Below are 72,089 nucleotides of genomic sequence, written 5' to 3'. Positions count from 1 at the left end.
AGGATTGAATCTAATAGTCAAAACTTACCATAAAATAATTATATAATCCCCTTTCTCACCTTTTAATTAAAATACACGTAAATGAATATTTTATGGGAGAAAAGGAGATCAGGGAAGTAATGGAGGGAGTTATTATAGGTGGTGAAAGCAACAGGGGCTTTGACTCACCAGAAGGGCATGTTGATCCCTGAGGTGAGGGAGACAGAGTTCCAGAAAATGGGAGAGTACAGAATGTGTTGGCAAGCTAGACAGTAGCAAGCCAGGCAGTAACAATTTTGGGCTACGAGGACGGTGCCATTTCTGCCACAACTGCCTGACTCTGTTGTGGCACTCGAGCGGCCATCGACAATGCTTAAACAAGCAGCATGGCTGTGTTCCAGTAAAACTTACAAAAATAGGTGGCAGGCTGGATTTCACCTGCTAGTGTCATTCGCTGAGTCCCGGTCTAGGCTTAAAAAAGTAATGGAGAAAATGTTAATAATTCAGAATAAACCAAAAAGTTCATTGTATCTATAATCTTTGCAGTAAGAATAGCACACAAAATTGAGAAAATATTCTCTTAGTGTCAGAAAATATTCTTTTATTTAGCAAAAGGGTTGCTCACGTCATTGACAAATGAGTGAAGTGCCACAGTCCATCTATACTGGTGCCGTTTCTCTCCCACATGCTTTCTGCTTCCACAACGCTGAGATCTCTGATTACCATGCAGAGATTGGTGAGATGAGTTGTTTTCTAAAATTGAATTTTCAAAATATTCTCCAGGGTAACTCTTTTTCTTACTGTACAGACCATGTCTCAGGTTCTGTTGTTGAAGAGGTAAAATTTCATTTCTGGTGGGCCAGCTCACTATCTCTAGGTTTGTTTTATTTTTTTATTTGACAAATAAAAATTATATATATTTCCTGTATACAAAATGTTTTGAAATATACTCTAGGTGTTTCTTAAATATATAAGAAGTGGTGAGAGTATTCTGGGGACAGAATTTCTCATAGGAAGAGTCATCTTTTATTTCAATAAATCACTTTAAGGAGCTACTTGGGTGTGAAAAGATGGAGCTCAGAGGTTGGTCTGGAAGGGAGAATAGATAAAAGACTGACAGAATTGGGCCAGGCGCGGTGGCTCACGCCTGTAATCCCAGCACTTTAGGAGGCCGAGGTGGGCGGATCACGAGGTCAGGAGATCGAGATCATCTTGGCTAACACGGTGAAACCTCGTCTCTCCTGAAAATACAAAAAATTAGCCAGGCATGGTGGCGGGCGCCTGTAGTCCCAGGTAATCCTGAGGCTGAGGCAGGAGAATGGCGTGAACCGGGGAGGCGGAGCTTGCAGTGAGCCAAGATCCTGCCACTGTACTCCAGCCTGGGCAACAGAGCAAGACTCCGGCTCAAAAAAAAAAAAAAAAAAAAAAGACAGAATTGCTTTGAATGAGAAAATGAGACGATGTGACTACTATCCAGCAACTGCTCTTCTAGACACTGGATATAAAGTGGGGAGCTTAGAAGGGGCTCTTGCTTTTAAGCAGCTTCTATTTAGTTTAACTGGAATGAGAATGAAGAACAGCTGCAGGTACAGAGACCTGCAGAGGGAGGAGAGAACTCAGCAGAGGAAGGATATGATAGCAAGAGATGAATAAGATAAATTTAAATTCTACAAGGGTCATGTGGAGGTAGAGGTAGGGGAAAGGGATATGAAGGATAGCACATTTCCTCACTTGTATGGCATAGGTGCTTGGGCTAATTTAAACAAAAAAGGGTGATTTCAGAACATTAGAAAACATAGAGCCAGCTGACCTTGGGTTACATATATCAGCCCCAGATAGCCACTATTTTTTTTTTTTTTTGGAGTCCTTCTCTTTATTCCCCTTTCTCCCCCACCAAATGGCATAGTATCAAAAGATCTGTAAGATCTTGATTTAATTAATGTTGGTAAGATGCCACTAGTGATGATTACGTTACATGTGCATATGACTGAAATGAGACACTCCTGCCTGGGACCACGCTTATCTGATTTAGTGCCACTTTTACACGAATGCTTTAGAAATGAGATAGGACAGTGGTACAGCCTTCTACAACATCATCCTCCGCCTCCCATTTTGCAGTTGGGCCAACATATAAGCTTGCTTCCTGGAGGCTCGAACTTTAGTTCTTCACGTTGTAAGCAACACTGTGCAGTGAAATTTCTTCCTGAAGGAAATGTTTACACCTGCCTACTTAAAATCTGCACAATGTGTGAAACAATGGAGCAGCGTGTCAGCTGTGTTTTGGGATTATCTATAGCTAACTCCCAGAAAACTGTGTTAATTCTTTACTGCCTAAAGTGCCCCACTAAATGTTTTTATTTCTTCATCTTAAAGAAAAATAGAATGCTACTGTGTGGAATCTAAAGTTCAGAACAACATATACATATAGTAGAAACTGTAGGCTGAAAAATAACACAAAAAAGAAATAATTGGTCAAACATTTTCCTTGGCTTCAATGGATAAACAGTAGCATAAAAGCAAATTATTAGGAAGTCTAATTTCAACTTAAATGGTGACCTTAGTAACTGCCTACCAGATATGGCTTTGTTTCCAGGTTGAATTTATGTTTTGAATTTCTCTAGCTTCATGTAAGTACTAATCATAAACAAATAAAATTCAATTTTAATTATTTGAATAGCACATCTCTTTTCTTAACTCTTTGCACACAGTTAGGAGGTTTCATACCACAAGTGACTTCTGGAAATAATAGGGGCAGAAATAGTAATTATTTTTATGATGTGCATTTTTTTCTCCAAGAATGCACTTCAGTAAAATAGTCACTAGATGTCACTGTTGCAACACACAGATGGAAGCAACTACATTTGTGTCAGAGAGGGGAACTGAGTGGATGTTGAGTATGACAGCTTCAGCAACACATCTGTTTAAAAAGTAAATTCAAATAAAAGTGACTTCTTAATGCAATCCAATTAAAGTTCTTCTTCTATAGCTCAAGTAATTTAAAATCGGGTAGGTGTGTTTTGGGAGTTCTTATTTAGGTAATTATTAGTATATTTTTATTCATCTATCTTCCTAAGAATTTAGGTTACAAAACTACTGTCTTTTGGTTTCTATTATATCTATTGAAAAACTTTTTTTTTTTAAACATGGGATTTCACTATGTTGCTGAGGCTAGAGTTGGACTCCTGGGCATAAGCAATTCTTCTGCTTCAGCTTCCTTAGTAGCTGGACTATAGGCCCATGCCACCGCACCTGGCTCATATCTATTTTTAGGACTTAAAAAAAGGTATATTTTGCCATGCTTTCCTGTTTCTGTGCCTTTATGGCATCGCTAAAACTGCTAAAGATCACACAGGAATTGCCCACCCCACCATTCCCCCGTGTTTGTGTATTTTGTAAGTCTTGGATTTTTCAGAATTTACTCTCAGCGTAAATTGGTCTAACCTAAAGAATGGTAGGGTCCCTTGGGAGCAGGAACAATCATTTATCTTTTTTCAGCCATCTGCAGTCTAGAGGGTGGGCAGCAGTAAACCATTAAGGGGAGATTTCTGTGAAGGTTTATGTGGCCAAGGAAGAAATGTGGCACTTTCATTCTTATTTGCAACCTCCCTGCACACTCTCAGTTGTTCTTTAAGCAGCACTGATTCCCTGTCATGATAGGAGTACCTTGCACTCTCCTGAGGGCCTGATGTAGTCATTGACTCCTTGTTTCTCTAACTTGCACATTCACAAGCAATGTTTCAGGGTGTATTCTATAGTCGTTAGCACCTTGGCACTGTAATAGGACAGGCCTGGGCTCTCTCCAGATTATGCCACTTGGTGTGAACTTAGTATCTCTGGCCATTGCTTTTCCCTTTTATAAAAAGGTATTATCATTTCCATCTGGCAGGGTTTTTTTTTTTTTTTTTTTTTTTTGGTGAAGATTAAATGAGGTAAGATATACAAAGTGCTCAGTACAATATTTTTTAACTTAAAAACAATATAAAAAGAATATTGCTAATATTACGTAAACCTGCAAAGACTGATGTTTGTTTCAACAGTTTTGAGACAGAATTTAAGAGTGATCGTGAGATAGTTTCTTTCCCTTTAGCAAGTGAATCCGGAGTAATTGTAAAGAATTTTTGTGGTAAATATTTAAAATAATCCCCTGCAATTATTAAGAAGCCTGCCTTTTAATATTCATTCTAGATTTGGTGTTCAAAAGGTTTACAGTCCATGACCTGTGGGCTTTTATGATCTACTATAGAGGAAGCATTTTGACAAATATAAAGAAAATGCATTCAGTTGTCAATTCTAGAAACAAATGTACACAAAGTATAGGATTACCTAGCAGCATCTGGAATATACTGGGCCTCAGTAAATGCTAATGGATGTAATTAAATTAATATATTTTGAAGTAAAGAAATAGTGTATATTATTATGAATTATTGACCAGATACTCATTGTCAATCCATATCTCTTCAGGGTAAACTCCCTGTATTATTTCCGTGAAATCTGTTTTTCTGTTGCTGGGTTGGGGAGTCGTGAAGTACAGAATTGGATAGCATAGGTAACCTCTTCTGCATCATATTGGATGGCCATGCTATTCTGAGTACATGATTTTTAGGAGCTGGTATTAACATAGCTTGTCAACAAAATGCTGATGTTGATCAGATTTAATATTGAATATAAAACTAAAATATCATCCCATTCTTGTTAAAATAATGGATATTTACAAATATAGAATCATAAATGAATTGTTGTTAATGCATCTGTTCTTCAGTCATTGAGATGAAATATGAAAAGTTTTCTTTTTCTCAAGCCACTGCTTTTAAATGTATTCTGTCCAATTTCTCTTCTTATCCTTAAATAACATCTCAGGCAAATCTCATAACAACTAGTTCATTTATAGTTATTAGAACTCATTCCAGTACAATTTAAAATTTCCAAAATTCCACATTGGTGGTTCTCAAACTTTAGTGTGTATCAAAATCACCTGAGATTGGGGTACTTTTTAAAAATACAAATTATTGGGTGCTAGCCACAGAGTTTTTTATTCAGGTCTGTGGAAAGACCTGAGAATATGTTTCTAATAAGTTCCTAGGTGATGCTGTTGCTGCTTTCTGGAATCAACATTTAAGAAACACTGCTGCAACTAAAAAAGAGCTCGTATAGCCAAGACAATCCTAAGCAAAAATAACAAAGCTGGAGGCATCATGCTACCCAACTTCAAATGATACTACAAGGCTACAGTAACCAAAACAGCATGGTACTGATACAAAAACAGGCACATAGACAAATGGAACAAAATAGAGGACTCAGAAATAAGACTGCACAACTACAACCATCTGATCTTTCACAAATCTGACAAAAATAAACAACGGGGAAGGAGTCCTTATTTAATAAATGGTGCTGGGAGAAGTGGCAACTGGCTAGCCACATGGAGAAAATTGAAAGTGGACTCCTTCCTTACACTTTATACAAAAACTAACTCAAGATAGATTAGACTTAAATGTAAAACCCAAAACTATAAAAACCCTAGAAGACAATCTAGGCTATGCTATTCAGAATATAGGCACAGGCAAAGGTTTCTTGATGAAATCACCAAAAGCAAGTGCAACAAAAGGAAAAATTGACAAATGGGATCTAATTAAAGAGCTTCTGTACAGCAAAAGAAACTATTATCAGCGTGAACAGGCAACCTACAGAATGGGAGAAGATTTTTGCAATCTATCCACCTGACAAAAGTCTATTATCCATAATCTACAAGGAACTTAAAAAAATTTACAAGAAAAAACAACCCCGCTAAAAAGTGGACAAAGGACATGAACAGACGCTACTCAAAAGAAGACGTACATGCAGCCAACAAACATATGAAAAAAAGCTCAACATCACTGATCATTAGAGCAATGCAAATCAAAACCACAATCAGATACCATCTCACTCCAGTCAGAATGATGATTATCAAAAAGTCAAGAAGCCAATGCTGACGAGGTTGCAGAGAAATAGGAAAGCTTTTACATTGTTGATGGGAATGTAAATTAGTGCAACCATTGTGGAAGATGGTGTGGCGATTTCTCAAAGATCTAGAACCAGAAATACCATTTGACCCAGCAATCTCATTACTGGGTATATAACCAAAAGAATATAAATCATTCTATTTTAAAGATACATGCACATGTGTATTCATTACAGCACTATTCACAAGAGCAAAGATATAGAATTAACCCAAATGCCCATTAATGATAGAGTGGATAAAGAAAATGTGTACGTATACATCACGGAATACTATGCAGCCATTAAAAGGAACAAGATCATGTCCTTTGTGGGACATGGATGGAGCTGGAAGTCATTGTGCTCAGCAAACTAATGCAGGAACACAAAACCAAACACTGCATATTCTCACTTATAAGTGGAAGCTGAACAATGAGAACACAGGGAGGGCAATAACACACACTGGGGCCTCTCAGGGCTGTGGTGGGGGTAAGGACAGCATTAGGAAAAAAAGCTAATGCATGCTGGGCTTAATACCTAGGTGATGGGTTGTTAGGTACAGCAAACCACCATGGCACATGTTTGCCTTTGTAACCTGCACGTTCTGCACATGTACCTGGAACTTAAAATAAAAATAAAAATTAAAAAATAAACAAAACAAACAACAAAAAAAAGAAGCAGTGCTGCGTACATTCTATCCTGTCTTTTCTAGGCTCTAGTGCTGTAGCACTCAGTTGTGTTAGAGTGGAGAGGAAGGAGAGGGAAAGGGAAATGTCTCTTTACTTCACTGGCTATTGTCGTGGTCCTCTCTTGGATGGCTGCTTCTCTCTGGCATCGTAACTATCAGCTGTTGATGTCTTCTGACCCTACAGTATCCACATGCTGACTCTCTTGGGATGTCACACATGTGTATTCTTTAAAGGGCTCTGAGGAGTGTGTGTCTTCCCACTACACAATTTCCTAATGGGTTAGATTCTGCTCTGGTTGAGTCCCTTCCATGTTTACCTTTGTTCTCACCATTGGTAGTCCACCCCATTCTCTTGTTGGTGTGTCCTCCTCTAAGCCAGTCTGCACATGGCTGCCAGGGTAGTTTTTTAAGACCCTAAATTGTATCGTATTCTGCTTAGCCTCTCTCACTCTTATTTCCCCTCCTTAGTCCTTGCTTAACACCTTTCAGACGAGATCAGGCACGTTCAGGGTGGTATGGCCATAGACACACCTTTCAATAACTTCATAAAATATTACGTCCTTAACATGGCCCCAAGGGTCCTGGATGATTTGACCTTTGTCACTGTTAACATTTATTGTACTGCCTTCTGGACTTTTTCATACTATTCGTTTATATTCAATATTAACAATAGTATATTATTGTTATATGTATACATTTGCTTACACAAAAATTTTGTGTATATTTTTATACACAAACATAAATGCTTATATGCACATATACACACAAACATACACACATTTACACAATTTTGCTTTTATAAACACAGGCTTGTTCTATACATATTTTTCTGAATCTTTCTTTTTCTTCTAACAGTTTTATTTAGGAGAGCTTTCCCTGTTGGAACACATAATAGTGATTTTCAAACTTTTATGGATAAGAACAAGTGGAGGCTCTAATGAGAAATTTATGTCCAATGAATTCAGTAGGTCTGGGATGAGGCTCAGGGTATCTACTTGTTTAACAAAATGCTAGTCAGCCTTAAAAAAGGAGCATCTGCAATGTGCCACATCATGGATGGACCTGGAGGGCATTATGCTAAGTTAAATAAACCAGACACAGAAAGACAAATATACCGTGATCTCACTTATATGCAGAATGTAAAAATAAAAGATCATATATATAGGGGAGAATAAAACAGTAGTTACCAGGGTTGGGGTGGAGTAGGGGGAGAAAATGGGGAAATGTAGGTCAAAGGATATAAAGTAGCAAATATGCAGGATAAACAATGCACAACATGAGGACTATAGTTAATTAAAGTGTACTGTATTCAGGATTTTTGCTAAATGAGTAGATTACAGATGCTCTTTTGATGAGGGGATGAGTAACTATGTGAGACAATGGATGTTAACATTTATTCCACTGTAGTAACCATTTTACTATTGTAAACAAAAAGGCATCTGAGACAGGTCTCAATCAATTTGGAAAATTTATTTTGCCAAGGTTAAGGATGTACCTGTGACACAGTCTCAAGAGGTCCTGATGACATATGTCCAAGGTGGTTGGGGGACAGCTTGGTTTTATACATTTTAGGGAGTCATGAGACATCAATTAATATATGTAATATGTATGCTGGTTCAGTCTGGAAAGGCAGGACAATTTGAAGCAGGGAGGGGGCTTCCAAGTTATAGGTAGATAAGAGACAAATGGTTGCATTCTTTTAAGTAGTTTCTGATTATCTCTTCGCTGAATGCACAATTTATGGGAATAGTCACTTTTGCCTTAGTCTGGCTTAGTGACACAATAGGGCAAAGGAAGCAATCAGATTTGCGTTTGTCTCACGTGATCAGAGGGATGACTTTGAGTTTGTCCTTAACCTTGGCAAAATAAACATTCTAAATTGGTTGGGACCTGCCTCAGATGCCTTTTGGTTTACACTTTATATATAGTTTGTAACATTATGTTATATACCTTAAATATACACAATAAAATTTATTTATTTTGAAAAACCCAATGATTTTGGTGTAGATGATCACTGGATCATAGAGAAATACTAATAGAAATTTTTCTCATTCTTTCTATGACTGTGCTTCAGTAGCATAAATGTTACATGATTTATCCATTTTTTTAATTCAACTTTTATTTTAAGTTCAGGGATATATGTGTAGGATGTGAATGTTTGTTACATAAGTAAATCTATGCCATGCACATATGCGCCCATCATCCCATCACCTACATATTAAGCACAATATCCATTAGCTATTCTTCCTGATGCTCTCCTCCTCCAATTCCCCAACAGGCCCCAGTGTGTGTTGTACACCACTGTGTGTCCATGTGTTCTCATCATTCAACTCCCACATAGAAGTGAGAACATGCAGTGTTTGTTTTTCTGTTCCTGCATTAGTTTACTGAGGATAATGACATCTAGCTCCATCCATGTCCCTGCAAATGACAAGATCTCATTCCTTTTTATGACTGCATAGTATTCCATGGTGTATATATACCACATTTTCTTTCTTTTTTTTTTAATATACCACATTTTCTTTGTCCAGTCTATCATTGATGGGCATTTAGGTTGATTCTATGCCTTTGCTATTATGAATAGTGCTGCAATGAACATATGTGTGCATGTATCTTTATAATAGAATGATTTATTATATACCCAGTAATGGGATTGCTGAATTAAATAGTATTTCTGGTTCTAGAATTTCCACACCGTCTTCCATAATGATTGAACTAATTTACATTCCCACCAACAGTGTAAAAGCGTTCCCATTTCTCTGCAACCTCACCAGCATCTGTTGTTTCTTGGCTTTTTGATAATCACCATTCTGACTGGCATGAGATGGCATCTGATTGAAGTTTTGATTTGCATTTCTGTAGTGATCTATGATGTTGTGCTTTTTTTCATATGTTTGTGGGCTGCATGCGTGTCTTCTTTTGAGAAGTGTCTGTTCATGTCCTTTGCTGATTTTTAATGGGATTGTTTTTTTCTTGTACATCTGTTTAAGTTCCTTGTGGACTCTGGATATTAGACCTTTGTCAGATGATAGATTGTGAAATTTTTCTCCCATTCTGTGGGTTGTCTGTTTACTTTGATAATAGTTTCTTTTGCTGTGCAGAAGCTCTTTAGTTTAATTAGATCCCATTTGTCAATTTTTGCTTTTGTTGCAATTGCTTTTGGTGATTTCATCATGAAACCTTTGCCCATGTCTATGTTCTGAATGGTATTGCTGAGATTTTCTTCTAGGGTTTTTATAGTTTTGGGTTTTACATTTAAGTCTTTAATCTATCTTGAGTTAATTTTTGTATAAGGTGTAAGGAAGGAGTTCAGTTTCAATTTTCTGCATATGGATAGCCAGCACTCCCACCATCATTTATTAATAGGGAATCCTTTCCTCATTCCTTGCTTTTGTCAAGTTTGTTGAAGATCAGATGGTTGTAGGTGTAGGGTCTTATTTCTGAGTTCTCTTCCATTCCATTGATCTACGTGTCTGTCCTGGTGCCAGTACCATGAGGCTTTGGTTGCTATAGTCTTGTAATTTAGTTTGAAGTTGGTTAGCGTGATCCCTCCAGCTTTGTTCTTTCTACTTAGGACTGTCTTGGTTACTTGGGCTCATTTTTGCTTTCATATGAATTTTAATATGGTTTTTTCTTATTTGGTAAGAATGTCAATGATAGTTTAATGGGAATAGCATTGAATCTTTAAATTACTTTGGCTGTATGGCCATTTTCACAATATTGATTCTTCCTATCCATGAGCATGGAATATTTCTCCATTTGTTTGTGTCCTCTGATTTTCTTTGAGCAGTGATTTGTAGTTCTCCTTGAAGAGGTCCTTCCCTTCCCTTCTAGATGTATTTCTAGGCATTTTATTCTTTTTGTAGCCACTGTGAATGGAAGTTTATTCATGATTTGGCTTTCTGCTTGCCTGTTGTTGGTGTACAGGAATGCTAGTGATTTTTGCACATTGGGTTTATATTCTGAGGCTTTGCTGAAGTTGCTTATCAACTTAAGGAGCTTTTGGGCTAATACAATGGGGTTTTCTAGGTATAGGATTACGTCATCTACAAACAAAGTTAATTTGACTTCTTCTCTTCTTGTTTGAATAGGTTTAATTTTTTTTCTCTTGCCTGATTTCCCGGCCAGAACTTGCAATACAGTGTTGAATAGGAGTGGTAAGAATGGGCATCCTTGTCTTGTGCCAGTTTTCAAGGGGAATGCTTCCAGCTTTTGCCCATTCAGTATGATATTGACTGTGGGTTTGTCATATATGGCTTTTATTTTTTCGAGGTATGTTCCCTCAGTACCTAGTTTATTGAGAGTTTTTAACATGAAGGGGTGTTGAATTTTATTGAAGGCCTTTTCTGCATCATTGAGATAATCATATGTTTCCTGTCTTTCGTTCTGTTTATATCATAAGTCACATTTATTGATTTGCATATGTTGAACCAATCTTGAATACTGGGGATGAAACCACCTTGATCATGGTGGAAGAGCTTCTGATTTGCTGCTGGATTCAGTTTTCCAGTATTTTATTGAGGATTTTTGCATCAATGTTCATCAGGGATATTGGCCCAACTTTTTCTTCTTTTTGTTGTATCTCTGCCAGGTTTTGGCATCAGGGTGGTGGTGGTGTGATAGAACCAGTTAGAAAGGAGTGCCTCTTTTTCCATTTTTTGGATTAGTTTCAGTAGAAATGGTGCCAGCTCTTCTTTGTACCTCTGGTGGAATTCAGCTGTGAATCTGTCTGTTCTGGGGTTTTGTTTTTTTAGTTGGTAGGCTATTTAATACTGCCTGAATTTCAGAACTCATTATTGGTTTATTCAGGGATTCAGTTCTTTCGTGGTTCAGTCTTGGGAGGGTGTATATGTCCAGGAATTTATGCATTTCTTCTACATTTTCTAGTTTATGTGCATAGGGGTGTTTATAGTATTCTCGGATGGTTGGTTGTATTTCTGTAGGGTCGGTGGTGATACCTCCCTTATCATTTCTGAGTGTGTTTATTTAATTCTTCTCTCTTTTCTTCATTATTAGTCTAGCTAATAGTTTATCTATATTATTAAATTTTTCAAAAAACCATTTCCTGGATTTTTTGAGTTTTTGAAGGTTTGTTGTTTTTGTCTGTATCTTCTTCAGTTCCTCTCTGATCTTGGTTTTTTCTTGTCTTCTACTACCTTTGGGAATTGCTTGTTCTTGGTTCTCTAGTTCTTTTAGTTGAGATGTTAGGTTGTTAACTTGAGATCTTTCTAGCTTTTTGATGTGGGTATTTAATGCTATACATTTCCCTCTTATCACTGCTTTAGTTGCATCCCAGAGATTCTGGTACATTGTCTCTTTGTTCTCATTAGTTTTGATGAACTTCTTGATTTCTGCCTTAATTTCATCATTTACCCAAAAGTCATTCATGAGCAGGTTGTTTAATTTCCACATGGTTGTGTGGTTTTGAGTTAATTTCTCAGTCTTGAGTTCTAATTTGATTGTGCTGTGGTCTGAGAGACTGTTTGTTATGACTTCAGTTCTTTTGCATTTGCTGAGGAATGTTTTACTTCTGATTATGTGATCAATTTCAGAGTAAGTGCCATGTAGGAATGAGAAGAATGTATATTCTGTTGAATTTGGGTTGAAAGTCCTGTATATATCTATCAGATCCATTTTATCCAGGCCTGAGTTCAGGTCCTCAATATCTTTGTTAAGTTTTTGTCTTAATGATTTCTCTAATATTGTCAGTGGGGTGTTAAAGTCTCCCACTGTTATTGTTTGGGAGTCTAAGTCTCTTTGTAGGTGTCTTTCTTTATGAATTCATAAAGCAAGTTCTTTAAAGAAAGAACTTATGAATCTGGGTGCTCATGTATTGGATGCATGTATATTTAGGATAGTTAGCTCTTCTTGTTAGGTCTTCTTATCACCCTTTACCTTTATGTAATGCCTTTCTTTGTCTTTTTTGACCTTTGTTGGTTTAAGGCCCGCTTTACCAGAAACTAGGATTGCAACCCATACCAGAGGTACAAAGAAGAGCTGGCACCATTTCTACTGAAACTAATGCACTTTTTTCTGTTTTCCATTTGTTTGGTAAATTTTCCTCCATCCCTTTATTTTGAACCTATGTGCGTCTTTGCATATGAGATGGGTCTCTTGAAGACAATACACTGATGTGTTTTGGCTCTTTATCCATCTTATTCTGTGTCTTTTAATTATGGAATTTAGCCCATTTACATTTAAGGTTAATATTTTCATGTGTGAATTTGATCCTGTCATCATGATGCTAGCTGGTTATTTTGCAGACTTGTTTCTGTGATTGCTTCATAGTGTCACTGGTCTGTGTACTTCTGTGAGCTTTTGTAGTGGCTGGTAATGGTTTCTCCTTTCCATATCTAGTACTTCCTTCAGGTTCTCTTGCAAGGCAGGCCTAGTGGTGATGAATTCCTTCAGCATTTGCTTGTCTGAAAAGAGTCTTATTTCTTTTTCGATTATAAAGCTTAGTATGGCTAGATATGAAATTGTAGGTTGAAAATTATTTTCTTTAAGAACATTGAGTATTGGCTCCCAATCTCTTTTGGCTTGTAGGGTTTCTTCTGAGAGGTTCACTGTTAGTCTGATGAGTTTCCCTTTGTAAATGACGTGGCCCTTCTCTCTGGCTTCCCTTAATGTTTTTTATTTCATTTTGACCTTGAAGAATCTGATGATTGTGTGTCTTGGGACTGATTTTCTCATGGAGTATTTTACTGAGGTTCTCTAGATTTTCTGAAATTGAATGTTGGCCTGTCTTGCTAGGTTGGGGAAATTCTTCTGGGTGATATCCTGAAGTATGTTTTCCAACTTGGTTCCATTCTTCCTGTCTCTTTCAGTTACCCCAATCAGTCATAGGTTTGGTCTCTTTACATAATCCCATATTTCTTGGAGGGTTTGTTTGTTCTTTTTCATTCTCTTTTTCCTCTATTCTTGTCTGCCTCTCTTATTTCAGAAAGATAGCCTTGAATCTCTGAGATTCTTTCCTCCCCTTGGTCTATTCTGCTGTTAATATTTGTGGCTGCATTGTGAAGTTCTTGTGTTGTGTTTTTCAGCCCCATCACATGGGTTACGTTCCTCTCTAAACTGGCTATTCTGGCTGTTAGTTCCTGTATTTTTTTTTTTTTTTTTTTTTTTGAGACGGAGTCTGGCTCTGTTGCCCAGGCTGGAGTGCAGTGGCCGGATCTCAGCTCACTGCAAGCCCCGCCTCCCGAGTTCACACCATTCTCCTGCCTCAGCCTCCCGAGTAGCTGGGAGTACAGGCGCCCGCCACCTCGCCCGGTTAATTTTTTTTGTATTTTAGTAGAGACGGGGTTTCACCGTGTTAGCCAGGATGGTCTCGATCTCCTGACCTCATGATCCGCCCGTCTCGGCCTCCCAAAGTGCTGGGATTACAGGCTTGAGCCACCGTGCCCGGCCCCTGTATTGTTTTATCATGATTCTTAGCTTCTTTTTAGGTTATAACATGCTCCTTTAGCTCAGTGAAGTTTGGTATTACCCACCTTCTGCAGCTGACTTCTGCCAATTTAGCCATCTCATCCTCAGCTCAGTTTTGTGCCCTTGCTGGAGAGGTGTTGTGGTCATTTGGAGGAGAAAAGGCAATCTAGCTTTTTGAGTTTTCAACGTTTTTGCATTGATGCTTTCTCATCTTTGTGGGCTTATCTACCTTCAGTCTTTGGGGTTGCTGACCTTTGATAAGGTTTATCTGTTTGTTGTTGTTGTTGTTGCTGCTGTTATTGTTTCCATTTGTGTGTTTTTCTTTTAATAGGCCACTCTACCCTAGGGCTACTGTGGTTTGCTGGGGATCTGCTCCAGACCCTAGTTTTGCTGGTTTCTGTTGTACCTGAAGGTATCACCAGTGAATCCTGCAAAAGAACAAAGATGACAGCCAGCTTCTTCCTCTGGAAGTACCCAGGGGGGTACTGGCTTATTGCTGGCCTGTATTAGGACATAGCTGGAACCCCTACTGGGAGGTCTCACCCAGTAAGGAATAGTGGAATCAGGGACCCACCCAAATAAGTAGACTGGCTGCTTTTTGGTAGAGCAGGTGTGCTGCATTGAGGGAATCCTTCCCCATTTGGACTGCCTGTATTCTCCAAAGCCGGCAAACTGGAGCAGCTGAATCAACTGAACTGCAGAGATGGTGACCACTCCACTGCCTGGGAATTCAAACCCATCTCAGATGGACTCCAGCCCACTTTTGTTGACTGGCTGGGATTCCAAGCCGGTGAGTTTTAACTTGTGAGGTGCCATGGAAGTGGGGTCCATGGAACAACACTGTTTGGCTCCTTGGATTCAGCCACCTTTCTAGGGATATGTATGGACAGATTTCCCATCTTGCCAGGGATCCCCGGGCCAGAATATGTAAAACTCTTGGATCTCTGTATGTGCCTGAGCAGCTGCTCTGCCAAGCCTCCACACAGCTCTGCATATCAGACCCAAGGCCACAGTGGCATGGGCTCATGAGGGGATCTCCTGATCTGTGGGTTGCAAAGATCCATGGGAGAAGTGTGGTTTCCCATGCAGAGTCGCACAATCACTCATCAATTTCCTTGAGGGGCTGGGGTGGGTGCTCCTTTGGCTCTATGTTGCTCCCAGTTGGGCCTGCTCTACCCACTCCCAAGCTTTTCTTTGTTCTCCATGAGTCACATTATTTGCCTGGTTAGTCCCAGTGTAAGAATGTGGATATTTCAGTTGGAGGTATTGAATTCACTTGCCCCTTTCATTCCTCTCTGTGAGCAGTGCAGACTGCAGCTGCTTCAAATTGACCATTTTGGATAGATCCATTCAGCAGATTTTTTTGGTTTATCCATTTCTTTTTTGATGAACAATTGGGTTGTTTTTATTTTTACAAATGAGGACTACACTGAACATTAACTTTTCTTGTGGTATCAAGTAAACGGTATATGTTTATACATAAAACATTCTTATGTAAGAGTGTATACATTTGCTTTTCTTGAAGTTAACACTAAGGATTGGTTAGGTCAATTGTTTAATGTTCTACTTAGCACAAATTAGTGACGTGATTGTCATGATGTTAATTTTGAGTCATATTATGAATGCATAAGCTGGCATTTTGAAGCTTGATTACTTATAGGATATATGTCAAATCACATCTGTCTTTATAGCCTTGCCCAATATCTTTGAGCACTCTTTTTTTTTTTTTTGCCATAGTTATTCTAATAATTAATGAGAAAATGTTCCCTAAAACTGGGCCTAAGGAGAAAGGAAACATTTAAGAAAATACTTGTTACAATCCAATTTGGGTTCAATGCAATCTGCTTTCTGAAAATGACTGCTGATAAATATCAAACCCAGATGTAGAGGTTAAATTAGATTTATAGATCAGTGGTAGTAGGCTTTATGAATGTGTAGAAATCATAATTTTTTGAGTTGGTGATTTGCTTCTCTTCTTTAATCCAAAAATTGTAAGTTTTGCAGCAGTAGGCAAAATAGTATTTCTTTCTTTTTTTTTTTTTTAATTTATTTATTATTATTAAACTTCAAGTTGTAAGGTACATGTGCACAACGTGCAGGTTTGCTACATATGTATACTTGTGCCATGTTGGTGTGCTGCACCCATCAACTCGTCATTTACATCAGGTATAACTCCCAATGCAATCCCTCCCCCCTTCCCCCTCCCCATGATAGGCCCCGGTGTGTGATGTTCCCCTTCCCGAGTCCAAGTGATCTCATTGTTCAGTTCCCGCCTATGAGTGAGAACATGCGGTGTTTGGTTTTCTGTTCTTGTGATAGTTTGCTGAGAATGATGGTTTCCAGCTGCATCCATGTCCCTACAAAGGACACAAACTCATCCTTTTTTATGGCTGCATAGTATTCCATGGTGTATATGTGCCACATTTTCTTAATCCAATCTGTCACTGATGGACATTTGGGTTGATTCCAAGTCTTTGCTATTGTGAATAGTGCTGCAATAAACATACGTGTGCATGTGTCTTTATAGCAGCATACTTTATAATCCTTTGGGTATATACCTAGTAATGGGATGGCTGGGTCATATGGTACATCTAGTTCTAGATCCTTGAGGAATCGCCATACTGTTTTCCATAATGGTTGAACTAGTTTACAATCCCACCAACAGTGTAAAAGTGTTCCTATTTCTCCACATCCTCTCCAGCACCTGTTGTTTCCTGACTTTTGAATGATCGCCATTCTAACTGGTGTGAGATGGTATCTCATTGTGGTTTTGATTTGCATTTCTCTGATGGCCAGTGATGATGAGCATTTTTTCATGTGTCTGTTGGCTGTATAAATGTCTTCTTTTGCGAAATGTCTGTTCATATCCTTGGCCCACTTTTGGATGGGGTTGTTTGTTTTTTTCTTGTAAATTTGTTTGAGTTCTTTGTAGGTTCTGGATATTAGCCCTTTGTCAGATGAGTAGATTGCAAAAATTTTCTCCCATTCTGTAGGTTGCCTGTTCACTCTGATGGTAGTTTCTTTTGCTGTGCAGAAGCTCTTTAGTTTAATGAGATCCCATTTGTCAATTTTGGCTTTTGCTGCCGTTGCTTTTGGTGTTTTAGACATGAAGTCTTTGCCCATGCCTATGTCCTGAATGGTACTACCTAGGTTTTCCTCTAGGATTTTTATGGTATTAGGTCTAACATTTAAGTCTCTAATCCATCTTGAATTAATTTTCGTATAAGGAGTAAGGAAAGGATCCAGTTTCAGCTTTCTACTTATGGCTAGCCAATTTTCCCAGCACCATTTATTAAATAGGGAATCTTTTCCCCATTTCTTGTTTCTCTCAGGTTTGTCAAAGATCAGATGGCTGTAGATGTGTGGTATTATTTCTGAGGACTCTGTTCTGTTCCATTGGTCTATATCTCTGTTTTGGTACCAGTACCATGCTGTTTTGGTTACTGTAGCCTTGTAGTATAGTTTGAAGTCAGGTAGCGTGATGCCTCCAGCTTTGTTCTTTTGACTTAGGATTGTCTTGGAGATGCGGGCTCTTTTTTGGTTCCATATGAACTTTAAAGCAGTTTTTTCCAATTCTGTGAAGAAGCTCATTGGTAGCTTGATGGGGATGGCATTGAATCTATAAATTACCTTGGGCAGTATGGCCATTTTCACGATATTGATTCTTCCTATCCATGAGCATGGTATGTTCTTCCATTTGTTTGTGTCCTCTTTGATTTCACTGAGCAGTGGTTTGTAGTTCTCCTTGAAGAGGTCCTTTACATCCCTTGTAAGTTGGATTCCTAGGTATTTTATTCTCTTTGAAGCAATTGTGAATGGAAGTTCATTCCTGATTTGGCTCTCTGTTTGACTGTCACTGGTGTATAAGAATGCTTGTGATTTTTGCACATTAATTTTGTATCCTGAGACTTTGCTGAAGTTGCTTATCAGCTTAAGGAGATTTTGGGCTGAGACAATGGGGTTTTCTAAATATACAATCATGTCGTCTGCAAACAGGGACAATTTGACTTCTTCTTTTCCTAACTGAATCCCCTTGATTTCTTTCTCTTGCCTGATTGCCCTAGCCAGAACTTCCAACACTATGTTGAATAGGAGTGGTGAGAGAGGGCATCCCTGTCTTGTGCCAGTTTTCAAAGGGAATTTTTCCAGTTTTTGCCCATTCAGTATGATATTGGCTGTGGGTTTGTAATAAATAGCTCTTATGATTTTGAGGTACGTTCCATCAATACCGAATTTATTGAGCGTTTTTAGCATGAAGGGCTGTTGAATTTTGTCAAAAGCCTTTTCTGCATCTATTGAGATAATGATGTGGTTCTTGTCTTTGGTTCTGTTTATATGCTGGATTATGTTTATTGATTTGCGAATGTTGAACCAGCCTTGCATCCCAGGGATGAAGCCCACTTGATCATGGTGGATAAGCTTTTTGATGTGCTGCTGAATCCGGTTTGCCAGTATTTTATTGAGGATTTTTGCATCGATGTTCATCAGGGATATTGGTCTAAAATTCTCTTTTTTTGTTGTGTCTCTGCCAGGCTTTGGTATCAGGATGATGTTGGCCTCATAAAATGAGTTAGGGAGGATTCCCTCTTTTTCTATTGATTGGAATAGTTTCAGAAGGAATGGTACCAGCTCCTCCTTGTACCTCTGGTAGAATTCAGCTGTGAATCCATCTGGTCCTGGACTTTTTTTGGTTGGTAGGCTATTAATTATTGCCTCAATTTCAGAGCCTACTATTGGTCTATTCAGGGACTCAACTTCTTCCTGGTTTAGTCTTGGAAGAGTGTAGGTGTCCAGGAAATTATCCATTTCTTCTAGATTTTCCAGTTTATTTGCATAGAGGTGTTTGTGGTATTCTCTGATGGTAGTTTGTATTTTTGTGGGGTCGGTGGTGATATCCCCTTTATCATTTTTAATTGCGTCGATTTGATTCTTCTCTCTTTTCTTCTTTATTAGTCTTGCTAGTGGTCTGTCAATTTTGTTGATCTTTTCAAAAAACCAACTCCTGGATTCATTGATTTTTTGGAGGGTTTTTTGTGTCTCTATCTCCTTCAGTTCTGCTCTGATCTTAGTTATTTCTTGCCTTCTGCTAGCTTTCGAATGTGTTTGCTCTTGCTTCTCTAGTTCTTTTAATTGCGATGTTAGAGTGTGAATTTTAGATCTTTCCTGCTTTCTCTTTTGGGCATTTAGTGCTATAAATTTCCCTCTACACACTGCTTTAAATGTGTCCCAGAGATTCTGGTATGTTGTATCTTTGTTCTCATTGGTTTCAAAGAACATCTTTATTTCTGCCTTCATTTCGTTATGTACCCAGTAGTCATTCAGGAGCAGGTTGTTGAGTTTCCATGTAGTTGAGCGGTTTTGATTGAGTTTCTTAGTCCTGAGTTCTAATTTGATTGCACTGTGGTCTGAGAGACAGTTTGTTATAATTTCTGTTCTTGTACATTTGCTGAGGAGTGCTTTACTTCCAATTACGTGGTCAATTTTGGAGTAAGTACGATGTGGTGCTGAGAAGAATGTATATTCTGTTGATTTGGGGTGGAGAGTTCTATAGATGTCTATTAGGTCTGCTTGCTGCAGAGATGAGTTCAATTCCTGGATATCCTTGTTAACTTTCTGTCTCGTTGATCTGTCTAATGTTGACAGTGGAGTGTTGAAGTCTCCCATTATTATTGTATGGGAGTCTAAGTCTCTTTGTAAGTCTCTAAGGACTTGCTTTATGAATCTGGGTGCTCCTGTATTGGGTGCATATATATTTAGGATAGTTAGCTCTTCCTGTTGAATTGATCCCTTTACCATTATGTAATGGCCTTCTTTGTCTCTTTTGATCTTTGATGGTTTAAAGTCTGTTTTATCAGAGACTAGTATTGCAACCCCCGCTTTTTTTTGTTCTCCATTTGCTTGGTAAATCTTCCTCCATCACTTTATTTTGAGCCTATGTATGTCTCTGCGTGTGAGATGGGTCTCCTGAATACAGCAGACTGATGGATCTTGACTCTTTATCCAGTTTGCCAGTCTGTGTCTTTTAATTGGAGCATTTAGTCCATTTACATTTAAGGTTAAGATTGTTATGTGTGAACTTGATCCTGCCATTATGATATTAACTGGTTATTTTGCTCGTTAGTTGATGCAGTTTCTTCCTAGCCTTGATGGTCTTTACATTTTGGCATGTTTTTGCATTGGCTGGTACCGGTTGTTCCTTTCCATGTTTAGTGCTTCCTTCAGGGTCTCTTGTAAGGCAGGCCTAGTGGTGACAAAATCTCTAAGCATTTGCTTATCTGTAAAGGATTTTATTTCTCCTTCACTTATGAAACTTAGTTTGGCTGGATATAAAATTCTGGGTTTAAAATTCTTTTCTTTAAGAATGTTGAATATTGGCCCCCACTCTCTTCTGGCTTGAAGAGTTTCTGCCGAGAGATCTGCTGTTAGTCTGATGGGTTTCCCTTTGTGGGTAACCCGACCTTTCTCTCTGGCTGCCCTTAAGATTTTTTCCTTCATTTCAACTTTGGTGAATCTGGCAATTATGTGTCTTGGAGTTGCTCTTCTCGAGGAGTATCTTTGTGGCGTTCTCTGTATTTCCTGGATTTGAATGTTGGCCTGCCCTACTAGGTTGGGGAAGTTCTCCTGGATGATATCCTGAAGAGTGTTTTCCAACTTGGTTCCATTTTCCCCCTCACTTTCAGGCACCCCAATCAGACGTAGATTTGGTCTTTTTACATAATCCCATACTTCTTGCAGGCTTTGTTCATTTCTTTTTCGTCTTTTTTCTTTTGGTTTCTCTTCTCGCTTCATTTCATTCATTTGATCCTCCATCGCTGACATTCTTTATTCCAGTTGATCGAGTTGGTTACTGAAGCTTGTGCATTTGTCACGTATTTCTCGTGCCATGGTTTTCGTCTCTTTCATTTCGTTTGTGAGCTTCTCTGCATTAATTACTCTAGCCATCAATTCTTCCACTTTTTTTTCAAGATTTTTAGTTTCTTTGCATTGGGTACGTAATTCCTCCTTTAGCTCTGAGAAATTTGATGGACTGAAGCCTTCTTCTCTCATGTCGTCAAAGTCATTCTCCGTCCAGCTTTGATCCGTTGCTGGCGATGAGCTGCGCTCCTTTGCCGGGGGAGATGCGCTCTTATTTTTTGAATTTCCAGCTTTTCTGCCCTGCTTTTTCCCCATCTTTGTGGTTTTATCTGCCTCTGGTCTTTGATGATGGTGATGTACTGATGGGGTTTTGGTGTAGTTGTCCTTCCTGTTTGATAGCTTTCCTTCTAACAGTCAGGATCCTCAGCTGTAGGTTGTAGCTGTAGGAGATTGCTTGAGGTCCACTCCAGACCCTGTTTGCCTGGGTATCAGCAGCAGAGGCTGCAGAAGATAGAATATTTCTGAACAGCGAGTGTACCTGTCTGATTCTTGCTTTGAAAGCTTCCTCTCAGGGGTGTACTCCACCCTGTGAGGTGTGGGGTGTCAGACTGCCCCTAGTGGGGGATGTCTCCCAGTTAGGCTACTCAGGCGTCAGGGACCCACTTGAGCAGGGAGTCTGTCCCTTCTCAGATCTCAACCTCCGTGTTGGGAGATCCACTGCTCTGTTCAAAGCTGTCAGACAGAGTCGTTTGCGTCTGCAGAGCTGCTGCATTTGTTATTGTTTACTGTGCCCTGTCCCCAGAGGTGGAGTCTACAGAGACAGGCAGGTTTCCTTGAGCTGCTGTGAGCTCCACCCAGTTCGAGCTTCCCAGCAGCTTTGTTTACCTACTTAAGCCTCAGCAATGGCGGGCGCCCCTCCCCCAGCCTCGCTGCTGCCTTGCCAGTAGATCACAGACTGCTGTGCTAGCAATGAGGGAGGCTCCGTGGGTGTGGGACCCTCCCGGCCAGGTGTGGGATATGATCTCCTGGTGTGCCTGTTTGCTTAAAGCGCAATTTTGGGGTGGGAGTTACCCGATTTTCCAGGTGTTGTGTGTCTCAGTTCCCCTGGCTAGGAAAAGGGATTCCCTTCCCCCTTGTGCTTTCCAGGTGAGGCAATGCCTCGCCCTGCTTCAGCTCTCGCTGGTCGGGCTGCAGCAGCTGACCAGCACCGATCGTCTGGCACTCCCCAGTGAGATGAACCCAGTACCTTAGTTGAAAATGCAGAAATCACCGGTCTTCTGTGTCGCTCGCGCTGGGAGTTGGGAGACTGGAGCTGTTCCTATTCGGCCATCTTAGTATTTCTTTTTCATTTCCCTTATCAAAAGGAAATCCTTATATTCTGGAGTCTAATTCAAAGGGACTATTATGCCATAGAAATGTGGCTCTTACCTGAGCTCTCTGGTATCCCTACAACCTCCTTAACTGGGGGCCATCTTCTATTCCATCCCACCTCTTATCACTGGGCCTGGAAGTGGGATGGTGATTTTCTCGATCACCATTTCTTCTTCTGGGCCACTATCCCATTCCCTCTTACTCCTCCTTAAACTCTTCCAGCTTTGAAATTCGCATACCTGACTGTAATGCCCATTATCTCTCTCTATTGAAGTTATCTACAGATTCCTCATTCCTTAAAAATGTTCACTTCTTGCCCATTCTCATTCTCCCTAAACTACCATGCTCATAATTCTTGGTTGTTTCAATGTCCTCAGAGATAAACCTTCAAATACCCTGGTATACTCCCATGACTGCCTTATCCATTCACCCTTGGACATATCCCAGGCTTTGTCAGTAACATTTTAAAAAAAAATCACCGGTGTCTTAATATAGATCTTCCATCCTTATTGCCAACTCTCATCTTTCCAGTTTACTCCCGTTAGTAAAATGAGTCTAACATTCTTAGCCTTATCCAGGTCAGAGTACAGGCATGGCTTAACTAGGTCCTCTGCAAGGCTATAGTAAAGGTACCAGTTGGGGATGTGGTCTCACCTGAGGTTTGAAAGGGGAATGACCCACTTCCTTGCTCATGTGGTTGTTGGAAGAACTCTGTTCCTTACAGGATGTTGGACTGCGTGCCTCAGTTTCTTGCTGGTTGTCATCCAGAGGCTGCTCTCAGCTCCTTGCCACATGGGCATCTCCACAGACAGCTCATAATGGAAAGTTGCCTCTTAGCAAGAGAGAATCTCCTTGCAAGACAGACATTATTATCTTATGAAATATAATCATGTACATCCCATTTGCCTACTTTATTGGCCAGGAGGAAGTCACAGGTTCTGTCTACATTTAAGATAGGGGTACTACACAAGAGAATGAATGCCAGGAGGTGGGACCATAATGCCCACCTGATATGGTTTAGATCTGTGTCCCTGCCCAAATCTCATGCTGAATTGTAATCCCCACTGTTGGAGGTGGGGCCTGGAGATTGAATCATGAGGGTGGTTTCCAGTGGTTTAGCACCATCACCCTAGTCTTGTCCTGTGATACAGTTCCCATGGAATCTGGTTGTTTAAAAGTGTGTAGCACCTCCCCACTTTCTCCTCCTCTGGCCATGTGAAGTGCTGGCTCGCCCCTTGCCTTCCACCATGATTTTGTTTCCAGAGGCTTCACCAGAAGCCAAGCAGATGCCAGCATCATGCTTCTTGTACAGCCTGTGGAACTACAAGCCAATTAAACCTCTTTTCTCCATAAATTACACAGTCTCAGGTATTTCTTTATAGTAGTAAAGATAATACACCATCATATGATATGTCCATCTCAGATTGATTGTTCATCTGACTTTGACATTCTTACTCCTGTTAACATGGAGTGACACTGGCCAGTATATTATCATCAAACTAAAATGACCACATTCTCAAGTTATAGACTGTTTGGTTACAGGCATCCTGGATCAATAGCAAATTATTTTTAAACATTATTATTAAATAAAATTTGATTAATTATTATTACTATACAAAATTAACTTTAAAAATGAAATATTGTTCTATTTAAGGTTAAGTCATTGATTTTATTAAAAATTTATTCTGGAATATACATGCAAAGATATGTGAACAAACAGGTTAATAATACTAATAAAGTAAATATTAACATATCCAACACCAGGTTGAGAAATTACTTGGGTAGTGGCTTAGAAATCCCCTGAGTGTTCCTCTTTTATAATTTATAATCAAAGTGCTCTTTGATAATTTTCCTTTCTGTCCTCTCTCAGTACTTATTACTCTCCTGAATTTTCTGTTAATCATTCCTTTGTGGTTCTTTACTGTTTTAACAGGTATATTTCTATCCCTAAACTAAATAGTGTTTATTTTGCCTCCTTTTGAATTTTATACATAGTGTGATTCTTCTCTTTCACTTAAAATTATGATCTTAATTTATCTTTATTGATCTTATTCTTACATATTGATGTGTGGCTGTTGATATTTCACCATATACTATTGTATTATATACCATTTGAATATATTGCAATTTCCATATCTATTGTACCATTTTTTCTATTTTTTTTTATCATGAGCAATGATGATGTGAGATTTCTTGTTAATGTCTTCAGTCATAGATGCTCAAGAGTTTCTCTTTGCCACTTAAGAGTGGAAATACTGAATTATAGGTGATGTGCACCTTCAACTTTCCCAAGAATGCCTAACTGCTATACAGACGGTTGCATCAGTTGACATTTACACCTGCAGTAGAAAAGTCTGTTTCTTTTTATAGGAGAAATTTACCAAGAGTCAGCTTGAAAATACTTTACCTCATCAGAGGCATGATGATTGTAATCAGTCACTTCAGAATTAAATGCTTAAGTGTAAAAAACTGACAGCTTGAGTAAATCTTTCTGGCACATGGGTAAACTTAAAATAAATGTATCTTAAGATTATAAACTTTGAGAGAGTTTAATTAAAGTTTAGAGGAGATTACAGCACAAATATTTAGGAACTAAAAACCCCCTTTCATGTCCAATACCGATTAATTCCTCTCCTCTTCCATTTCTAATTTATCAGCTTACTTCTGTTGCACTGATAGAGCTGCTACAATTTTCTACTTGGTGGTTATTTTAAACCCAAGAGGCTAAATTTACCAAGCTGTAAGCTTACCAAGGTGAAGCCAGGTTTACTCTTTGTATTAATCAATGGGATTTCTAAGCCCATGGTGAGTACTGAATTGGGAGATAAAGGCAAGTTGGAATCTCTGGGTAAAGAATCACCTAGAATTTAAAATATAAATATACATTTATCAGGAAGGTCATGGTCTATTTCCGTATCTTCTTCACAAGAACACATTGTGCTTTAAAATTAAGTGTCAAAATTAGGGTAGATGTCATGCATAATTAGAAAAATTTGAGAACAATTTTCTAAAAGTTGTGCTCTTCACGCCTTTGAGACTAATGGTCATATTAACATGAATTGCATTGAAAATCACTTGGAATGTAACATTTTAATTTTCTTTATTAGAACATTTATTTATTCTGGAATATATTATTACTCTGTGAAATATTAGGTGTCTTTAGGTGTCTGTGAAGTTGTTTTTATTGCATTTTATTATCTATTTAGCTCTTCCCTCTAATCACTCACATGCATTGGCTGAATTAAAAAAAAAGTTTTCTCTTACCACCTCTTATCTGACTGTAGGAAATCTTTTCCTGGGTTGCTGAGAGGCAGGAAGAGAAGAGCAGATAGGGGAGAAGGAGAGAGGGAAAAAGGGAGGGAAGGAAGAGGGGAGAGAGAGAGAAGCAGATGAGGGAGGGGCAGCAGAGTGGTCAGTGATAATAATGAATTGACATTCTTACCAGATAAATTTATAATTTCAAACTAAAAAGAATAAGATCTCTCCAGCCTGTGTATGTCTCCTCTTCCCTGGAGGAGAGGCAGGAGTCATATTATTCATTAATCTATGTCTTAGCCCAAGTTTCCTACAAAAAAAGAAAGGAATCTGAGGCAAAGTTTACATGCTAATGCTTTATTGGGGACTTCAATCCTAGGGCAGCAAAAATAAAGTAAATTTGGCAGTGGAGGAAGAAGAGCAAATACCAGGTAGTGTGCTACTCAACTGGTTACATCCTTATAGGTGACACAGCCGATTGCTTGGTCACATAGGACATTTCTGGAGTGGTAACCTGAAATCATTGTCTTAGAAAAATCTATTTGGATTAGAGGAGGGCAGGCAAAATAATTTATCTGACATCTTCTTGTAATTGCCTGTTCCTCCTTTGTTAATATTTTTCCTCCAGGGCATTAACCAGACCAACCTCCTCTGAGCAGCTGTTGGAGAAGTCAGATTGCATGCCTCATAGGGAGTTACTTCATTGGAACCTGGAAGTGGTGGGAAAAGCCAGAGTTTCTGGGTGTCGGGTTAGTTTGTGCTTGGACATGGCATTGGGACTCACTCCAGGAAGGGCTTGGAAACAACCGGCAGTTTTAGGAGAGAGGCTCACCGTGCAGCCTAAGGCCAGCTGCAATAGTAGATTGTTAGTAGGCTGACCTGGCCCAGCTATTACATTTATGGACCACACAGGTGGGGGATCCTGGAGTGGCTCCTCAAGTAGTCAGTTAACTCACTGTCCCAATTATCTCAAGAAAATTTGGATCAGGATGTAGAATGTTTCCCCTCTTCTACAGAATCCTAACCTGCAAATGTGTTTATGCAAGTTTTTTGAGGTTCTTGTTCAGGCAAGAGAGTTGAGATAATGGAGCAGAAGAAAGATAATTAGCAGATGGGCCATTGAGAGCATAAATTTAATTTTTAGTTAAAATGCTTGTTTCTCATATTGAAGTTATTGTTGGATAGGAGGAAGCACTTCAGGGCCCAGGGTGTGGGAACTGACCTAAGACTGGATAAGTTTCAGAAACTGACTTGACTATAAATGTATAAACTAATAGGTTAGAGGCCAGTGTGGCTCAAACTGCCAGTGGAACCAGGGAGCTCACTGGGTGGGAGGCCTTGTGTGGTGTGGTTTGGCAGGGTAAGGTTTTGGAGCCTGGTGCTGGTGTGAAGTCTGGCAGGACCATTCGTTATTCCTTCATGACAATGGGAGCAGGATACCACCCTCAGGACTGTAGGGAAGTTGGAGAGAGCTCCAGGTAAGATTCTGATCTTTAGTTGAATATTAGAGTATGCCAGTAGAGACATAATAGAATGAAGCTTCCCATGAACTGAGCCAAAAATTAGACTGAAGTTTGAAGGAAATAAGAAAAGCAGAATTGCCCTTTAGGGACCCTGTGGACACCATGGCTCATTCATGCCTACTTTATAGTAGGTGTGCCTAGAAAATAAGGTTTCCTTACCATGTGAAGTTAGAAAAGATCCAGGGGAAATGAATTGAAAATATGCATATTATCTTCTGTTGCTTGAAATATTTTTCAGATGCATTCAGAAAGTTGACATTTGTTTTGGGAAAGGTGGTCTTTGAAGACCTTAAAAGAATCATGTTGCATATCTCAAAAATATCTGGAATTCCTTTTTGGAGTCTGTGTTACTAAGATTTGTTTTTAAAAACTCATCCTGTTTGTTTTCAATTTTACTTATAGTATCAAAGATTATTTTCTCACCTACTTTGAAAATATTTGATATGAATAACTTCCTTATAACCTCAATCAGCTATTTTCATTTCACTCTATATTATCATGACTTTCAAAGATAGAAATTTCTCTTGCATATCAATTCCATAGTATCAGAGGTGGCCAAATACTTTTTAAACCTCTTTTAATCAATTATAATGCACATTATTTACAAACTATTTTTGTTTCTGATTTAATTTAATGTAATTTATTGATTTAATTTTATTATTATCTTGAAGACATTAACATTTTCTGTTAAAAGAAAATCTTTTTGGAAAAGCATCATTATCATTCTTGATGCCCTTAAGTAATAATTTCCCTCTGATTAAATTGGAACGGAATTGCCTTGTTCGAAGATTGATCAGAACACAGAATTTGTGACAATGGTCTTAGAGATTTTGTGCTAATTCCTGTTTTCCACCTTCTGCAATCTTTCTTCCAGCAAACATTCCTTTCAAAAATTTTCTGTCTCTATTGCCTGCTTTTACGCACTTTGCAGTGACACATCTTCCTCTGGCAGCTGGTTTGCTTTGCTCTAGTGCTCCCTTCATCTTCCATCTATTCTTCATCTTCTCAGATCACAGCCAGTCATAGGCAGAGCAGCTTAGAAACCAACAGAGTGGCAAAACAGAGCAGCTGTTAGGGGAACAGAGCATGACATGTGGGAGGTGAAGGGGGGAAACTCAAGTGAACAAGCTGATGCAAGTCTGCAGGTTAGAAAATTTGACCCAGAAATATTTAGATGTGTAACTAATTCTTGAGATTGGGAAATCTATCTAGCTTGATAGGATGAACCCTCCTTCTGATATTCTCCTTTTCCCCATTCACCTTCGTATACATTAGTGACGAAAAACAAAATAGGCTTTGGCTAAAATAAAACAAAAAACCAGGAATATTACTTTGCAAAGCAAGTCTTTGAAACTGTATGCAATCAGACTATTTTTTAAGTATCCACTTTATCAATTCAGAAGGGGCTGGAAAAAGGTTATGATGTAGTCAGGTGCTTTTAAATCCTTGTCTCTAAGTCATTAAATACTTTGCCTCTCTGTGTCATTTGATTGAGTCCTGTGAGATTCACGTTCCTTCAGATGTTTTAAAGCTTCAGCAATCTCATTCTGTGTCTTTCTCCTGTGCACACTTGGAACAGTTGCATTTATTTGTTGGAATTTCAGCCAGAATCCCTTGGCATAATTGAAATTACCTTACTGCAGCCTTCTTGCTATGTGTAGTCATGTTTGCTTTAGTCAAGGATGCCCCTTAGTGGGTTTTTCCTGTCTGTAGCTTTGTATTCATTTTTATGCATTGGTGGCATTTCTGGTGATTCTTTGAAGTATTTTAGTGTTATTGATTATTAGAGTGGAAGGAGCCCAAGTCCATCCTGCTCAGTTTACAGATGATGTATCTGAGTCTCAGAGAGGAAAAATGTCATGTCCAGTGCTTGCAGCTTGCTTGGGCAGAGTAGGATTAAGAAAGGCCAACACATATTTCACTACACCAGGGGCATTTATCATTTTGAAAGACACTTTTAGCCTTCCATCTGCAATTTATTGTTTTATGGTATATTATGCAAAGAAATGGACACATTTATTATTGCAATGGATAAAATAAGCCTTTATTAAAACATTGAACACATCCTTAAAATTAAGTTGTGCCATTAACTTTATCTTAAAAAATGACACAAATTTCAAGCTAAAGAATGAAAAGAGTCATTGTTTAGACCTTCTGCTTTTTACTTCTGAATCAGGAATAAGAAAGACAGAATGAATATTTGCTTTTGCTCTTTTGTTTATTCATTCATCACTATTTATGTGTATTGACTATCTGCTATGTAACAAACAGTGTGCTAGATTCTGCACAGATATAAGGATAATTGAGTCTCCTCTGGAAGAGCTCAGTGTCAAAAGGGCTGAAACAGACTTGCATCTATTCACAATTACAGCATAGTGTAACCACTACTATAATAGAAGCAGGTCCAGAATTCTATGAAAACATGGAAAAAGAAAGATTTTCAAAAAAAGCTTCGTTGGGAGATGACGTTTAAATTGTGTCATGAAGATGTGTAGACATTGATCAGGTGGTAAAAAGGTATGGGTATAAGTGAGAATCCCAGGCAGAGGGATTTTGAGACACACAGTTTTATAAAGAAATAAAGTACTTCAGTGAGTGTGTGAGCAGAAATATGTTAGCAGAAAATGTGAGCTGAAGAATGGAGGGAGATAGGATTAGAAGAACGATTAGCATATGAACATATAGGGCCCTGAGCATGACTCTAAAGAGCTTAGCTCTTATTTTAGCTACATGGAAGCAAGGGGTCTGTCTAACTCACCACTATATCCACAGTGCCAGCACAGCATGACTGTCAAATAGGAAGGTATCACTGTGATGAAAAGCGACTATAAAGTTGTTTGATTAGCATTAAGGAAAATAGCTAAGAAGCTTTCAGAGTAGCCCATGCAAGAGATCAAGCATCAGAAATGAAAGATTAATGATTGATCTTAGTCTATTTGGGTTGCTGTAACAAAATATCATTGTCTATATAGCTTATAAACAAGATAAATTTATTTCTCGTAGCTCAGGAGTCTGGAAAATCCAAGATCAAGGCACTGGAAGATTTGATGTCTAGTGAAGGTCTGTTCCTCATAGATGGCAGCTTCTAGCTGTGTTCTCACATGGTGGAAGAGGCAAACAAACTCCCCTAGGCCTCTTTTATAAAGACACTAATCCCATTCATAGGGGTCTTACATCGTGAATTAATTGCCTCTCAAAGGCCCCACCTCCTAATACCAGCACTTTGGGGATTAGGATTTCAACATATGAATTTTGGGAGACACAAACATTCAGACCACAGTGGCTGAGATGAAGAAAATTAGAAAAATATAAAAGGAAAAACTGACAGGATTAGGTGTCTGGTTAAGGGTGATGCTAGAGTGGAAGGCATCAAGGAATATTCCAAGGTCTCTAACATGAAAGCACAGATGATGATTTTGTCAACTAGAGCTGGAGAAAGAGAAAACATGAGGGGGAAGGAAATGAGTAGTTTTAGAATATGAATCCAAATGACAATGTTCAGTAGCAGTTGGAAATGTGCATCTGGAGTTTGGATGAAATACAGTGATATAGATTTGGAAGTCATCCACAGTCAGAGTCATACATGTGACTACTGAAGCCAGGGGAGTGGTGGATTAGGTTACTTACAGAATGAATGAAAACAGAAGAGACTCTGGGAGGAAATTCTGGGAAGTCACTGTGATGGTTATGTAGAGTATGATAAATATCAGGATTAAAAAGTGTCTTAAACTACCCTTAACTTAACAGTCATTATTTGTTCATTCAACAATTATTTAGGCACCTTCTAAATTCCAGACACTGCATTAGGCACTAGAGATACAATGATGAGAAAACAAAACAAAACAAAACAAAAAAAATAGTCTCTGTTCTCAAAAAAAGATTATAGTTTAAAGGAAAGACAGGTAAGATAAGTGGACAGAACTTAGTGTGGCAGGGGCTGCTGAGTGGTATAATAGAGGTAGGATGGGGAAGAATTGTAAAAGGGTATCTAAAAGAGAGTTTAGGAATGGAGTTGTTAGCGGGACAGGAGGCAGGTGGGGAGTGGAATTGGAACTTGGAAAAGGTGGTTTCCTAGAGAATAATGAGAGAGTTGAGATGAGTCATGAAAGATGATCAGATGATATCCATGTGATATGCATTGGCTATGTCCTCGCCCAAATCTCGTCTTGAATTGTAGTTTCCATAATCTGCACATGTCGTGGGAGGCACCTGGTGGGAGGTAATTTAATCACGGGGTGGTTACCTCCATGCTGTTCTCATGATAGTGAGTGAGTTCTCGTGAGATCTGATGTTTTCATAATGGGGGCTTTCTTCTCTTTGCTTGGAACTTCTCTCTCCTGCTGCCCTGTGAAGAGGTGCCTTCTGCCATGATTGTAAGTTTCCCAAGGCCTTCCCAGTCATGTGGAACTGTGAGTCAGTTAAACCTCTTTTCTTTACAAATTACCCAGTCTCAGGTATTTTCTCATAGCAGTGTGAGAATGGAATAATAATTTTAAAAAATGGTACCAGGAGTGGGGTGCTGCTATAAGGATACCCAAAAATGTGAAAGCACCTTTGGAACTGGGTAACAGGCAGAGGTTGGAACAGTTTGGAGGGCTCAGAAAAAGATAGGAAAATGTGGGAAAGTTTGGAACTTCCTAGAGATTTGGAGAGTTCAGAGGACAGGAAGATATGGGAAAGTTTGGAACTTCCTAGAGACTTGTTGAACGGCTTTGACCAAAATGCTGATAGTGATATGGACAATGAAGTCCAGGCTGAGATGGTCTCAGATGGAGATAAGAAATTTATTGGGAACTGGAGCAAAGATGACTCTTGCTATGCTTTAGTAGAGAGATTGGGGACATTTTGCCCCTGCCCTAGAGAAACTGTGGAACTTTTAACTTGAGAGAAATGATTTAGGGTATCTGGTGGAAGAAATATCTAAGTGGCAAGGCTTTCAAGAAGAAACAGAACAAAAGAGCTTGGAAAATTTGCAGCCTAATGATGTGATAGAAAAGAAAAGCCCCTTTTCTGGGGAGAAATTCAAGCTGGCTGCAAAAATTTTCATAAGTAACAAGGAGCTGAATGTTAATCACCAAGACAATAGAGAGAATGTCTTCAGGGCATATCAAAGACCTTCATGGCAGCCTCTCCCATCACAGGCCTGGAGACCTAGGAGGAAAAAATGGTTTCTCTGGCTGGGCCCAGGGTCCCCCTGCTCTGTGCAGCCTCAGGACATGGTGCCCTGTGTCCCAGCTGCTTCAGCTCCAGCCATGGTTAAAAGGGGCCAAGGTACAGCTTGGGCCATTACTTCAAAGGGTGCAAGCCCCAAACCTTGGTGGTTTCCACAGGGTGTTGAGCCTATAGGTACTCAGAAGTCAACAGTCGAGATTTGGGAACCTCCCCATAGATTTCAGAGAATGTATGGAAATGCCTGGATGTCCAGGCAGAAGTTTGCTGCAGGGGTGGAGCCCTCATGGAGAACCTCTGATGGGAAATGTGGGGTCAGAACCCTCACACAGAGTCCCCACTAAGGCACTGCCTAGTGGAGCTGTGAGAAGAGGGCCACTGTTCTCCAGACTCCAGAATGGTAGACCCACTGACAGCTTGCACAGTGCACCTGGAAAAGCCACAGACACTCAGTGCCAGCTTGTGAAAGCAGCCAGAAGAGGAACTGTATCCTGCAAAGCCACAGGGTTGAAGCTTCCTAAGACAGTGGGAGCCCACTTCTTGCATCAGCATGACCTGTATGTGAGACATGGAGTCAAAGAAAATCTTTTTGGAACTCTAAGTCTTAATGATTGCCCTGTTGGATTTTGTACTTGCATGGGGCCTGCAACCCCTTTGTTTTGGCCAATTTCTCCCATTTGGAATGGGTGCATTTACTAAATGCCTTTACCCCCATTATATCTAGGAAGAAACTAACTTTCTTTCTGTTTTATAGGCTCATAGGCAGAAGGGACTTGCCTTGTCTCAGATTAGACTTTGGACTTGGACTTTTGGGTTAATGCTCATCAAAGTCTTAGCTCATTCCACTGTTGGAAAAGCACAATTGTGTTTTGAAATGTGAGGAAATGAGATGTTGGAGGGGCCAGAGATTGAATGATAGGATTTGGCTGCGTCCCCACCCAAATCTTATCTTGAATTGTAGTTTCCATAATCCCCACATGTTGTGGGAGGGACCTGATGGGAAATAATTGAATAATGGGGCCAACCTCCATGCTGTTCTCATGATAGTGAGTGAGTTCTTATAAGATCTGATGGTTTTATAAGGGGCTTTCCCACCTTTCCTCAGCAATTCTCTCTCCTGCCGCCCTGTGAAGAGGTGCCTTCTGTCATGATTGTAACTTTCCTGAGGCCTCCTCAACCTGGCGGAACTGTAAGTTGGTTAAATATTTTCTCTTTATAAATTACCCAATCTTGGGTGTTTTTTCCTAGCAGTGTGAAAATGGACTAATACAACAGGTGAAAAGGGTATATGTGTTTGTGTGTGTTGGGGAGGTTGTAGGGGGTGAAGAGTCTGATTCTGGGATACTTCTTCCTCTTCTCTTTTTAAGACCTAAATTGTCTGGTATCAAGGATAAGAAGGGAAGAAGGACAAATGCCCCTTTATCCTAATTGCTTATGATCTTCGTCCCTCCCTATGTTTGATTTCCTGTAGGGAAGGCTTTGCTTCTTTAACTAATACCTGTTGGCCATGGAGGGCTTCTGTGTGACAGGCTTCTGCATGCTGATTTTCTAATAGGGCATGTGGTTGGAGGTATCTGAAGATTCCTATTGGACTTCTTCTCTATACAGAACCCCTCTTCCTGGGGATCACCTCATCTGGCTGCTGAGGGCATTCATGGCACTGTGTAAGGCAAGCAAAATGGTCATCAGACATGAATTGTGCCTGAATAATTAAGATTAATGCATTATTCATGTGACTCATAATTTACCATTAGTATGCAAAGCTGTTAATTCTATTCCATAATGCAAAAAACTATTTGGCATGATGCACAGGTTAAATTTACTATTCACTACATCTGGTAAAAAAGTGGAAAATCTTGAGTTGGTTAAAATTGCTCACAAAACATTTTCAGATGTTCACAGTCCAGTGAATGTTGCTGCAGTACTCTCTTTATTGAAGTGTACTCTCTTAAATAAAAACCCTCTGTAAAACTTTTGAAAAAAACAAAGAACCAAGTGATGATTCCATTTTAGTACTTGCAGCATCATGTTTATATTAATAAATTCAAACAGAAGAGAAAGTTGCACTTCTAGACAAAGTGCCACCAACTTATGTCATTAAATGTTTGTGGTTGAAACATTTTCTGATAGAAAAATATTTGGTGAAAATAAAAAATTTGTATTTTTATAAGACATCCAACTACCAGAGGTAAAATTCATTGCAAAATTGATAAAACTTATTTGGTTAGGTGGTAGTTGTAAAAGTTTGACTTTTCTTATTATTAAGAAGCACTAGGTGATCAGATGAGCTGTGGGGTCAGACTGCCTTGGTTTGAGTCCCAGATCTGCATTCTACTAATAGGGTGATCTTAGCCAAGTTCCTTACTCATTCTTGAACTCAATTTTCTAATCTTTAAAATGAGGAGAGCAAGTGTACAGACCTCATAGAGTTGATGTAGGGGATTAAATGAGATAATCCATGTCTGGTGTTTAACAGAGAATCTGGCTTATTACAAGCAATCGAAGTCACTAGTACTTATACAGCCTAAAGTAGTTGTCATCACAAAGTTTCATCATCACGAGCCAGATTTGGATATTATGTAGTTTTATGATAGAGAGTTAATTTTTTTTTTCTTTTTTTTTTCTTTTATTTTATTTATTATTATTAAACTTCAAGTTGTAGGGTACATGTGCACAACCTGCAGGTTTGCTACATATGTATACTTGTGCCATGTTGGTGTGCTGCACCCATCAACTCGTCATTTACATCAGGTATAACTCCCAATGCAATATCTCCCCCCTCCCCCCTCCCCATGATAGGCCCCGGTGTGTGATGTTCCCCTTCCCGAGTCCAAGTGATCTCATTGTTCAGTTCCCACCTACGAGTGAGAACATGTAGTGTTTGGTTTTCTGTTCTTGTGATAGTTTGCTAAGAATGATGGTTTCCAGCTGCATCCATGTCCCTACAAAGGACACAAACTCATCCTTTTTTATGGCTGCATAGTATTCCATGGTGTATATGTGCCACATTTTCTTAATCCAATCTGTCACTGATGGACATTTGGGTTGATTCCAAGTCTTTGCTATTGTGAATAGTGCTGCAATAAACATATGTGTGCATGTGTCCTTATAGTAGCATAATTTATAATCCTTTGGGTATATACCCAGTAATGGGATGGCTGGGTCATATGGTACATCTAGTTCTAGATCCTTGAGGAATCGCCATACTGTTTTCCATAATGGTTGAACTAGTTTACAATCCCACCAACAGTGTAAAAGTGTTCCTATTTCTCCACATCCTCTCCAGCACCTGTTGTTTCCTGACTTTTGAATGATCGCCATTCTAACTGGTGTGAGATGGTATCTAATTGTGGTTTTGATTTGCATTTCTCTGATGGCCAGTGATGATGAGCATTTTTTCATGTGTCTGTTGGCTGTATGAATGTCTTCTTTTGAGAAATGTCTGTTCATATCCTTGGCCCACTTTTGGATGGGGTTGTTTGTTTTTTTCTTGTAAATTTGTTTGAGTTCTTTGTAGGTTCTGGATATTAGCCCTTTGTCAGATGAGTAGATTAAAAGAAATTATTTTTTAAATCTATATGTTGAAAATCTGGTTATATTGGTTCAAATATAAGTGACCAAATGAGCTAGTACTATATCAACACTTTATTTTATTTTTTTAAAGCATGGAAATTGTGGTACTAGAGCTCTCAGATTTTTTGAGGGATAGACATTGAAAACAAGGGAAATGCTTAGTTGAAGAGTAAGATGAGGATATGAGTCACCACTGGTTTGGGGATAAAGAATGATAAAAGAGGGGGCTGGAGAGTGGGAATGGGTTGTTTAGACCTTACAGTTTTGTCGGGTGTCACTCCGTATCACCTATCAAAGAAAAGAACTATTCAGGTTGCCTTTCTTGTAGCACCTATGCATATAAATATATGTATATACTATTGTATGAAGCTTCTTGTACTATTAGTACCATAGCACTATTACTAAAATAATCTTACACCGAGTGGTGTGTATTATCTCCAGTGAACAAAACAGAACAAAGAGAGTTTATGAGTCAATTCTTTAAAACCACATGTCCGGAAATATTCCAGCTGCTAAATGTTAACAGTGAATTTGATGGGATTTACAATGTAAAGGATAAAGTCAGAGGATTAAACAGTTAATTACAAGAGAGGTAATATTATGAAAGGGGAAGTAGAGGGAACATATGGGAGTTGATGTGACCAAGTAATTTGGAAGGAAAACAAGAATAAAAGAGAGGGACAAGTATTCTCGACAATGGAATAAACATGGGCAATGACCTGGAAATAAAAGAGAGAACATGATGTGAAGGATTGAAAATACAGTTTCCTATTACTACTGGGAGTCATAAAAGCACATGACTTAAAGGAGAGAAAATAACTAATGCATGCTGAGCCCATGATGAACAGAATATCTAACATCCAGAGAGCAGCCCACATAATTCACTACCTAGTATTTTGCTTCATCAGGCTACCAAGTCAGGAAGTCATGTGAAGTCATCCATTGGTGACAGGATGTGCTATTACCTGATGCCCCCAATAATGTTGGTATTCACATTTTAAAAATAATTACTTAATTTTTAACTTGATGAATAATAATTATATATTCATATTCATGGGTTACATCGTGATGTTTTAATACATATAATATATAGTGATCAGATTAGGAAAATCAGCATATCCATCTTCTCAAACATTTATTATTTCTCTGTGTTGTGACCATTCAGTATCGTCCTTCTAGCTTTTTGTAAGTATATTTATTGTTAACTATAGTCACCTGACATTGGTATAGAACGCTAGAATTTATTGCTCCTATCTAGATGCAATTTTGTATTCATTAAAAATTTAAAAATTCACATTGATACATAATATTTACACACTTATGGGTACAGGTGATATTTTGCTACATGTGTAAAATGTATAGTGATCAATATCACTTTGAGTATTTGTCATTTCTATGTGTTAGGAACAAATCATCTTCTTTTTTTAGCTACTGTGAAATATATAATACATGGTTTTTAACTATAATCACTGTATACTCTGCTTTCCAAGGAGAGAATTTATACATTTTTATCTAACTGTATGGTTGTACTCAATAACCTACCTCTCTTATCACTCTAATTTTTTGTTCTTTAGCAAATCCCCCACTGTAGCTCCCTCCATCCTACCCTTCTCAGCCTGTAGTATTTTCTGTTCTACTTTTCACTTCTGTGAGATCAACATTTTTTAGCGTCCATGTATGAATGAGAACATGAGCAGTCTAATTCTTCCAGGCTTACTTTACTTAACATAGTAACCTCCAATTCTATCCATCTTGCCATGAATAACAGAATTTCATTTTTTATGGTGGAAAATTGTTCCAGTGTGTATATATAACACGTTTTCTTTATCCATTCATCTGTTATTGGACATTGAGATTGACTCCATATCTTAGTTATTGTGAATAGTACTTCAGTAAACATGGGGGTGCAGATGTCTCTTCAATATACTGATTTCCTTCCCTTTCAATAAATGCCCAGTAGTGGGACTGCTGACTCATATGGTAGTTCTATTTGTAATTTTTGGAGAAACCACCATACTGTTCTCCATAGTGGCTCTACTACTTTGCATTCTCACTAGCAGTGTATAAGAGTTCCCTTTTCTTCACAGTCTCACCAGCATTCGTTATTTTTGGTCTTTTTGATAATTGCCATACTAACTGTGGTGAAATGATAGTGCATTGTAGTCTTGATTTGCAATTCCCTGATGATTAGTGACATTGAGTAATTTTTTAATATATTTATTGGCCATTTTTGTATGTTTCTTTTGAGCGATGGGTCTTCTAATCATTTGCACATTTTTAAATTGGATTTAAAAAAATTTTTTTAGAAGTTTTTACATTTTTTGCTGCTGAGATGTTTGAGTTCCTTATATATTTTGGATATTAATCACCTGTTGAAGGAATACTTTGCAAATATTTTCTCACATTCTGTAGGTTGTCTTTTCACTTTGTTGATTGCTTCCTTTGCTGTAAGGAAGCTTTTCAGTTTGATGTAATTTCATTTGTTTATTTTTGCTTTTGTTGCATATGCTTTTGAGGTCTTATTTTAATTTTTTCTTTCAGGCTAATGTACTGAAACATTTTCTCTGCCTTCTTCTAATAGTTTTATATTTTGGGGTCTTACATTTATATCTTTGATCCAGTTAGAGTTAAGTTTTGTATATGGTGGGAGATAGGGGTCTAGTTTCTTTCCCCTGCATATGAATATCCAGTTTTCCCAGCACGATTTTTTGAAGAGTAGCCTTTCCGCAAAGAGTTTTGTTGGTGTCTTTATTAAAAATCAGTTGTCTTTGGACACATGGATTAATTTCTGGGTTATCTATTCTGTTCCATTGGTCTATGTATCTATTTTTAGTCCAGCACCATGCTATTTTGCTCACTATAGCTTTCAGTATATTTTGAAGTCTGCTAGTGCGATTCATCTAGGTTTGTTCATTTTGCTTAGGATTGCTTTGACTACTTGGGGTCTTTTTTGGTTCTATACAAATTTTAGGACTGCTGTTTCTATTTCTGTGAAGAACATCATTGGTATTTTGATCCAGATTACACAGAATTTTTAGATTACTTTTGGTAGTATGGCATTTTAACAATATTAATTATTCTAATCCATGATCATGGGATGTTTTTACATTTGTTTGTATCCTCTTCAATTTCTTTCATCAATGTTTTGTAATTTTTATTGCAAAGACCTTTACCTTCTTTGTCAAATTTCTTTTTAGATTTTATCACAGCTATTATAACTGTGATTGCCTTCTAGATTTCTTTTTCAGGTAGTTTATTATTCATGTAAAGAAATGTTACTGATTTTTTTATATTGATTTTTAATCCTCCAACTTTACTGAATTATTTTATCAGTTCTAAGAGGTTTTCGGTGGAGTCTTTAGTTTTTCTATATGTAAGAGCATGTCATCTGTAAACCAAGTAAAATTGACTTTCTTTTTCCAATTGGATGCATTGGATATACTTTATTTCTTTCTTTGGTCTACTTGCTCTGAGTAGTTATGTCCAGTACTATGTTGGATAAACATGCTAAAAGTAGGCCTCCTTGTCTTATTACAGTTTAATAACTGTAAAAAGCTCTCAGCCTTTCCCTTTTCAGGGAGGTGTTAGCTGTAGATTTGTCATATATGGCCTTTATTATATTGAGGTAGTTTTTTCCTTCTATACCTAATTTGTTGAGAGTTTTTATCATGAAGGATGCTGAATTTTATCAAATGCTTTTTGGGCATCTATTGAGAAAATTATATGGTTTTTATTCTTTATTCTATTGATGTGATATATGATGTTTATTGTTTTGCATATGTTAAAACATCCTTGTTATTTCTGCCATAAATTCCACTTGATCATGTACTATCTTTTTGATGTGCTGTTGGATTTTGTTTGCTAGTATTTTATTGAGGATTTTGTGTTTATATTCATCAGATATATTGGCATTTTTTCTTTTAATTTTCTTTTTTGTTGTTGTTGTGTTGCTTTCTGCCTTTAATATTTGGGTTATGCTTGCCTGGTATCATGAGTTAGAAAGAATTCCCCATGCTTCAATTTTATGAAATAGTTTGGGAAGAATTGGTATTAATTCTTTTTTAGAGATTTGGTAGAATTCAGTAGTGAACTATTCAGTCCTGGATTGTCTTTTTAAAAAAAAATATTTTATTTTACGTTAATTTATTTTTAGAGACAGAGTCTCACTCTGTTGCCCAGGCTGGAGTGCAGTGATACAATCATAGCTCACTGTGACCTTGACCTCCTGGGTTCAAGTAATCCTCCCATCTCAGCCTCCCAAGTAGCTGGGACTAATGGTGTGCACCATCATGTCTGACTGATTTTTAAATTTGTAGTAGAGATGAGATCTTGCCATTTTGCCCAGACTGGTCTCAAACTCGTGGTCTCAGGTGATCTCTTGTCTCCGCCTCCCAAATCACTGAGTTTACAAGTATGAGCCAACACACTTGACCTGTATATTGATCTTATACCTAGCAATGTTGCTAAACTCACTTATTGTTTTTAGTGCTTTTTTAAAAGGGTAGATTCCATCCAATTTTCTAAATAAATGATAATGTCACCTGTAAAAAAAAAAGACAGTTTTACTTTTTCCCAATTTGGACTTTTATTTCATTTTCTTACATTATAATAATGGCTGGATCTTTCTGTAAAATCTTAGAAGTGATGAGAGTGAACGTTATTTTTTCAGATCTTAGGAGGAAACTATCATATTCAGTCTTTAACCACAAAACATGATGCTAGCTTTAGGTTTTTTAAAATGTTTATTAAATCAAGAAGTTCTCTTCTATGCCTAGTTTTGTGAGACTTTTTCTTGGGATTGATTTTGGAATAGTCAAATGCTTTTTCCATGTTTAGTTAGATGATTGATCATATGTGCTTCTTGTTGGGTTTGTTGATACGGTGATGTGATGCAAATGCTAAGTTAAACATGAAATCTTATTTAGTCATGATGTATTATCATTTTTATACATTGTTTGATTTAATTTGATAAAGGTTTTGCGTCTAAATTCCTGAGGGATATTGGCATGTTGTCTTAGTCAGTTTATAAGGCTGCTGTAACAAAGGACCATAAACTGGGGGCTTATCAAGAACAGAAATTAATTTCTCACAGTTCTGTAGGCTGGAATTCTGAAGGGAACACCAATGTGGTCCAGTACTGTTGAGTGCCTTCTTCTGGGTTGTAGACTACTTACTTCCTGTGTTATCTTCCCATGGTAGAAAGAGGCCAAGAAAGTGCTCTGGGTTCCTCTTATAAGGAACTCATCACATTTATGAGAGCTCCACCCTCATGAACTAATTTCCTTCCAAAGGTCCCACCTTCTAATACCATCACATTAAGGGGTAGTATTTCAGCATTTGATTTTTGGAGGAATATAAACATTCAGTCCATTGCACATGTGGTTTATTATTATTATTATTTCTTGTAATGTCTTTGGTTTTGTTATCACTGTAATTTTGCATTCCTGGACTTTTCTTTGGTGAGATACTATTTATAATTGTTTCCATCTCGTTACTTGTTATCAGTCTGTTCAAGTTGTCTGTTTCTTCTTGGTTCAATCTTGTAGGTTGTGTGTCTAGAAATTTATCCATTTCCTTTAGTTTTTCAAATTTATTGGCATATAGTTGTGCATAGTATTCTCTAATGATCTTTTGTATTCCTGTAGTATCCATTGTTATGTCTCCTTTTTCATTTCTGATTTTATTTATTTGGATTCCTTTTTCTTAGTAAAGCTAATGAATTGCTGGTTTTGTTTATCTTTTAAAAAGCAAACATTTAGCTTTATTGATCTTTTGTATTTTGTTTTTAGTCTCAATTTTGTTTATTTCTGCTTGGATCTTATTTCCTTATACTAATTTTGGGTTCAGTTTGTTCTTGCTTTTCCAGTTCTTTGAAGTATAATGTTAGGTTGTTTATTTGAAATCTTCCTACTTTTTTGATGTAGGCATTTATTGTCATAAACTTGATTCTTAATACTTCGTTTGCTATATCCCATAGCTTTTGTTATTTTGTGTCCATATTTTTCCTTGTTTTGAAGAATTTAAATTTTATTTTCTTAATTTCCCCCTTCACCTATTGGTCATTCAGAAGTGCATTGTGTAATTCTCATGTATTTATAGTTTTGAATGTCCCTCTTGTTTTGAGGTCTAATTTTATTTCATTCTGGGCAGACAAGATGCTAGATAGAATTTTGATTTTTAAAAATATTTTGATATTTCTTTTGTGTTTTAACACATGATAATTTTTGGAGAAAATTCTATGTGCTGATGAAAAGTATGTGTATTCTGCAGCTATTGGGTAAATGTTCTGTAAATGTCTGTTATGTCCATTTGGTCTGTACTACAATTTAAATCTGATATTTCTTTGTTGATTTTCTATCTAGATAATCAATGCTGATAGTGGGGTGTTGAAGTCTCCAACTGTGATCGTGTCAGGATTTCTCCCTTTAGATTTAATAATATTAGCTTCATATATCTGGTTGTACTGGTGTTTGGTGCATATATATTTATCATTGTTACATTTTCTTGCTGAACTGATCTCTTTATTATTATATAATGTCCTTCTTAGTCTTTTTAAAATAATTTTTGACTCAAAGTCTAGTTTCTGTAAATATAGCTACTCCTGCTCTTCTCTGGTTTTCATTTGCATGAAATACCTTTTTCTACCTTTCACTTTCAGATTATCCTTACAAGTGTGGCAAGTTTCTTGTATGCAGCATATAGTTGGGTCTCAAATTTTTTTTTTTATTGGCGCAGCCAGTCTATATATTTTATTAATATATGGGGGAATCCAAGCTATTTTCATCTAAGATTATTATTCCTATGTGAAGTTTTGTTCTTGTCACATTGTTAACTGTTTTCTGGTTGTTTGTACAGTCTTTGTTCCTTTTCTCTTAGTGTTTGTCCTTGTGGTTTGGTGATTTTCTATAGTGATAAAGTTTGATTCCTTCCTCTTCTTCATTTGTGTTTTTGCTTTACTAGTGATTTCTATACTTTTGTGTATTTTCATCATGGTAAATGTTATCCTTTTGTGTCCAGGTTTAAGTTTCCCTCGAACACTTCTGGTAAGGCCAATTTGGTGGTGATAAATTCTCTCAGCTGTTGCTTGTCTGGGAAAGATTATTTCTGTTTTGTGTATGAAGGATAATTTTGCTGGGCATAATATCCTTGACTGGCAGTTTTTTTTTTTTCTTCAGGATTTTGAATATTTTATCCCAGTATCTCCTGGCATGTAAGGTTTCCGCTGAGAAATCTGATGTTAGTCTAATGAGGATTCCCTTATATGTAACTTGATGCTGTTCTCTTGCTGCCTTTAAAATTCTTTCTTTGTCTTTGTCTCTTGACTATTTGACTACTATTTCCCTTGGATAGAACATGCTTGGGTTGAATCTATTTAGCATTTTGAGATTCCTGGACCTGGATGTTTTCTCTCTCTCAAGACTTGGGAATTTTTCTGCTTTGATTTCACCAAACACATTATCCTCACCCTTCCCCCCTTTTTTTCTCCTTCTGGAATGTCCATTGGATAGAACATGTTTGGGTTGAATCTATTTGGCATTTTGAGATTCCTGGACCTGGATGTTTATCTCTCTCCAAGACTTGGGAATTTTTCTGCTTTGATTTCACTGAACACATTTTCCTCTCCCTTCCCCCTTTTCTCTCCTTCTGGAATGTCCATAATATAAGCATTTATTCACTTAAAAGTGTTCAATTTCTTTCTTTTTTTTATTTATTTGTGTTATTTCAAAAGACTTGTCTTCAAGATCAGAAATTCTTTTTTCTGCTTGGTCTAATCTGTTGTTGAGGCCTTCATTTGTGTTTTCTATTTCATTCATTGAAATCTTCAGCTCTAGGACTTCTGCTTTGTTTTATTTTATGAAATCTATCTCTTTTTTGAATTTCTCATTAAAATAATGAATTGCTTTTCTGATTCATTGAATTGACTGTCTGTATTCACTTTTATCTCCCTATGTTTTAATATTATTATTTCAAATTCTTTTTTTTGACATTTCATATATTTCATGATGACTGAGGTCTATTACTGGATAATTTTTGTTTTCCTTTGTAGTTGTTATGTTTCCTTGCTTTTTAATGTTTCATGTGTCCCTATCTTGATTTCTATGCATCTCATGAGAAAGTTGCCTCTTCCAATTTTATGGAGTAGGTTTTGTAGGGAAGCGTTTTTCATATGAATGGGTCTTGGGATGTTGGCCTTGCCTCAAGGTGGACATAGTAGTGTAGTACCCATGTAGTTTCATTAGCTGTAGTCCACACTAGTGGCATTTGTGAATTTCTCAGTGACCTAGCCTGAGAGTTTATGGTGAGCGTGGTTTGGCTTTGCCAGGGGTGGGCTCAACCTATTTGTCAGGTGGCACACACATGTGTACATGTGGTAGGTCAGCCAACTTGGGTTCTGGTTTGCTAGGATTGGGGCCATGAGGCTGTCACTTTGGCCAGGAACACAGGCACATGTTTGCTCAGTCTGCCTATGGGTATGCCTGCCAGGATCATCCCATAGGACTCTTTCTCAGGCCTGGGGCAGAGCTGCGTGACTGCCCAATTGCCCTGAGAGTAAATTTTCTGAAAGTGATCTGCAAGGCTGTTACTCTGATCTTGCTTTGAGGTGGACACAGCAGTGTCATCTCTGTGTAGTTTCTTCAGCTATAATTCACACTAGTGGCATTTGTGAATTTCTCAGTGGCATAGGCTAAGAGTTTATGGTGATAGTTGTGGCTTTTCCATGAGTGAAATTTCTAGGCTTTTTATCAGGTTGGGGCTTATGCTTGGCAGGCCTGGGGACGTGTCTGCTAGGAGCAGCCCATGAGGCTACTCCTCAGGCCCAGGATGCCAGCATATGGCTGCTAAGCTGGCCTCGGGGAGTATCTGCTTGAGGGAGGGGATATGGCTGTTTCTCAGCCTAGGATGCAGTCATATGGCTTCTCAGCTGTCCTGAGTGCATTTTTGCTGTACCCAGAAACATCCACAGGGATGTTTCTCAGGCCCAGTTTGTGGCCACACAGCTGCTTCACTGGCCTGGGAGTGTTTCTATGGGAGTGGCCCATAGGATTGTTTCATAGGCCTAGGATGCAGGTGCAAGGCTGCTTGGCTGGCCCATGGGCCATGGGAAGTGACCCATAGGGTTGTTCTTAGGCCTGATATGTGGCAGCATGACTGATCAGTTGGTCTTGGGTATGTCTGCCAAGGGTGGCTCATGGGGCTGTTTCTCAGTTCTGGAATGTGGCTCTTGGCTGCTTGGTCAGTCTGGGGGAGTATTAACCAGGGGTGGCCTGCTGGACTGTTTCTTAGGCCCTGATTTCTGTCACAGGGGCCTTGGGCAGACCAGGGCATGTTTAGAGGCGGAAGGGCCCTTCAGGGCTGTTTCTCAGGTCCCGAGCAAGGGTGCATAGCCACTCTGCTGGCCTCGGGGCATGTCAGCTGCTTGAAGGCTTGGAGACATCTCCCATTTGGAAAAGAGCATATAGCAGTTTGCTCAGCTCAAGGGAGGCTCACTCTGGGTGGAACTGCCAGGCTGTTCCTCTCGCTCGAAGTGTGGTGGTGAGAGTTGGTTTCCCTGCATTCCAAGAATAGAGTCATAGCCGATCCTGGATCGTGGGCGCAGGCTCACTATGGTTGGGATTGTGATGTTCAGCCACTTGTGTGGGCTTGGTGAAATGAAGATGGAACCCAGTTCTAGAGAAATGCATTGGATACTGGCCCATCGAGTAGGGCACCCTTCAGATGTGGCCCTGGTCTCAAGATGATGCCATGCTTCAGCAACTTGGCTCAGAAGGAGTGGGTGGGGGTAAAGAGTGCACACCTTGTGCTCCTTACTTGGGGGTAGTGCAGCTGCATGAATTCCTGGTAGCTCTCTAAACTGGGCTCAGGGCTTGCAAGGTATGGGATTCTCCAGTTGTAAGGACTGTAGGTGTTTGTGGTGGCAGTGGGGGCTGGTGGGGATCTTCTGCTTATCTTTTCCCCACAGTGGGAAGCCCCCCTTACTCTGGGCAGGTCTGATCAGGGCAGGGAGACAGAGCAGCAGTGGCCAGGTATCTTCAGGACTTCCAGTCACCAAAGGTGCATCTTCACTCTTCAGCTGCACTCCTGCACTCCCTTCAACACCTCAGTCAAATCCTAGCTAATTATTAATTGCTTTGGTCCTTTCTTGGGGAAGAGGGCACAAGAGCCAGGCATCTCTAGTCTTGCTGACATCACTCTTACTAGTATTCACATCTTAAAGAACAGTAGAATATAGAGTTCCTGTATAGATGTGAGTAAGATTTAGTCATCATTTTAGGATGTTAGTGAATAGTCCAATACTGCTTGAAGCAGTTGAAAGACAACACATTTTCAGAGAATATAATTCTTAGGAGATAATGGAGGCTTGACTCTCATTTCTCAGTCATATGCATCTTCTTCTATTTTAGACACAGAACACAAAGTGGAGGAGCTTGAAATACGAAAATTTAATGCATCTACTTCTTTGAATAGATCAAAATGCACTAGGTTAAATATAGTCTACCATTTGTTTCTAGGGAAGGATTCAAATGTGAGATTAATCAAATGACACTGGAACTCAAATATTGTGCTTGTTTTGTTTAAGGTAGAGGAGAACTTTATATAGAAAAAGGGAAGGAAAATACACCTTTGGACTGTTGGCATGTGTTTGCACATAGTAGGTGCTCATTAAATATTTAATAATGAACTAATAAATAAGGAAAAACGACTTTGAAGTTCTAGAACTGGGGAGCAAGTTTCAAATCCTGGGCATACTTCAAACACCTTCTTCACTGTCACTTTCTTACAAGTGACAAAATCCATTGCTCTTCTGGTCTTTAATACAGTGGACCAGAATGCATATTGCAGCAATTACATAGGGTTGTATAATTGGGAGAACTCACAGGACTCCACATAGTTTTCAAAAGGTTTTAGTAAAGACAAAGGGCACAAAACAGCAGAAAGAGAAAGAAAGCACAGGCAAATATCAGGAAGATTTGAGACATTCATGTGCAGCTTTCAAGGGTCCCGTCTCAGTTGCAAAGGGCACATCTAGTCTCTGGATTACAATCCACTAAGATATGTGAAACCAAGCAAAAGTTTACTGAGGTATGTTTATGTCTCACTGGTTTTGTAGCCAAAATGAGGCTGCGTAACCCAGTGAACCAAGTCTACAATATTAGTCCATATATTTTCAGTAAACAGTATAGACAAGCTAGTATTCTTAGGGGTCTCTCAGACTTTAAAGAGCATTATTAATCACCTAGTATATTTTATCCCTATCTTGGCCATGGGAAGATCCATGGTTCCAGGAGCCTATGGAGATAAGCATAGAGTTTCAAGACAAGCTGCAGGTGAACACTATCTTTACACATGTATCTATTTTTTAGGAGGAAAGACCAAAAAATGATAAAACACACCAAAGTTTGTTCAGTCCAGCCAGTCCCCAGCAAAGTCCTAAAAGAATGAATTCATTTTATGGTAAGTTTTTATTCCTCTTTTAAAGTTTAACTATGGAACAGAATAAGGAGCTGTCCATGTAATTAAATGTCTGGCAAGTTAATGTGGATAGAGAAATCTGCAATCTTGGACACTTTGGAGTGAAACTGTGCAACTCTAGGCAGAAGTCCAATTTCATTTTGTTCTACATAGGTACTGTAGAGATAGAGCACGTGAGAAGTCAGTCCCCAGGCAACCAGTGAGATAGCAGGAGGCAGGACAAAGCACTTTTCCCTTATTGCTCTCAGCTTGATCTGTAAGAAAACTTCATGATTCCATAGCCAAATTGCTACCAAAACATAAAACAAAAAACCTCGGCTCCTTCACTTAAACATGTGTTTCACCTTGGGCAAGTTATTTGATTCCTCTGAACTACAGCCTTCCTATATAAAAAAATGGGAACATTGATAGTAACCACATGGGGATGTTGCAAGAATTAAATGAGTCAATGTACAAAAAACATGTACTACAACACATGGAGGCCTTAATTATAATTCTAAAATGTCCTTGTCAGGGAGGTGGGGATTAGTATTTTTTGCTGCAGCAATCTTCTAACAATATCAAGGTCCTAAGCAATTAATCTTTTTAGGATAATATTACATAGTTCAATAGTTGATGACTTGTTCCTTCGAACATAGAGATCTCTTTATACTTTTCCCTCAGACAAGAAATACTATGCGTTATTCCAGTATACTGCCTCACGGCTAAACCAACTTGACTCACTATATTAGGTTCTTATTGCAATTACTACCATAAACTTAACAACTTAACACAAATTATTCTTTGACAGTTCTGGAGGTTGGAAGTCTAAAGTCAGTGTCACCGGGCTAAAGCCAAGGTGTCAAAAGGCTGGTTCCTTTTGGAGGCTCTGAAGGGAGACTCCATTTCCCAGCCCTTTTCAGCTACTACTTGCTGCCTGTATTCCTTGGCTTCCTACATCTTCAACGTGCATCACTCCAATTTCTGCTTCCATCATCAGATTGCCTTTTCTGATTCAGATCCCTCTTCTTAAAAGGAACCTTGTGGCCGGGCACGGTGGCTCACGCCTGTAATCCCAGCATTTTGGGAGGCTGAGGCGGGTGGGTCACGAGGTCAGGAGATTGAGACCATCCTGGCTAACGCGGTGAAACCCCGTCTCTACTAAATATACAAAAAATTAGCCAGGCGTGATGGCGGGCGCCTGTAGTCTCAGCTACTCGGGAGGCTGAGGCAGGAGAATGGCGTGAACCCGGGAGGCGGAGCTTGCAGTGAGCCGAGATCGAGCCACTGCACTCCAGCCTGGGGACAGACCGAGACTCCGTCTCAAAAAAAAAAAAAAAAAAAAAAAAAGGAACCTTGTGATTACACTGAGCCCACGTGGATAATCCAGGGTAAGTTACCTGTTTCTAGATCTTTAACTTAGAGAAATCTGAAAAGTCCTTTTTGCCATTTAAGGAAAAATTCACAGGTTCCAGGGATTAGGACACTGGGATCGGGATCATAATGCAGCTTACCACACATACATTAGTTTATTCTCATATCAGGATGTGGTAGGCTGGCTCCATTTTAAGATGTACAGCTGTAGTCTACAAAGTCAAGTGACTCATTGGCAGTGTTACTAGTTACAGTGCAGAGCTAGCAAGTCTTCATTTCGCTTTTTGTAAATTCAGGAAGACTTGGTTTTGAAAAGTTTGGTTAATAATGACATAATTATTTTAACAATAGTTTATGGTTTACAAAAGAGCTGGCACTAAATGATCTTGTTTAGTTAAGGTAATCTTGTGAGTTAGTGTTTATTTGTAAGATTTAAGTCATTTTTTCAATATCTTTAATGAGCCTCTACAATAAGCCAGGCCCTGTGCTAGGTGATAGGGATACTGTAGTGACTGATACAGGCAAGATCCTTATCATTATGCAGTTTATATTCTATTAAAGGATATGGACAAAACCACAATAAATTGAATAATTGCAAATTGTAATTAAATGCTGCAAGATAACGGAGGAGGAAATGGAAGCTCAGAGTGATGAAGGGACTCTCACAATGTACATACAATAGTAAATGGAAGAACTAGGTCTTGAATTTAAAGGTTTTAAAACTTTTGTTTCAAGATTGTGGGGCATACATATGGTATACCCTGCATACTTAGCATTTTTTTTTGTTACTAATTTTCCCTAGGACATAATAGAGTCTGTTCAATGCAGACCATTTTTTTTTTTCTCATGGCTAATGATTAAGGCAATTTATATTAATAGGCATCAATGTACGGTTGTTTCTCCTTATTTGCAGGGTGTTGGTTCCAGGTTCACCTGTGCGTACTAAAACCCATGCATACTCAAATCCCAGAGTTGGCTCTGAAACATCTGAGAATAGGAAAACTCAGCTATCCTTATACAGGTTTTTGCATCCTGAGAATATCGTATTTTCAGTCTGGGTTTGGTTTGAGTTTGGTGTGGAGGGCCAACTGTACTTATTGAAAAAAACCTGCATATAACTGGACCTATGCAGTTCAAATCCCTGTTGTTTAAGGGTCAACTGTGGTTGGTTCCTTTGTGATAACTGTACTGCTAGTGCATCTCGCTCTTGTGTTTAATGCTGAGCAGACTTGGTTAGTATCACAGTAAGCCTTTATTTTTCTTTTTAGAATCATGCACTCAATAGTGTCTACCTGTCAAGAAGATCCACAGCTAAATTACTAACATAGTGCTTATGTAAGCAAATTCTTATGAATTGTGCTTTCAGAATGATTTATTGCAGCTTTATAGCTTTTGCTGTGACATATTTTATCTACATTTAAAGTTTTGTTTAAAATAATAGCAAACTGGAATGCAGCTGTAGTAAGAGTTGCATTTGGCCAAGAAGACAATTTTTAGTAAGTCATCAGTGTGCATGGATTCACCTAGTTTTTTTTAAAGTATTGATTTTTAATTAACACATAATTGCACATACTTATGGAGTACAGTGTGATATTCTAATACATGTATACAATGAGTAATGATCAAATCATGGTATTTAGCATAATCATCACTTCGAATATTTATCATTTCTTTGTGTTGGGAATCAAAATCCTCTCATTTAGATATTTGAAAATATTCAGTAAATTATTGTTAACTGTAGCCACCCTTCAGTGCTATAGAATGCTGGAAATTGTTTCTTCTATCTAGCTGTAGTTTTGTATTTTTTTTTTTCTTTGAGATGGAGTCTCGCTCTGTCACCAGGCTGGGGTGCAGTGGCATGATCTTGGCTCACTGCAACCTCGAACTCCCTGGTTCAAACGATTCTCCTGCCTCAGCCTCCTGGGTAGCTGGGATTACAGGCACGCACCACCACACCCAGCTAATTTTTGTATTTTTAATAGAGACGGGATTTCACCATGTTGGCCAGGATAGTCCCGATCTCCTGACTTCATGATCCGCCCACCTTGGCGTCCCAAAGTTCTGGGATTACAGGAGTGAGCCACCGCGCCCAGCCAGTTTTGTAACTTTTAATCAGTCTTTCTTTATCCCCTCTCTCCTTTACCTTGTCTAGCCTCTGGTAACTAGTATTTTACTCTCTACTTCTATGAGATCAACTTTATTAGCTTCCACATATGACTTAGAACATGTGATAATTATTTTTTTGTGCCTGGCTTATTTAATTTAACACCATGTCCTCCAGAAGTATCCATGTTGCTGCCAATATTAGAATTTCCTTCTTTCTTATGGCTGAATAGTATTTCATTGTGTATATCTATCACATTTTCTTTTTTTCATTCATCTGTTGATGGATATTTAGGTTGATTCCATATCTTGACTATTGTGAAAGTTCTGGTATAAACATAAGAGTGCAGCTATCCCCTCAACATACTGATTTCCTTCACTTCGAATATACGTCCAATAGTGGGTTTGCTAGAGCCTATGGTAGTTCCGTTTTTTAGTTTTTTGAGGAAACTCTACACATTTTTCATATCAGTTGCATGAATTTGTATTTCCACAAACAATGGATAAGAGTTCCTCTTTCTCCTCACTTGATCATGGTGTCTAGTCTTTTTGATGTGCTGTTGGATGTGGTTTGCTGGCATTTTGTTTTTTGTCTTTTTAATAATGGCCATTCTAACTGGGGTGAAATGATATCTCCCTGTGGTTTTGATTTGTATTTCCCTGATGATTAGTGATATTGAGCCCTTTGAAAATATATTTTTTGGCTATTTGTATGTCTTCTTTTGGTAAATATCTACTCACATAATTTGCCCATTGTTTTCCTGAAATGCTTTTTAAAATTGGTGTATTATAGTTGTGTATATTTTTGGGATTCACTCATGTTTTAATTGGGTTATTATTATTATTTTGCTGTTGAGTTGTTTAAATTCCTTGTATATTCTGGATATTATTCCCTTGTTGGAAAAATAGTTTGCAAATATTTTCCCCACTTTATAGATTGTCTTTTCACTTTATTATTGATGGTTTCTTTTGCTGTGCAGAAGTTTTTAAGTTTGATAAAATCCCATTTATTTTTGCTTTTATTGTTTGTGATTTTGAAGTCTTCTCCATAAAATCATTGCCCAGGCTAAAGTCCTGAAGCATTTACCCTACATTTTCTTCTAGTAGTTTTAGACCTTTGGATCTTACATTTGGATCCATTTTGAATTGACATTTTTTTTTTTTTTTAAATAGGGGTCTAGTTTCATTCTTCTGCATATGGATATTCAATTTCCCAGCACTATTTATTGAAGAGACTCTCCTTTCCCCAATGTGTGTTCTTGGCAGTTTTGTAAAAAATCAAATGACTACAAATACATGCACTTATTTCTGGGTTTCCTGTTCTGTTTCATTGGTTTATGCATCCATTTTTATTCCAGTGCCATGCTGTTTTGGTTACTATAGTTTGCAGCATCTTTTGAAGTCAGGTAGTGTAATGCCTCCAGCTTTGTTTATTTTGCTCAGTATTGCTTTGGCTATTCAGAGTCTTTCATGGTACTATATAAATTTTAGGATTGTTTTTCTATTTACATGAAGAATGACAGTGATATTTTGATAGAGGTTACATTGAATCTTAAATTGCTTTGGGTTTCATAGTCATTTTAACAATATAATTCCTCTGATCCATGAGCATGGGATGTTTTTCTATTTGTTTGTCTCCTTTTCAATTTCTTTTATCAGTGTTTTATAGTTTCTATTGTAGAGATCTTTGACTTCCTTGGTTAAATTTATTTCCAGGGACTTTGTCTTTTTAAATAACTATTGTAAATGAGATTGCTTTCTTGATTTATTTTTCAGCTAGATTGTTATTGGTGTATAGAAATTCTACTGATTTTAATACTTTAATTTTGTATCTTGCAACTTGGTAGAATTGGTTTATCAGTTCTAAGAGGTTTTTGGTGGAGGTTTTTCTATATGTAAGATCGTGTCATCTGCAAACTTGGACAGTTTGACTTCTTTCTTTCCAATTGTGATGCTCTTTATTTCTTTCTCTGGACTACTTGCTCTGTGTAGGGCTTCCAGTGCTATGTTGGATAACAGTGCTGAAATTGGGCAAGCTCGACTTATTCAAGTTCATGGAGGAAAGGCTTTCAAGTTTTCCTTGTTCAGTATGCTGTTAGCTGTGAGTTTGTCACATGTGGTCTTTATTGTATTAAGATACATTCCTTCTGTACCTAATTTATTGAAAGTTTTTAACCATAAAAGGATGCTGAATTTTATGAAATGCCTTTTCTGTTTCTATTGATATGATCATATGATTTCTTATGATTTCTGTTCTTTATTCTGTTTATGGGATGTATCATGTTTATTAATTTGCATATGTTGAATCATTCATACTTCCCTGAGGTAAATCTCGTTTGATCTTAATGTGCTGTTGGATTTTGTTTGCTAGTATTTTCTTGAAGATTTTTGCATCTATGTTCATTGGGGATATTAGCTTGTAGTTTGTTGTTGTGTCCTTGCTTGGTTTTGGTAACAGGGTAATGCTAACCTTGTAGAATGAGTTTGGAAGAATTTCCCTTCTTTCAACACTTTGGAATAGTTTAAGAAAAATTGGTATTATTTCTTCTTTAAAGTTTGGGAGAATTCAGCATTGAAGCCATCCAATCATGGCCTTTTGTTGGGAGACTTTTTATTACTTTTTAAGTCTCATTACTCATTATTTTTCTGTTTATGTTTTCTAATCTTCCTAATTCAATCTTGGTAGGTTGCATGGGTCTAGAAATTTATTCATTTCCTCCAGTTTTTCAATTTGTTAGTGAATAGTTGTTCATAACAATCTCTAAGGATTCTTGGTATTTCTGTGTTATAAGTTGTAATGCTTGCTTTTGTATTTTTTATTTTATTTATATAGGTCTTCTCTCTTTGTCCTTATTAGTGTACCTAATGGTTTGTCAATTTTGTTTATCTTTTCCAAAAACCAACTGTTTGTTTTGTTGATCTGTGGTAATATTTTTAGTGTCGATTTCATTTATTTATGCTCTGATTTTTATTATTTTTTTCCTTCTACTAATTTTGGGTTTGGTTTGTTTTTGTTCTTCCCATTCCTTGATGTGCATTGTTAAGTTGTTTATTTGAAATATTTCTATGTTTTTGATGTAGGTGCTTATAAATTCCCGTCTTAGTACTGGTTTTGGTTTGTTGTATAGGTTTTGATATTTTATGTTTATATTTTCATTTATTTCAGGAATTTTAAAATATTTTCTTGTTAAATTTCTCATTGACCCATTGGTCATTCAGGAGCATGTTGCTTAATTTCCGTGTTTGTACTTTGTTTCCAAAGTTCCCCTTGTTTTGATTTGTAGTTTTATTCCATTGTGGTCAGAAATTATACCTGATATGTTTTCAATTTAAAAAAAAATTGTTAAGACTTGTTTTGTAGCCTAACATATGGTCAGTCCTGGAGAAAGAGAAGACTGTGCATTCTTCAGATGTTGAATAAAATGTTCTATAAATGTCTGTTAGGTCCATTTGGTGTACAGCACAGTTTAAATCCAACGTTTCTTTGTTGACTTTCTGTCTAGGTGATCTGTCCAATGCTGAGAGCAGAGTGAGGACTTCAACTATGATCGTATTGGGGTTTAAGTCTCCCTTTAGATCTAATAATATTTGCTTTGTATATCTTGGTGATCTGGTGTTGGGTATATAGATATTTACAATTGTTACATCCTCTTGCTGAATCAATCCCTTTGTCATTCTATAATAATTTTCTTAGTATTTATATTTTTGACCTAATAGTCTATTTTATCTAATGTAACTACAGTGATTTCTGCTCGCTTTTGGGTTCTGATTGTATGGAGTATCTTTTTTTGCCTCCTTTTACTTTCTGTATTATTTCTGTCTTTACAGATGAAGTGACTTTCTTGTAGGCAGTATATAATTTGGTCATTTTTTAAAGATCCTTTTAGTCTGTATCTTTTAGTTGGGGAATTTGATCCATTTATATTCAAAGTTTTTTTACTTACAGGTGAGGACTTTCTCTTGCCATTTTAAAAATTGTTTTCTGGTTGTTTTGTATATCTTGTTTCTTTATTTTTCTCTTATTGTTTATCTTTATGATTTGGTGGTTTTCTGTAGTGATCAGGTTTGATTTCTTTCTCTTTCTCTTTTGTGTATCTACTCTTTCAGTGAGTTTTATGCTTTTGTGTTTCTCATGATAGTGGTTATTGTCCTTTTGCTGCCAGATGTAGAACTCCCTTAAACATCTGGAAGCCCTGAAAAACTATCTTTCTATTAAGAATTCTTTCCTAAGTAATGATGAAGAGTGACTTTTAGTATGTGTTGATCCATATTCACTTTTCATCTCTGTTGCAAAAATAATATTCCTAAATTTTTTCCTAACGCATAGATACATAAGATGAAAATTCCTTCCCTTATACTTTGTCCATCCTCATGACACTTGGCAGAAAATGCTAATGATTCAGCAAGTCTACCCAGGGTATTCAGCACACTTGTGTACTCTTTTTAAAATTTATACATATTGCTTACTTCAGTCACCTCTCCTGATAGTCTATTCCCTCTTCTAATTACTCTCATGGAAAATAAATGCCTTAATATTAACTTTAGCCTTCTTCATTAGCAAAATCAGAATGCAGTAAATAATTCTGCTTTGGAATTTAAACAGACTTTTGCTATTATACTGTTGACCTTTTCATATGCTTTCATGCTGTAATCCATATAACACCCATATTCCTGTGTGAGTTTGGATTAAAGGAGTGACTAACCATTTTTTAGCCATTATCTAGGACTGAGAAGTCACTTTGCTGAGAACGTCTGCTTTTATCTGCTTTAAGAATTGGCCTTCCATGTAAGATTACATGAACAACAGGATTATATGACTATATAAAACTTGAACAACCACAGGCTTAGTGTTTGTGTTTGTTTGTTTCCTTTTTCAGGTTTTGCATTTAGGGTTATACTAGCTTCTAAGTGGGCCGGATACTTTTTCATATTTTTTAATGCTCAGGCATAGTTGTCCTGACATGGAGAGTATCTGTTTCTTAATAATTTTTTAAAAAATCCAACAGGCAAATTCTCTACCTTAAGAAGTACTTTAAAAAGTAATTCCTTGGCCTGGCGCGGTGGCTCATGCCTGTAATTCCAGCACTTTGGGAAGCTGAGGTAGGCGGATCATGAGGTCAGGAGATCGAGACCATCTTGGCTAACACAGTGAAACCCTGTCTCTACTAAAAATACAAAAAATTAGTCCGGCGTGTTGGCAGGCGCCTGTAGTCCCATCTACTCGGGAGGCTGAGGCAGGAGAATGAAGTGAACCCGGGAGGCGGAGCTTGCAGTGAGCGGAGATCGTGCGTCTGCACTCCAGCCTGGGTGACAGAGTGAGGCTATGTATCAAAAAAAAAAAAAAGTAATTGCCCTTTTTTATGTTTTTCAGGTTTTTTTTCTTTTTTTAACTTCTTGAGTCATTTAGTTGTTCATATTTTCACAGAAATAGCTCCACTTTACCTAACTCTGATTTTCAACGTGTATTTTCCAGACCAGCAACATCAGCATCACCTGGGAACTTGTTAGAAATGAGATTTATTTTGTGTGCATGTACCACTCCAAGTCTACTGAGTCAGACACTCTTGTTTTAACAAGCTCTGTAGGTGATTGTGGTACATGTTAAAGTTCTAGACCTTCAAATTTATTAGATCAAATGTAACATTTTTACCTAGGCTTTAAAATTAATGTAAATCTCTTCCACATTTCTAATTGTATCCTCTTTCTAAATCTTATTTTTTGGTCTTTTAAATGGTTAGCTTGGTAGGTGTTTAATCTTTCTCTTGACTTCTCAAATAATCAGCAGTTGGATTTATTTATCAGTTGGCTTTATTACCTGATGCTACAGAGAGAATCATTAATATCAATATGAAGTGAAATTATTTTGTAATTTAAAAAAGTAACATGAGTGTGATAATAATTTTCTGTAAGTATAGTAATTAATTCTGGTCTTGAAAATTTCTGGCTTTGAAATAAAAGTGTTTATATGCTATATTTTTAGTTCTAATGTCTGGGGCACAGATGAATAAATCCTTATACTCTAGAGCATACTACATAGAATTATCCACATGAGAAGCAATTTAATTGCACATCTCTGCCTACTGTTTGGAGAGTCTGCTTTCATTACTTCTATTTGGGCACATATTTTTGGAGCCCTTGTTGTTTTCTAGTGTCCACTATGTCTTAATTCAAATTGTAGTCACACAGACTTGCCATAATATCTAATTTCTGCTGCTATTTAAAATGTCTGGCCAGGTGCAGTGGCTCACACTGCGCTTTAGGTTGAGGCAAGAGGATCTCTTGAAGCCAAGAGTTCTAGACCAGCCTAGGCAACACAGTGAGACCTTGCCTCTACTATATATATATATATATATATATATATATAAATTAGCCAAGTATGGTGGCTCATGCCTGTTGTGCCAGATACTCAGGAAGCTGCAGCAAGAGGATCCCTTGAGCCTAGGAATTTGAGGCTGCAGTGAGCTGTGATTGCACCACTGTACTCCAGCCTGGGCAACAGAGCAAGACCCTATCTCTTAAAAAATAAAAAAAGGCCGGGCGCAGTGGCCTCATGCCTGTAATCCCAGCACTTTGGGAGGCCGAGGCGGGTAGATCACGAGGTAAGGAGATCGAGACCATCCTGGCTAACACGGTGAAACCCTGTCTCTACTAAAAACTTCAAAAAATTAGCCGGGTGCAGTGGTGGGCGCCTGTAGTCCCAGCTACTCAGGAGGCTGAGGCAGGAGAATGGCTTGAACCCGGGAGGCGGAGCTTGCAGTGAGCTGAGATCGTGCCACTGCACTCCAGCCTGGGAGACAGAGCGAGACTCCGTCTCAAAAAAAAAAAAAAAAAAAAAAAAATCTGCGTGTGTTTTTGTGGTGCCCCAGACCCCATTCATACACCAGATTATTTATGGTGTTACATAGGTTGTATGTTAAATTAGATCATCCCAAATGTACATTTATCCCAATTTGATGAAAAATGAATTTAGCTTTTTTGTGTGTGTTATGAAGTAATAGAGGAAATGGTCAATAATCAGAAACTAAACTCTTTATTTATAGACTCTTGTATCTATTTTCTAATAGACTGATGATGGCTTTTATCTTTATTATTTCCATTCTCTAATTTTCCTTAGAATTACTTAGTTGTTCATTTTGTAACTTCATGAGGTAAACTCCCAGTTTATTAATTCTTTTTCTGCTTTTTCTTTGGCACTTTTTTCTTATCCTTCTATTATTGCATTTAAAGAAGCTTTAAAGTTTTTTTTCTTTCAGGTTTTAGAGGCCAGGTCTCTTTTCCACTTAAGATTTATTTTAAAAAAATTATTGAGGTATAATTTAATACACTACAATTTACCCATTTAAAGTGTACAGTTGGCTGACTATATATATATTCTCAGAGTTGTGGCATCCTGAGATTTCTCAATCCTCAGTGTTACTTCTCCCATGTTTTGCAGCATTTTTACCAAACCGTTTTTGCTGTGTGTTCTGATTACTCTTTCTTGAAATAGTGAGGGATTTATTTACATATGGTGTTCCCAATACACAGGGTAATTGAATTGTCCTTGGACTCTCTGTTCATTGTGTCATGGACAAATACCCTTCACAAGTAAACATTGAAATGATAGGTTTATGTGTGTAACTGTCAGGCCTGTTTCATTTTCTGGAACACATTCATTCAGCATGACTTTTCTGGACTGTGGTTAAGATCTTCACCATCCTATGTCGTTCTTAGACACTTGAACTCATGAAATACATGAAAATCCATGTCCCCAGTCAGTGTATACTGCCACTGGATAGCTCCTGTGTGACCACACTTGGGCGGGATGGGTCTGACATTCTAACCTGTGAAGAAAAGAAATTATTTTCTCAGATTTGTTTACTTCTCCCTGAGCTCCATCTTGATTTCTAAGGGGGAGGCAAAATTAGGTAGGTGTCTTATGCCATAATGATTTTATAAGATTTAGAGTGACTAACTATCTTGGATTGCCCAGGACTTTTAGTGCTAAATCTGGCAAAGTCTCAGACAAACCAGAACAGGTTGGTCATCCTAAGAGTAGACACCACAAGGAAATGATCCCAACAAGAGGGACAGATCCTCTATCAAAGAGCCTCTGATGTTTTTACTCTCCTCTCAGAGATGGCCACTTCATAGCACTGTGGCTCACAGAATAGCCTTTACAGAGCTCACTCTACCTGGGAATGGGCCGAGTGGGGCAGGATATTGTGTACTATCTGTCCTGACTATCTTCTCTGTTATAAAGGTTGTCAAAACACCTCCATTTTCTTGCAAAATAGAGACATGAAGAGGTGGTACTCCCAGTTCCCATATCTTTTCTAAAACTCTTTTCTTCAGGGTGTGGAGCTGGGAAGCCTGGCGGGAATCTCTGCTCTGTAGCTTGGTGGCAATATAATGGAAGACAATTTACTTTACCTCTCCATGCATCAGTTTCCTCACTTGCAAATGGGCATGGTAATAACTCCTACCTGCAAAACAATTAGAATAGTGCCAGGCACATGGTAAGTACTCAATACATGTTAGCTATTACTATTTGTTTTTTTCTTCTGCTTATATTATGTAGAGTCTCTTGCCGGCTTTCCATTCATCCTTTGACTCCAAGTTCCTGGTACCCTGATTCTGAACTGAATGAGGATTTTAAGCTACTACTACTAAAGATGATGACTTTAGTTTTGCTGAGCACAGCACTTCATGATTAAAACTGGCCTTGAATTTTGTCTGTACTTTTAAAAGTTCTTTGAGGATCTTAGAGCTTATTTATTGCTTTGCCGTGGATGTTGGTCAGGGGTTCACAGAAATCCTTTATGTCATAGATTCTCCTTGGAAATCTTACCCTTTGAAAACTTTTGCTTTCCATTGGTCTCGGGTAATCTATTCTACTCTGATGTTAATATTTTTTTTCCAGTGACTTTGCCTAAGATTCTATTTTCTCTAAAATTCATATGTAAGTCTTTTAGCCTTGACTGGAACAGAAAACAAAGAGGGAGGAAGAGGATAGGGTAAAAAAACCTCTACATCTGAAAAATACCTGAAATGAACTAAAACCAGAAACCTTTGTATACAAACTCTTTCTACTCTGAGGCCAGCCTGTCTGGGCCCCAGAAGTGAATTATTACAAGGACCATTTTTGCCTGCTCTATTTGAGATGCTGCCATCATAAGATTTGAGTCTTGACTCTTAGCATTAGAGTCCCAAGTGAACTGTCTCTGAATTTCACAATGAATCTGTGTTATTTTTAATTGTAGATGACTACTATAGATAGAGCTCGAGATCCTCTCTAATTCAGGAGATTTGCCCTGCACGTGGGATTTTGCTCACAAGAAGGGCAGTTTCTGTTTGAGGATCACATTGTGAGGCTGCCATTTTCCCTGCACACATTCTCCCTATGTTCTGTTGATCTATACTGGATAGTAGTCGGCTCCAAAGAGAGAGAGAACAGTTGGGTTCCTCACAAATTCTCTCCTGCTATCTCTGAATTTCTCCAGAGAGAAGTAGCTAGGGCTTTACTTGCTTGACTTATAAGTGTGCCAGGGCTGAAGATATCCCCATCAAGTTTCTGAGGATTATTTTAAGATACACAAGATTAGGCAAAATTACCTTTTCTTACTTAAAAAATCTGGCCGGATGCAGTGGCTAATGGTTGTAACCCTAGCACTTTGGGAGGCCAAGGTGGGTGGATTGCCTGAGCTCAGGAGTTCGAGACCAGCCTGGGCAACACAGTGAAACCTCATCTCTACTAAAATACAAAAAATAAGCCAAGCATGGTGGCGTGCACGTGTAGTCCCAGCTACTTGGTAGGTTGAGGCAGGAGAATTGCTAGAACCCGGGAAGCAGAGGTTGCAGTGACCCGAGATTGTGCCACTGCACTCCAGCCTGGGTGGCAGAGTAAGACTCCATCTTTTAAAAAAAAAAAGAAGAAAAAAGAAAAAGAAAAAGAAAAAAAATCTTTGGTCTCAAATTCTTACATGTTATCTTCCCTGGAGAAACTTGAGTGGCAGGGAGTTCTTTTGCCAGGGTAAAGGTAGGTCATGGTCCCTACTACGCCACACCGAGGCGAGAACTTGTGAACCTCATCATTCCTTCTGTTGACAACTCCCTTCCCTAATAACAGTCCAATATTCTTAGTGTTGACTTAGAGCAGTGCTTGAATTCACCCTAGAAAATGTTCCCCAAAAGGTGTTCTGAGGAACATTACTTTTGAGAGATCTTTGAAAAAGAGCTCCATGAAGCCATGTTTAGGAGATGCAGCATGCTACAGTCCTCTTAATACATTTAAACTGTATCCTGTGGAACTAGTGTTTTACAAAAGATACTTTGGGGAATGTTGAAATAAGCAAAATAGGATATATACATAAATGGGAATATTACACAGACTTTAAAAGTGTTACCTGTATTTTTTTTTTTTTGCAGGAAAAGTTATTCATTATGAAGAAAAAAATATAAAACAATATGCATGGTCTAATCCCATTTTGTTAAAAAAAGTTGTAAGATGTATAAAAAGGCATGGAATATATGTCAACATGTTACTAGTGATTATCTGTGGACAATGAGTATATGAGACTATATTTTGGATTTTTTCTTTTGTTAAGCTGTGTTTTCTAATTTTTTTCTATAATGAATGCGTATTACTTAGATAATGAAATAATACTACATTTTTAAAAAGAATGCTTTGCTTAGCACATTAGCTTTGTTTCAATTTTATTTTTAGGTTTTAGCTAAATTATTATCTCTCCATAAACTTTGTTCAACACTAAGAAATTCGAATTCCTGAAAATATGGAGTAGCCTTCTCTGCCCATGATTTTCTTTGTAGCTGATGGGTATCAACTCTAGCAGAGCTCTCTACTTCTTTTTATTTTTAGTAGAATATTTGGAAGTATATGTAAGGGCCTTGCCGCACTCTAAGGAGGATTCCTAATAGGCATTGGAGCCTCCAAGCCTAGTACTTTTGCCCTAACTTTATTCCAGTTTGACCACAGCCCTTGAAGGAGATGAAAAATGCCAGGAGCCACATGAAGACACTTTTCACTTAAATCTACAACTGAGGGCAAACATCCTTTCTTCCCCACAGCAAAACTTGGGAGAAAGTTCTTTTTGGAAGATTTATCTGGCACAGTAGTCAGTCCAAAAACTGAGCTCCTATGCCAAATTCCTTCATTTGATAAAGATTAGATTGTTGAGTAGCAAGCAATGATGCATTTTCATAATTCTTATCTGTATCAGTAAAGCCGGTAGGGTGGAGGATGGCTTTTCTCATCACCCAGAGAATAAACCAACATGTGATTTTCTGCTTCTCACATCACACTGTTAAAAAAGAAACAAGGGTGCATGCATATCAGGCTCACATAGGGAGAGTCACTGAAAGCAGGGTTGCCAAATCTTTTTGGAGAACATTCTTGTTCTCCTTACTACCCTGGCATCCTTCGTAGTGAGTAGCTTCCTGTACAAAGGAAGAAAAGTGAGCCTGACAGAATTTAGATTCTATATGAGGTCCTGTACTTTGTTAGTTCCTATCAGGATTGCCTTTAACAAAGCTTTATGGGTTCAATTAGTTTTCATTTCAGCAAGTATTTTATACTTTGCAGTCCAGTGATTAACCTATCGATTGTCTTTTTGCCTTTTCAAATGCAGCAGCTTAGACATTTTTATTATTACCCTGTAAATTCTTCAGACTTGCATTCTGTGGCATTGGCTATGTAGTCTACATTTTGTAACCTCTTTTAATTGCTTCTCTGAAGTGTGGACTTATTTTGAGAGAAGGTCACAGTAGTTTTCATTAGTCCAATGTTACTTTCATAATCTTATGACTTTGATTTAAAAACAAAATTCCATTAGGTTTGCCTATTTCATCAAATGAATGTTTTCCATTTTGTAAGGAGTCTTTCCTTCATAAAAGATCAGCCCAATTGATGTATTTTTGGTTACATTGCTATTTTTGTGGGCCATTAGTAGACCATTTCATAGCCAGGTAAGGATGGGTAAGGGTAGGAGGGGCGATGACTATGCAGTCTGTAAAACAAACAGTCCACTGACTTCTTGTATTTCTTGTTCCTTAATTATTGGACTTTTTATTCATCTCCCAATTTTTTTTTGGAAAAGGAAGAGGTCTTAGGGATCAAGTAGAATTTTAAATAGTTAACTTTGCTATAACTGACATTTTAGGTTAAAATGAACCTTTCAGATAAGCATAGAACAAGCTATGCTTGTTTCAAAATAATATAATTCAACTTTAACTTGATAAAAATGTGTTGAGATTAAACTATGAACTGGAGGTTAAAAATATACATGGCTTCTTTTATTTAGGAGTTTACAATATAGCGGGGAGATAACTTCTAACAGAGAAGATCTGTTTGTGTTTTGAATATTTTAGAATAACAGAATGTGAATACTTACTACTGTGGTAGTAAACAATCTTAATTATTTATTTAGGCCCCTGTCTTCGTATCCTTTCTAAAATTCTTTGAACGTTATTCTAGCTTAAATAAAAACTGGAACTATGTGCATTTGGAAGGTATTGTGTAGGGTAGCTGCCTCTTTAAAAAGACATACTAGTACAAGAAATGCTCAGAGAAGAACCAAATCAATCAAGGTTAGAGTGATTTCCACAAGTGGACTGATAAAATAGTGATGACTTGGAGGAAATATGATTGCAGTCTATATACTTGCTGAATACACTCCAAATTGGATACAAACTGGCACACCAAATACATGTAATTTGCATACAAATGAGCACACCAAATTTTAGAATACTGATGTTTGCAAATCTTAAAGCTCGAAAGAGGTCACTTTAGGACAAATAAGAGCAAGTGCTACTTTTCACAATGGATAGTTGTAGGAATCATTCAGGCTGAGACAGTAAGTGAGCCTCTTGAGGCTGATATGTAGGGCAACTTACCATGCTCACCCATAAAATGTCTCTTGCTCGTATTGCTAGTGCCAGGATATGGTACTAAGTGAATATTTTTAGTTGGGTCTCATATAATATCATTAATTCTTAGAGTTCCTATCTTTAAATGAGTTAAAAGGCACCTTTGAAAAAATGTTTCTAAATGTCTCAGTGTGTATCACACATGTTTAGGTACAAAGTGGGAAATACATTAATTTTTCCTTTGTATATTTTACACTCAGAGCTGGCCAAGGAAAATGCTATTTTTGCCAAACACAAACTAACCAACAACTGTTATGTTTTGCAATGTATGATACTGCCTGATTGTCTAATACAGGAATTACTTTTCCCTCAAGCACTTTTAAAGTAATTCAAAGTGTTATGTTTCATCAGTGGGTAATTATGTTTCTCCACTAAGCTTATAATAACAGTAAAGTCAGATATGTTCCTCTTGCTTTTTAGTAGTACAGTTCTAATAATATTTGCTGAAAGAATGAATAAATTCAGCAAATCTAGCAAGACTTACTGAATCAATGAGTGAATGTATGAACAAACAAACATGATTTGAGTTAGTCTTTTTGTCCTTTTCTGCTCTGAGCAATGGGCTAATCACCATGTGTGTAAGTACATACTGGACCATACATGAAGTCGTTATTCCTAATGATATAAATGTGATTTTTTAAAAAACTAAATTCCAACTTGAGATGAGTAAATAATAAATATATAACAACTATATATCTTATGGATGGTATTAAGTCAGCATTACATTTAATTCCAAGGAGTGTTGAGATGTTTGCTAATAGTTTTTGGGGTTTTCCTAGGAGTTATATACAATGGTTGAAGCATTTTCAGTAATATACGTTCACCCCACCATGTACTTTTGTGCAATGATATACCAGAAACACATTTTGGTAATTAAATGTGATAGTACATGTGAAGGCTACAGTGCATGAGACAAATTGATTGTTCAATAAACATTAGCCATTATTATGTTCTTATCATTGCATAACCAGAAGCTTTAGACTTACTATTGTGAAAAGGTAAAATTACAACAAATTTAGTGTAAAGATCTTATTGGGTTTTATTTGTAATTCTAAAATCAGGCACACCTCATTCTATAAAGTAGAATGAGTATTTTGATGAGCTGGGCAGAGGAGCTTGGCTTTACAGGAAGAAAAGGGCTGAGGAAAGCAGAAACAGAGAAGAAAAAGAGGATTGGTCATTTCAAAGTTACTTTCTTTGTAAAGTTTAAAGCAGAGGGGACTTCCTTACCACACTGGCTAAAACCTACCTGTTCTTAGGGTTTTGGATTCTCTCTCCCAGGTTCTTGGAAGGTCAGATAAACAACTTTTTTTTTGCTGTGGTGGTGTGGAACTTCAGGACGAGTAACTAGATTTGGTTTGGTCTGTTTGGTCTAGTGCAGGAGCTCAGTCCAAACCAATGGCCTCTTATAAATTTTATTTAACACTACATAAAACCATGGGGATAGTTAATCTCCCTGTAAACCTTAGAGTGCTACACCAGATCTTTAGTTTCTCATCTGAAAGAGTCTTCATCCTTAATTTTCCAAGATGATTGAAATACAGTTATTTGCAGTCTTCCATCAGCTTTCAAGAATATAGTTTCTCAAAAGTACTACAGTTAGATACATTCTAGGACTAGTTAAATTAATTTAGAACCTGTTTTGTAGTTTGGAGAGTGGGTTCATATAAAGCCATAAATATATTACCCAGATCCACATGGGCAAGAATACTCCACTATGGTCTGTATGTAATGTAGTTTACATTTTCCCAATGAAGTGCTAATTACACTGATAATGGCTTTATGGTTCCCCCCGCCCCCCCATCCCACCCATAGAATCTCTCTCTGTCACCCAGGCTGGAGTGCAGTGGTGTGATTTCGGCTCACCGTACCCTCCGCCTCCCTGGCTCAAGTGATTCTCCTGCCTCAGCCTCCCTAGTAGCTGGGATTACAGGCACTCACCACCACACCTGGCTAATTTTTGTATTTATAGTAGAGATGGGAGTTCACCATGTTGACCAGGCTGGTCTCGAACTCCTGACCTCAGGTGATCTGCCCACCTTGACATCCAACAGTGTTGTGATTACAGGCGTGAGCCACCATGCCCAGCCAGCTTTATGTTTAAAAAAGGAGTTATTGTGTTTTATAAACATGAGCAAGATAACAGATAGAATGGTACATTTCAGATTGTCTTTAAAATGCTACAGTTGGGGAAAGGGTAACAGGCAAAACAGGATTGATCATGAATTGGGAGTTCAGGATACTATTATATTTTCATATATGATTTGCAGGCTTCCATAATAAAAAGTTTAAAACAAACCAAATATAATGAAAACCCTCCCAATAGGTCAGGAAGTAATTAGAAATTATTTAATCAATGGTGCATATTTTGTGATATGCACCATTCTAGGCACTAGGAATTAAATGTGAGCACTAGGAATTAAATGTGTCCTCTTGGACAAAAAGTCCCCAGCTGCTTTCTTTCTCAAGACTGTGATCCATGTTTAGCAAAGTGCGTGCTCCAGTTGTGATCACAGTACTGTCATTTTCCTCTGGGCCTGTGATTCTCAATCCTGGCTACAAAGTGGCTCTGTCCAAGAGTCCTAGGAACTTGACTCTGCTTGTGGGTGTGTAGCCACAAAGCTAGCCCTATCAGATTCTTAGCCTTTATCCCCCTTGACTGTATTCCATTTTCTGTAGAGGTCATTGCCTTCCAACAGGGGTGGTCATTTCCAATCAGATACCTAAGAACTACTAATGAGCAATGATGGAGGCACATTCTAGATGGAGGCACATTCTAGAAACCGTTGAAACCATGTGTTGCTTTGGACAGCTGTTTTATGTACGTTTTGGAGTGGGAATGGGATCAACCTATCAACATTTTTCTTGTATGGTGATGTGTTGTTAATGTAATGGCTTTGATTTTAAAACTACCCTTATTTCCATACTTTCAAATACAACAAATTAGGTAATTTGCAGTTGGTTTCCTATTCATTGATGCCTGTTATTAAGGCCTATGGTTTTTTTTCTTTAGTTAAATAAAGTGTATCAAGATTATAAATTTATTCTGAACATTTGAGAATTCAAAATCATGCGGCATGACAAACTTCTTTCATTTTGCTTCTCCTCAGGTAGTAAAGATATATTTTTGAAGTGACAAACACATATAAAAAGAACCTGAAGGCATCTATTGTACATGTGTTTGTTAGCATTGTTACAGATTTTGTTAGAATTCTTTCACATCAGTCATATAATGGAGTCTCAGCATGTAGGAAGAGTGGATGAAAGACCGTGATTACTTATTTACATTTTCAAAAATTTGTTTTCTTTAGGTGTTTTTTCCTGTTTCCACTTTATGTTGAATACTATTTACATACAGTATACACAGCATCATAAGTTTATGAATGCCAGGTTTAATGAATCACCTAGCACAGACTGTGTGTTTAAGTAGAACACACTTACAAATGACTGATCTAATGAGCAATGATGTTAATAAATAGTTGCCACTTCCAAACTGTGGGTACCCTGCCCAGATTTCAGAAACATGCACAGGATAGTTAGGGTTAATGGTTGGTAAAACTGTAATTCAGGGAATGTTGCTACCCACACAACCTCACTCCTCTGCTTACAGCATGTAATGGTCTTCACATCATTCCTAGACTATCATCCAAACTCCTTAGGATGGACCTTCATAACCTGTCCAGAACCTACCTCAGCAGTCCTATTGCCTTTTGATCTCTCCTTGCTCACTGTGCTTTCTTTACATTCTTTCCAAATTCATCCTAGGGACTCAGAGGGTTTAAAGTCTAGATTCATATAACTTGTAAATGGTAGAGCTGGGATTCAAGACTAGGTTTGTTTGATATCTTTCAATTTGTCTAATTTAAAATAAAATATATTATTTCTCTTCAGGAAAATGTAGGAAGGAGGGCTTTACTTTCTGTAGAACATTTGTGTAGGGGAAGAATAATAATTTTTTTCTCCAACATTTTTAGACTTAGTTGAAATGAGTCCCTATAATGAAAGACTGATTAAAAAAATAAAAACAAACAGAAGTTCATTAACATGTATATTTCTCATATACATGGGAGACACCCAGGGAGTGAGTAATTCTTAACAAGATAGCTTGTTCTGAAAATATTCCAAGGCTGATGTTTCCTTTAAATCAGTCTAGAGATTGAAATGTTAAGCACATCGTCTCTGGATTGAATGTAGTCATTAGATGTGTTTAGTTTGATTGCTAGTGTAAAAAATGTTGAATTTGAATGTCTTTAGAGAAGACTCATACTCTAGTTCTGCCACAAACCCTACCATTTTCTATTCTTTTAACAGCAGACATTCATTTATATATTTGAGTGACCCCTGAAGGCCTTTCAGATTTGATCTTTGCTTGAGTATTGAGGATGAACTGGCTGTCTAAATGACCAAAATGATACTCATGTTTTGACTAGTAGTTGTATCTTAACTTTAAAAACTGAAATTCAATTGGATTTCACCACTTGCTGTGAAGGTGAGCTACGTACCTTTTGTAAGTCTCAGTTTCCTTATGTGTAAAATGGAAAAAAAAAATATAAATCTCTAACACTGTGGGGTTGTTGTGAGGATTACATTAAAAGATATCTGGTATATAATATTACACGTTCAATAATTGAAGATATTATTGTTGTCTTCTATAGCCTTACCAAGTAAGCTTTCAAATACCCATGGTTGACATAAATACTAACAGAAGTAACCTCATAAAAATAAACATTTATAGTGTAATGTCTATGCTTGTTATAGTTATTAACCTCAACAAGTAAAGATGGCAGTATATTTTAGATTACTTCCATTTTGAAAAACCTACTTTCTAAGAAGTTTCTGGGCATGATTTCTCAGCAAGAAATATGGTGCATGGTTTTTGGCCATAACTCCTTTTCTGAGGGTGTTATCTGTCATTGGTAAGAAGTGCTTAGGACCCAGACACATGGGATTCCCTTAAGCATTTGAAAGAAATAAAGGAAGGTAATTTTTTGGCAACTGAAGAGTGGAAACAGTTACCATATCGTTATTACATGGTATGGTTGATGTATGTTTTGGCCCAAATTTCCGTGGAAACATGACTTACCAAATGACTTTACCACTGTGCCCCTTTGTGTAGCACAGATGGGGATGCAAATAGCAGTATGAGAGAGCGAGTTACCGTCGTGCATCTACCTTTAGTGACCATGGAACATCACATAAACAAACACATAGGCAGCAAACAGTCTACTTTTTAAATAAAACATCTTTGCCTTTAAAAAAAATAAATAACCTTTTATTTGTTCGTCGATTTTAGTTACATTTAATAATAATATAAACACAGAAAACCTAGGAGACCAATGAATTTTACAAGCACAACTATCATCTTTGGAGCAATGGTTTGTATTATAATATATTCTTCCCATTAAATTGCCCTGCATATGCCAACAATCTTGCCAAATATATTTATCTGGGTACACAATAGCAGCATATTTGGCATATGGACAATAGAAACTTTCTAATCCCACATTCTTGCAGGAAAGAAGGTGGAAAGCTAGTAAGGTATAAAATAAAATGTATTTTGTAATGAGAAAACCTAGCTTTGGGGGCATAGTTCCAATATGTACTATCTGAATCTTCATTTAACTGCTCTCCTTATAGATACAGCTGCAGTGTCCCCATTTTTCAGATGTAGAACTGGCAATCAGGAAGGTTAAGTAAATTTGCCAAGGTCATTCATCTAATTAGGGCCTGAGTCAGGATTTTGAACCCTTGCTTGACCGACCTGGGCTCGGTACCTCATGATCTACCTCCTCATAAAAAAATGCTGTCTAATTATGAGTCATTATTCACAGGGACTAGAGAACAGGTGTTCACCCCAGTCCTTGGGACCAGAAAGGAGAGACATGGAGAATAAAACTCAAGAAAAAACAGAAAACTTGCCCCAGGACTGCCTCTGAGAACAAATTAGAAGACAGGAGCCTAAGGCTGAGTCAGAGGAGTAGCTACCAGTAATTAATCAGTTTGACAAACGGCTGCCGGCACAAAAGAAGACCAGCTGATTTGAGAGGGCAGAAAATAGGGGAACCTACAATGCCAGTGTAGATTTGGCCAAAGCAGGAAGAAATTTGGAAAAGGAAGAGAAGGCAGAGGCAGCATGAAATAGGCTACAAGATTCTGATTCCTGTTACTTTTTACATGTCCTTGGGAGCGTCCTGCTGGGAGGACAATGAGCTGCCCAGGGGGGCTGGACCTTTTGCATTACAGGCATGGGGGGTGGCAGGGGAACCCCACCAGGAATAATTTAACAGGGATTTGGGAGGAGGAAAGGAGGAAACAAGAACCACACCGAACAGAGCAGAGAGAAGCCACCAAAAAGTGAGCTGGATTCTCATTTTTGTATGCAGAATGGTACAACTTAATTCCTCACTCTGTATGGGTATTGCCAGGGAGTGATGGAGGGAATGCCCAATGAGATAGGTCACCTGTTTCAATCTTGCTAGAAACTCATCTTTGATTGGGGAAAAAAAACTCTTCTGTGAATGTGACATTCCTGGGTTTTTAACAGCAGATGTAGGGGGTGTAGGTTAGGGCAGCAGATAGAAAGGCCACTGGGGGATCACAGACAGGTCTGGCCACACCTTGCCTCACTCTTTTTTCACCCTCAGTCTATACCCTTGAATGACCTTTTCAATATATGCGTAGGGAAGAAACAAATTTTGCAGTTGCAGTATCCTGAAAATGTCATAACAATATGAAAAATGGTAATTTCCCATACGAAATTAGGTTTTATGGGCTTGAAGCTTGCATACACTTTTGTATTCTTCCTTTTTTTTAAAGTGACATTTTCTCATCTTTGTACTTGTTAGCATTATGGAACCAGCCATTGGTGTGAAACAGAGCTGTCAAACAAAATACAGAATTCTATAAGACTCAGAAAATTGCAACTCTTAGTCACTACAGAGGGCCCAATTTCAGGTGCATTACATGCTCTGTCATATCGAGTAAGACTGCTTCAAGCTCTGTCACTATTACAGCTGCACATCCCACATATCATTCAGTTACTGCAATATTTTCACTTTTTTTTTTTTTTAACTACTTTATCCAATGGCAGTGGTGCTGAACACTGATGAGAATGACAGAGCTCTGCAATGCCAAAAGCATTCAGGGAATTTAATCTCAATTCTAAATGCATAAGCTCGACTTCTGCACAGACACTTAGAATATTAAAGGGCTGGAGGAAATGGTTTTGACAGATTTTAATCATACAATAGCTAGGTACAAAGAAACTTAGATATAGATAGGAGAATTATTTTTAAAAGCTTCATGCAAAGATGTGAAAGCAGGAAGTGAATTTAAGGGTCTTTCCTTTAACAACTTCCAGCTTTTCAGTACCAATTGAACACAAGAGTATACTGCCATTTACTTTGGGAAATGAACTAATCTGAAAATCTGATGTTGCTTTTGTTTCTAATTATTGAATAAAATGCATTTACTAAGAACCACTAGGCACCAAAAACTTAAATCTTAAAATTCCATGGTATCTGTGCTCTCACAATGTAGAGGTAATGTTCTAGAATATCTATGTGGTATGGTTTGGATCTGTGTCCCCACCCAAATCACATGTTGGATTGTAATCGCTAATGTTGGAGGTGGGACCTGGTGTGAGGTGACTGGGTCATGAGGGCAGATTTCTCATGAATGGTTTAGTACCATCCCCTTAATACTGTCCTCATGATAGTGAGTTCTCTTGAGATTTGGTCGTTTAAAAGTGTGTGGCACCTGCCCCCCACTCCCCGTTCTTGCCACTGCTTTCACCATGCAATGTACCTGCTCCCCCTTTGCCTTCTGTCATGATTGGAGGCTTCCTGAGGCCTCCCCAGAAGCATATGCCACCATGCTTCCTGTACTGACTGCAGAACTGTGAGCCAAATAAACCCCTTTTCCTATAAATTGCCCCATCTCAGGTATTTCTTTACAGCAATGTGAGAATGGACTAATACACTATGCAGCCTTTTTTAGCTGAGGGTGCTGTGGTGGTTATGCCCCTAACTCTTTATGACCTCCTCTTGGGAAGTCTCATTTAATTGGGTGCTTTCATAATGTTTTATTCTCTTCTACTACTGGTTCTGGGGCAGGACTAATCATATTAATATGATGTTGAGTAACCCTACCTTTCAGGATGCCAACCCAGTGTGGGGGGTATGCATGAAGTATATTTGTACTAAAAAATGATCTATTATTTATCTGAAATTCAAATCCTATTGGGCATCCTGTGTTTTTAATTGCTAAATTTGGCAACCCTACCTGGGAGACCTGTATTTATATAATCCACATTTCTTTTATGAAAAATGATGGAGTTATTCAACATGCATGCATGTATATGTGCATGCATATATACATACATGCACACAGGCTCCCATTAGTTAATCTTTTAGGAAAGCAAGTTCTAG

This window comes from Chlorocebus sabaeus, chromosome 8, assembly GCF_047675955.1.
Source record: "Chlorocebus sabaeus isolate Y175 chromosome 8, mChlSab1.0.hap1, whole genome shotgun sequence".
NCBI classification, from domain to species: domain Eukaryota; kingdom Metazoa; phylum Chordata; class Mammalia; order Primates; family Cercopithecidae; genus Chlorocebus; species Chlorocebus sabaeus.
This window is presented reverse-complemented; position numbering follows the sequence as displayed.